The sequence below is a fragment of the Mytilus trossulus genome, chromosome 14 (assembly GCF_036588685.1).
Source record: "Mytilus trossulus isolate FHL-02 chromosome 14, PNRI_Mtr1.1.1.hap1, whole genome shotgun sequence".
NCBI classification, from domain to species: domain Eukaryota; kingdom Metazoa; phylum Mollusca; class Bivalvia; order Mytilida; family Mytilidae; genus Mytilus; species Mytilus trossulus.
This window is the reverse complement of record NC_086386.1, coordinates 26812925-26885013: the sequence shown is the minus strand read 5'-3', so window position 1 is coordinate 26885013 and position 72089 is coordinate 26812925. Positions and strand designations below refer to the sequence as shown.

Sequence of the window (72089 nt, the reverse complement as noted above, 5' to 3'; positions counted from 1 at the left end):
TAATCGGGAACTCGATGAGGATCATGTGTCTATGGTCTAAGTTGAGAGCTCTTCAAGAAGATGTCGTAGAAATGAAGTGGAGGTCTGTGATAAAAAATTCGAATTCGCTGAGCAATTTATTGATGAGGATAAGGAATTCAAAAAACGCGATATCATAACCACTGAGCCTAGCATAAACAACTGAAAATGTTCATCGATTCTGAAAAAAAGATCGAAACGATGTTAGACCTATAGTTGCTCGCTTCATATCCAGACGAGATTTTTAATATGTCAGGAAATACACTTTCCACTTGAAAAGTATCGATTATGGTATGAAGGAACAATTTCCCAAAGGAAAAATAAATTTTGCGTAAAAAACCCTGTACGTTATATTAACAGACAGAAAAGGACTACAAAAACGTGTTTTTAGTACGAGACCGATAATATATCAACGGGAAATTCCAGAATTCCAAAAACCGCAACCAAATATTACGAACACTTTTCAAGAAAGGTAATTCATGGCTAGTCTTATTAACCGACCAAGAAACTCTCAGATTCCTGCATGTGAATAGTGGCCTTCCAGTTCCACCGAGACATACAAAAAAAATAATCTAAGGAGCCTGAAATCATTCACTTATAGGACAGGTGAGCAAGATGAGAATTGCAATTTCAATTTTTAAACATGTGTAAACTTAAATTCTTTGGTTCCAAAATTTTCAGAACTCGTTATTATAACAATATTTGTAGAAAAGAAAACAGATAAATTCGAGTTAATATCACTCCCAAACGGATATAGTAAATTGTTATTTCGTTAACATTGTTCAACGTTTTGAAGAAAATTAGGTGGCATAATCAGTATTTAAAAATCTGACCTTGTAAAATTGTTTACATTTCCGAAAACAAACTCAGAATTTGTACAGTGGATTACATTTTACAAAAAAATATTAAATGACAATGTATTTATGGGATGTATATATATATTACCATAAGGATGTAAATACTCCTCGTTGGATGCTTTTATTGAAATCTAAAACGAATTTCTGTATTTGTCTGAATTTTATTCAAAATTTGTATTAATAGGGGATTTTAACGCTACGACATCCACAGTACCGGATTATGTTATCCTAGGTCTTCAGTTTATTTGAAATTCTCAATACTGATATCGATGATACACACACGATGAATTAATTTTCAAATTACAATGAACTCTTATTAAACAATATTTACCTGCGGAGGTATGGTAAATGTGCATAGAGTCCAAATACGTTAGGTCATCGACTTCCAGAATTTTACAAAAAAACGAATACATATATTGCAAATTCAAGACTAAGTGATGGCAAACCCGTATGAGCTATTACTTTTAAGGACGTTAGTGTAATTGAGTATCTAATACTTAGTTCTGAACTTTTTCAAATATAATATATCAAGGAAGAAGAATTTAATTATATTGGTATCCTATCAGATATACATTAAAAACTCAAGTTCATCTTGGAATCAAAACCATAAACTTATATATACAACGTGAACACCGTTGGAAGGCAAACTATTAAATAGAACAAAAATTAGCAAGATAAATTTGCCAAATTTGTTAAAGAAAAATAAACTGAAGAAATATGGAACATAGACAATATTATTGATCAATTAATCGATCGAAATGATATACACTAAACCAATATTTATACTTTAATGAAAACAATTTGTGTCATATTTAACAGCTCTTCAAACTCAGAGTTTAGAAAATAATATGAAAACAAAAAATATATAAAGCACAATGAAAAATCATGGTATGAAAAAGAATGCAAAGGCTGAAAGAAACAAGCATATCTTGTTAAAAAAGAACAAAATCAGAGTTTACTTCCAAATAGTGCAGTTGCAGAAATTAAAAGTGTGAAAAGAAATATAAATTATGAATGTAATCTCCCTAGATAACACACGGCTAAAAATAGTCTTAACTTAAAGACAAATATATATTCTTTATTTTCCACCCTGTCGTAAGAATTCCATGTGGTCATATTTTTCTAAAACATACATCGTTTCAATAACTAGTAGTATATTGGAAAGTTTGCAACCATCATTTTCAAAATGAAAATTTTAATATATCTACATATTATTTATTGCAAATTCAAACACAAACTTAAGTTTATCCATGATTGTATAGAAGTCAAACTATCCAATAAGATATCAACGTAAAAAAGATACAGTATAAAATTGTATTAAGAATATATTTGCCGTGACAGAAAGCAATGAATCTGAAAGTTGAAGTTGTTTCTCATCCATCTTTTAAACTTCCATCACAATATTATTCTGGTTGCATTACAAATATTTGCTAAAAACGAAAATCTGAACCCTGGAAATCAGCAATCACAGATCACAGTACTGCTTTTACTAATTTTATATTGGCTATCGACAACGATTTAATGCTGGGAAATGTATTCCATTTTACAACGTTACTCTATGAATAAACATATTTCATCCCTAATATTTCTAGGTAAGAAAATCTGCTGGGGAAAGTGCAGGTCTTAACTCATTGATTTCTATAAAACTCGAGTTTCATACAACCACAACAAGGTCATGCGAATCCAACATTACAGAAAACGCGAGGGTTGGCTGTCAATAATACCAGGCACAACCCACCATTTTTTCTTAAAATATTTTGAAACAAGTCAGAAACTAACAGTTGTTTTCTAATTGTTCGTTTCTATGTGTGCTGCATTGTCGTTTGTTTTTGTTGAACCTCATTGTGTCTGTTAGTTCGATAATTTCCCACTAATAGTTGATGTTTTATGTTTATGTTTGCAACCCGTATTTGTTTTCTCTCAATCGATTTATGATGACGGTATACTACTGTTGCCTTTATTAGCCTCTTTTCTATAATTTTTTTATATTTTGATCTTACAATTTTAAGACATTTCGGATCAAGGTCTTTAGAAAGAATATAGGTGCATCAACCTTGTATCGTCGACACGTCCATTACTACAAAATGCATGCTGTGACACCAGAGTCTTCAAGCTGTCGATTGGCTGTATATATATATATATATATATATATATCGATTTACCAATTTTTACAAGATCAAAAATATAACAGTGTAATCCTTTCTTCAATATGTCTCCAATATATGCAACGTCATCCGGGTGTGACATCCTATATTTACTTTTCTACATTGGCTAGAGGTATAGGGGGAGGGTTGAGATCTCATAAACATGTTTAACCCCGCCGCAATTTTGCGCCTGTCCCAAGTCAGTAGCCTCTGGCCTTTGTTAGTCTTGTATTATTTTAATTTTAGTTTCTTGTGTACAATTTGGAAATTAGTATGGCGTTCATTATCACTGAACTAGTAAATATTTGTTTAGGGGCCAGCTGAAGGACGCCTACGGGTGCGGGAATTTCTCGCTACATTGAAGACCTGTTGGTGACCTTCTGCTGTTGTTTTTCTGTGGTCGGGTTGTTGTCTCTTTGACACATTCCCCATTTCCATTTTCAATTTTATATTGTATGGTGTCTCATAATCAAGCATTGTGAGTCTGTGACGTTTAAACGTCGATGAATTGTTTTATAAAACTATATGGTAAATTTATGTGTAAAATTAAATGTTGTTAATAATATATTTTCTATTGAATAAAAGAGTTACAAGTAATTAAAACCCAAAGCAGACCTTATTTTCAATTGACCGATGAATGCTCAACAAAAAAGCTTTTTGTTATATATATTTTAAATTTGCGTCTTCTATTTGTTAGTAATCGGGAAAAAAATTCTATAAGACTTGACTGTAAGAAAACGTAAGTAACTCTTTTTTAGCACCGTGTTTTTATACAATTTCCTATCAAACAATGCCAGATGCATAATTTGAAGATACTTCAGTATATGATGTAAATTTTCATTTATGTTTTAATTTTGCACTGTGTCTACTCTTTGAGCCATACTTATTCGAAATAATTTAAAATAAAAAAAAAATATAGGGTATCCTTCCAAGACTAAAAATAAGTACATACACAATACCAAACACTAAGTTCTATGTTTGTTTTTTGTTTTGAATAAATAAAAATAGGCTTATAAACTTCAATAAAACAATCGTAATTAAACAGTCGAAATGTAAAATCATCATAACAAACAATGTATGTTTGATTTGGGCTTATTTCCTATTAAATAGGCGGTAGCGATGAGCCGCTTGAAAATGTAATTTATTTGGAGCTTGCACATGTATAGCAAAATTGAAAAATTAAGATGTTTTTTTACAGATTTGAATATTGATAACGGATTCAATTAAAACCTAATTTGAAAAAAAATAACGAAACCTAACTGTGTATTTGTTTTGTCAATTTTGAGTCTTTGAAATAATTGCAATACAATGTTTGATGAATTTTGTCCACATATATACAATAAAAACGTTTATTGTCTGTATTATTGTTTCATTTATATGAATTATTGTATTCACCTGCAATTTACACCACTTATTCAACAGCTACCCCCTGCTGGAAATAATCGTATTTCTTTTAAAACAAGATTAGTAATTCCAGACTTGAATATTTATGTCATTAAACAAACAGTAGTATGACAAAGTCTGTTTACGTGCCTAAATGACTAGATACATTGAAAAGACACATAATGTATGAAAGCTCCACTGTTACCTTTTTTTTTCCAACTGGATATAATTTTGACCCCGTACTTGAGGGATGACTAGGACGATCATAATGATTTTGAGTTCTGAAGGTCAACAGTAAAATCACAAAGTCGATCAAATAGATGTGTCACTGGGAAATTGTTTCTGCCAGGATGATACTGTAAAATCAGAGAAATTATAAGAAGTGGATAAAAAACGATGAACAACGATCGACTTTAGTTAATCACGCTTAAAAATCAATAAATTTTTATAAATGTTCTAGTTAAACCAATTTCCAGTAAAACAACTGTCTGTATTTATTTTGACAATAAATCAGTGGCATTTCATAAAGATAATTTCGTCTTTTTTCGTTTTTATTCTATAAAAATTGGAAATGATTATATTCACAGAGTTCACATCTATGTTTAGACTTTATACAAGTTAACATAGTTTTATATAATATGACTTAAATGGTGGTATTAGCTCCTTTTTTAAACTTAAAATGTTATATTGGTAATATATATATTTTTTGAATATTTAATCATTACAAATTATTCAACTTTAAGAGATTTTGCTATTCATAATTAATTTTAAAAGACTATACTAATATACAGAATTTATCTATTTTTGTTCTGAAAAGCTTAAAAAATGTTAATGACCAAAACTTAGAACCTTTGAAATTATATCATTTATATATATAGTATTTAGCCCTATCAATATATATATACTTGTTTTATGAAAAGCTTGTTATTTTGAAATTGAGTAGCGAACTTCCTTAAACACAATTTCGGCAAAAAAGGTCTAGTGAGATGAAAACAGTATTATCCATCGCGAAATAAACAATTACAGCTTTTACAATACAAAAAAATTATGATTAAAGAGATGATTCTTCATTTGCTATAGTTAATTATCCATTTTTAGATGGTGACGTTCCCTAGTCACCATCTTATTTCAACTTCGATCGTGTAAGACGCAACACATTGTATTTTAAGGAAAGAAATCCATGTATTACTGAAAAAAATAATACACCAGGCTTTTCGATATCACAAACTAGTCAACACATTAACTCAATTTTATTATCGGATATCATTCATAAATATACACTAACATGCAGACATCTTATACGTTCAGGTATTCCGCATCCCATCTTTTATGGTATAATTCTTTACAAAGCACAAAGGTTTCGACTTTCACCTCAAAAAGCTAACCAAACCTTTACACAGACTAATTAAGAAGGGATATAGTTACGATACTGTTGTCAGCGCATTGGAGATGGCATAGGTTGACTTTAATATTGATCCACTCATATGGACTTTGCATCGGAAATAAACACATTTATTCTAAAACCAGTAATATGCATAATACGGATTATGTTCCTACACATATATTATGATAAAATGATACTAAACCCCTATTAACGGGAGGGATTGTGCTTGATATTCATATGATGTAGAAATAAACCTTTCAATCAGTTCAATTAGGGTCTTGAGCTAGCATGTCAGTAACTGCTAGTAGTCCTTCGTTAATTAATGTATCATTGTTGTTGTTGTTATTGGTTTTGCTAGCCAGCTTAGTTATATAGTAATTATGCCTTAAATCCATATAACATAAATGTTATAGATATAGGAAGATGTGGTGTGAGTGCCAATGAGACAACTCTCCATCCAAATAACAATTTAAAAATTAAACCATTATAGGTTAAAGTACGGCCTTCAACACGGAGCCTTGGCTCACACCGAACAACAAGCTATAAAGGGCCCCAAAATTACTAGTGTAAAACCATTCAAACGGGAAAACCAACGGTCTAATCTATATAAACAAAACGAGAAACGAGAAACACGTATATATTACATAAACAAACGACAACTACTGTACATCAGTTATATAGTATATGTTATGTATATATACGTTCAGTCCTTCATTTAGTTTTAGTATTACATTTTGGCAAGTATCATTGTCATTTTTCTTAAATTTTTTTGGCTACCTATTCAAGCATCAGACTCGGACTTCATTAAAACTGAGTTTTTACTGTGGGTATTGCTGTGTTTGTTTTGTCTCGTTAACTAGAGGTATTAGGGGGGCGATATCATATTACATATGTTTAACCCCTCCGCATATTGCGCCTCTCCCAAGTCAGGTGCCTGTGGTCTTTGTTAGATTTGTATTGTTTTTTTTTAAATTTTAGTTCATATGTTTAGGAGTTTAGTATGACGTCCATTTTCACTAAATATGAGTCTTTTGTAGACGAAACGCGCGTCTGGCGTAAATACAAAATGTAATCCTGGTATATATGATAACATTATCTAGTACATTTTGTGGTAAAGGGTCAGCTGAAGTCCGCCTCCGGGTGCGGGATTTTCTCGCTGTGTTGCAGACCCATTTGTAGCCTTCGGCTGTGTTATTTTTTTACTCTCTGGTCGGATTGTTTTGTCCCTTTGACACATTTCCCATTTTCATTCTCTATTTAAAGGATATATAAATATATTTGTGGTGTCATGAAGCTAGTTAATAACTATTAACTTGTGTTAATTTCTGGTAGCGGAGTGATGTTCATTACGGTCAATCGTCTATGTACTTTTCAAAGACAGTTCCCAAATGCGAATTATAAATCACAAATATAACAAAACATACGGTATTAACTTGTGATGTGACCACTGATGGTGATGGTCCGTCGATTAACAATTACGAGGTAGATTTTTATCACTACCTGATATTAAATCTGATCGGAAAGGATTGTTTCGCTTACAGTAGTTGACTGTATAATAGATACACAGTGTCTTGCAAGTTACGTGTAAAAATATGGTAAGTCGTTGTGGTAAAATACTGTTGAAGGTATGGATATTCATTATGTCATGTAAAAGTCTCCAACCGGTGAAGGACACTGCTAACAAAGAACTTGGTGCAGCATTTATACCAGTTCTAACCAGAAAGTCTTTACGTCTTTTGGCCAACTCAGAAGATTTTGGATAGGTCAGAATGTTTGACAAATTCCTTCCAGTTTTTATGGATAAGGAGTGACAATTACTGTACGTTTTTAAAATAAGTCGGTACAAAACCGTAATGGTAAAATCATTTCGGAGTAATATTAACTTTAAATGCCCTTATAATCGAAACGCACCATTTTTTTTCTAACCACGGACATCAGACATTTGGCATCATTTATCAAGAATGTCACATACCGAAATAAACCCTTTGGAGTCTTTTGTAAATGATATTTGTGTTCAAATCATCATGGGTACAGGTTAAATTGACATGTTGTCATCTCATTTAATCCTCTGGAATTGAAATTTTCGTCGAGGACCACGACACGAAGTAGTATTCATTGGTCATTAATATTAGGCGTTTAGAGAACTTTTTTCTTTTATACAAATGACAGTTTATATTACATTTTCGTCATAGTTCAAAAGTTTGAAAAAGGATAACTGTCTTAGTGACAGACATATATAACTAACATTCATATTCTAGTTCAGTATTTTTGTGATTTTAATTTTTTCAAGAGGTTATTAAAACACTCTCGTATACCTCTTTCACTGTTTCGTCCTTTTAACTTCTCCATTCCCCTTTAAAGACTAATAAATGCCAATCTTGGTTGAGTTTTATTTGACTAACTTCCGCAATTGAAACCTGTGTCTTTTGGTCATATTTATTAATAGTGTAAACCTTAAAAATAAAGAATATATATGTATAAATAATCATAATTGAAATGCACGAAAAAAATAACAACAGTCCTATTTGACTCACTGTTATACGTAAGACAGTATTGTAATTAAAAAATGTAACGTTTAATTCTCCTTTTTGTTTTGAGTGTTTTGTTTTTTATTCCGTCCACCTCAAAAGTTATTAATATTGAATAAGTCATGAATAAAAATTCCCAAGAAAAGTCACATTATGGAAAAGTAATGGTGGCTTAAACCTAGAAAATGAATTCACAAACCATGAAGTATTATCTGACTTAATTTTGTTTTTCCTCATCAAATACGTCAACATTGTGTTCCTCTATCATTAGTTGAAATCATGAAGAAGAATAAGTCTTTAGTATATTTAAAAACGAGCTTGTTTCAAGTGTAAAATACTTAGTTTTTTTAGTACCTTCGACTCACATGTACCCCACAACAGTGTTGTACAGTTATCCATGTGCAATTTCAAATCAGTTTCACAATTACTTTTATACTGAAAGTGATAATGCTTCATGCTGGTCACAGATATTGCACCTTTTCCTAAATGATGACATCCATGAAGTACGTAAAACCTTTAGATCCTGTTAAAGGGAAATTAATTTCATTAACTACAATCTTACACATAATGAAATATATCATGTTTTTGTCAGAAGTACTGACATTTTTCAAAAGCCACCATTGTATTCATGTAGTAACTATTATCATGCATATGGCTTTATTTTTTTAAGATCATTAGATTTAACCAGGATTGTTTGTTGTTCTTCTTTGTTACGGGACATTTGTTCATAAATTCATGTTCACCGATATGTCTCAAATTCTCATCTTTAATTTATATCATTCTTAAACGTACATTGTATATCCAAATTACGATATGTCTGAAATGAACAGTTAATAATGCGTGAACTCGATAACATATTAGAATTTCGTGTTTATTATAGTCTAGACGCCATCTAATCCACCATCGGGACGATCTCCGTAAACTGCCGACGGTCACATCACCCAAACTAAACATAGATATAAATAGATAGCGATTTGTTTGTCTGTCTAATTTTATGTTACAAATAAGTTTATTATCGTTTTTATCTGTATACGAATGATGCTTTGGTGATCGAATCAGTCAACTTTGGGACATTGTGAATTGTTAAGTGTATTAGAAACCCGATACAAAGTCAGTCTTTTATAGCGGATAATAGAAAAAGAACTTTCAATTACAGTACGTTTAAGAACTATATTCCAGACACACAATTTTCCATTCAGAAAAGTCCAGTATTTATGCAGTCATTCTATGTAAGATCTAGAGCGAATTTCAAACAACTTCCATAACTAAAGGGCTATAACTCTCACTAGAATTGTCAGGTTTCCTACCGAGGGTCGGTGTTTTTATCAGGTAAAACCGGCGTCCACCAACAATAAAATCAGCCGCCATTAGAAAACGAACAATAGGTCTGAAAGTGGCGTTTAACACCAATCAATAAACCAAAATGTCATCATCAGAGTCCATGTTTTTCCATTTTAAACAGACACATTAAAGACTTGTATGCTTTAAAATCAATTTTACCTAATTTCGTAGTTCTTTTATGAAAATAATCATAGGTTAGAAGGTTAAGTACCGAACATAGGCCTCCTGATAACGCCTTTTCAATATCCTCTGTCTCATTTGATTGATACTTATTATTTATTAATTGACATGTTCTGCATAGACCCCATATACCCGTGTCTTTATTTGTAAAACCAAGTTCAATATCAACTAGAAAACAATGTAGTAGATATATTTGCTTTAAATATTATATATGTATTGGCAATAATTTGTTATTTTGCTGGTATTAAATTCAAATGGATATGTTAAGGTCTTTCATACATAAAAGACCGATCTTTATATCAAAACTAATTATGGATTTTTTTTTTATTCACTCTGGTTTCATTCAATATAATTTTGCTGTTATGAACTACTATGACTTGAAAAGATCATAAAATCTACTGGCTCTAACTCAAACTGGAAACAATTATGTCAAAGAGGTCTATAGTTCAGTTTAATGGCTCCTATCTAACGAATAAAAACGCATCGAACTACTACTGAAATTCAAAAATGTAAGATTCAATTCACATGTTGTGGAATAAGTCAAACATAACTTTCTTTACATCAAAAACTTTTAACACTTAGCTAGACAAAAGCTAATGTAAATTAACAAATAATCAGGCGCACGAGAGCCTAAATCTTACTTTAAATCGCATAACTCGTATCCCGGAATTGGGAATGTAAGAGAAGTTTTTGTGGCAGAGTCATGGGATAATAGCTGCCATGCATGCGTTTTTTCAATTCATTAAATCAATCATGTCAATTCACAAATTTCAAACACACGAAACAAGACATATATTTTTTCTGAAATTTTAATACTTGTTTTTTCGCCATCTAGCAGAGGAAAGATGGTATAGCTAACATTCGTTCTGGTTTGTTTCATTTCTTTAAAGACATATGACACGAGTGACCGATGAAAAATAATATTAATTTTAGTTTCGAGCGTCACTGATGAGTCTTTTTTAGACGAAACGTGCGTCTGGCGTAAATATAAAATTTTGATCCTGATTTCTATGAGAAGTTTATTTATCCAAATCTTAAACTAATGCATACATATATCATCAACTTAGTTTTCTGTGCACGATTTTATAATTTTAATAATTTTTTTCGCATAAATTTCGTATAATCGTAAAAAAAAATCAATCTCTCAGTGTTGTTGTGCAAATATGACAGGTAAATAATGGTCGTGTTAAGAAACCGAAGTTTGACGCTTTTCACCCTCTTGTAAACAATCAACAAAGAAGTATGGATATTCATGTAAGCACGTGTATAACAGGTACAATAAGATATAGTTTATCTTGATGACGGAGCCATTTTTACGTTTATTTTTCCATTCGCACATACTTTGCAATTTTATTTGAATCGACCTTTGAACAATTTATACCAGTCATATGTAACTAAATATAGAATCAATTCACATTCACTTAATGTAGAGACTGGAAGATACTTTAATATTTCCAGAAATGAGCGTGTTTGTAATATGTGTAATAAGAAAGTAATCGAAGACGAATATCATTTTATATTAGAGTGTGATAAATATGTAAATGTCAGAAGTAAATATATTAAGATATATTATTATAGAAACCCATCTACCTTCAAATTAGTTCAATTACTATCTGTAAGAAATATTAAGGAATTAAATAATCTGGGTAAATACCTGTATGAGGCAGAGAAAATTCGTTCCACTTGAATGTTTGTTATGTACCTTTATTACCAATGTAAACTTTATGCCAAACTCCGCTATATATTAATGCTGTATATGTTTATGTAAAAAAGTATAATTTGTGTATCTTTTGAATCTTATGAGCTGTATTTGCTTACGGAATAAAGTATTATATATAATGCTTATTGCGATCACCGGATTTTTACGAGAAAGGTCACGCTGCATACGGAAAACGTGTCAGCGAATTCTTTGCTGGAAGCAAGCAGTTAAAAAAAAGTAAACTTCTTCTAAATTTGAACAAATTATAGAAATTTCACGAGAAAAAAGTTTACGTACATAAGATTTATCATAACAACTAGCCATTAAGTTATAAAAAAAAACATAAGCATATTTTTTTTTAATTTGAAGTTTCATATGACTTAAAAAAAACAGAAGACACTTTATAGTTTTAATAGTTTTACTAATTAACTTTTCAAAATAGTCGCCCTCACAACATAATTCCTATTGACGCTTGCAAAAAAAAATACAGTGTTGTGGACAGAAATACAATATAAAATCATGTTAGACTTATTTATATATTTTATACCATTTTAATTTGCAATTGAATTTTAACACTCGATGAGAATATTGTAATAGAAAACAAAGATATTGCCTTTATGCTTTGCCTATGATTCTGACAGGAGTGGTACGAATAATTTATCATAGATGATAAGGACAGTATAAGAATAACTACAGTTTAAAATATTTATTATGCGAAAATAGCATGCCCATATTTATCAAATACTATCGTCAAAGACATGATGAACACTTCATTTGGCATATCAAAGGCAATTACGAAAGCAAATATAAAACACTGTTCTTTGTGTCGTATTTCAATGGACATGCTTTTGCTCAGGTTAATAGTATACGGAAAGAGCAATATTTTACTGTAAAGTACATGTTGTATATCGTGGTGTTAAACAAAAAATATTTTATTTGCATTCTTTACAGTAAATTGTTGTATGCATGTTTAAGTACTTGAATAATCCGTTACATAAAAGTAATTTATTTTTGTCATTTGAATATGTTAACATATTTTTGGGACAAAGTATTTATCTGTTTTTGTGTCCAAAGAATCACCATGTTCTTTAAATATTTATTGCATTTTTTTCCCCAACTTTTATTCCTTTTTGGTGTAGGTCCTACTGTACTTTCTGAAAACAAGGAAAATTTAAAGCACATTTTTAAATGATTTTCATCAGTAATCCATAAACATCATGATATTATTCATGTTAATGGTTGTTTAATATGGTTTAGTTATATTATCACGGATGATAACGACAACTACGTAGATGACTTACAGGCGACTGTATTGATTGTGTAGAAAAGGGTAATATATTTGGTTAGCTTGTTTGCTAGCTGAACCATGAAGTCATTATTAGGTTAGGAAACAACCCTTCATTAAGTGTAGACTAGTCCGACAGATTACCAATCTATCTGTCTATAGGACTATGCTACTTTGAAAGGAGGGTAGTACACCTTACCTATTAATGACTTTACGGTTCAGCTAGAAAGCAAGCTGACCAAAGATACACACTCAATGCAATCGGCTGTTATTCACACAAATATGTTGTCGTTATAAACGTGGTAAATACATGCTTTCCTTTCATTTGATATTGTGACATCTAATGAAGAAAGCAGTTTTTTTATCTTGTAACTTACAATTTTTGCCAATCACACTTGTCTTTAACATCTGTTTATGTTGTTTTCTGACGATGGTACACTTTTTAAAGAAACATTATCTCTAAAAGTTGCTTTATTACGATATCTGAAAAACAAAACACAGGGAGTAAAACATAAAACTTTACCTTTGTATTCTTGTTTACATCTATCCACTTTTATACCATAATCTGTTTTTTTTTCTATAATTGTCGAACACAACTCAACGAATAATAAAACATTAACTAGCCCCTCTTACATGTATTTTCTCAACTTCTGTCAACTTCTTGTACGACTCTTAGATGACACTACATCGAACTATTCACATTTCGAAAACAGAAGTGAGTTCACATGTTGTGGAATTCGACTCAAGAAAGTTACTGTATAATGAAACAAATCGAAAAAAATACCCCACCAAGGATTAGAAATTGAGATATGACGATTTCATGACAAGTTTTCATTTTTTTTCGTCAAATTAAAGTTCTATACACATGATCACATATTTTAAATGGATTTGTAATATTAAAGAAAATAAAAAAGATGGATGTATTATTATTTCAAAATATTAGTTTCATTTTAGCGAGCTAGATTGCCTTCAAATATAAATCTAAAATATGAAACAAAGCCCATGAACCTCACCTTAAGGATGATAGGGAATGCAATGTTTTCTAAATTATCGTATGGTTCATTTATCGTAAATATTGTGTTGCATGTTTCTTTGTATATGGTTATATGCAGGTACCGTCCCTTTCTCCAATTGAGTTATTTGTGTTCCACTATAAGAATTAAGATGTTAAAATTAGTTAGATCTGGTTAACATAATTCAAAAGATGTATTTATTTCAACAGTAAAAGGTCCCATTCAGTTTCACTAGAACGTTTTTGCTAATCTTCGATATATGAACATGGTTTTAAGCAATCCAGGTATCTGCATTAGTTATGATTCAAGATTTCAAGATTTATTAGGAAAACACTCAGACACATTTACAATGTGTTACAAGAGGTCATTATTGATAACATATATACATTAAATATGACAGAAATGAACAAGTGATTAACAAATTAATACAGACAAAATTTAAAGAAGAGAAGACAGTTTTCTGATAAACATTGACAATTTCTTATATAATTCAATATTGCAAAGTGACAAGAGACCTTCCATTTTTACAATGTTTGGATTATTTCTATAATACTGTGGTAAATATCTGTTTCTCAAATCTACTATCTCTGCATTTTTACAAATAAATAATACATGATACTCATCACCAATATCCTCTTTGCATAAATTACATTTTCTTTCTGATTTTGGTATATTGTACCATCTACCAGTTTCTATAGGCAATCGTAAGTTTGCAGTTCTAAATTTTGAAATCCAAATTCTAGATGACTCTGGTGAATTAATAAGGTATCTTTCTATTTCAAAACTCTTTTTGAACAGTGAATAAAATTGTCCACGTGATGTGGTGTTTAAATCACTATACCATTTTTGTATGAACTGGTCACACAAAATTTGTTTTACTAAAGCCTTTTCGTATACAGCAAACTGGTTTAAAAAAATAAAGCTCATGCCTAGCTCATTAAATATAGATTCTATGTGGTTTATCCACTTGAAATTCACACCATGGTTGCTTTTTAAACATAGCATTAACTTGTATAAGGTACTGCTTAGTTTATTTTCATTTAATACTAATTTACTCCAAAAAGAAATCATCCTCAATTTGACCCGAATTTCGAGTGGATACCTCCCAAGTTCTCCATAAACCATAAATGATGCAGTTGAATTTCGAACTTTCAAAATTCTCTTACAGAATTTCAAGTGGATTTGCTCAATAATTTTAAGGTTTTCAAAACCCCACACTTCTGAACCGTACAATAAAATTGGTTCAATCATAGAATCAAACATTTTTAATTGTATATCTATAGGTATTTATTCATTACGAAATAGTTTGTAAATGCAATATAACGCTTTTTGTGCTTGCTCAACAAGTTTTATCCTTGTGTTAATAAACGTTCCATTATATTTGAAAATAACACCTAGGTATGAATATGTATCAACAATTTCAAGGTTACAATCTTGCAAAGTAAAAATAAAATTCTGTCTCGTTTTTCTTTTACAAAAAATCCTAACTTTAGTTTTATTAACATTAACCTGTAGTTTCCATATATCACAATATGATTGAAAAATGTCTAGAGCTCTTTGCATACCTTCCATACTTTCAGACAGAATGACAGTGTCATCTGCATATAAAATAACAAATAATTTATAAAAAATGTGCAATTCACTTTCGAGCTTCTCTTTAATAATATTGAGAGGTTCACCGTCTAACTGGCTGAAATAACTTTCTAGATCATTAAGAAATATAGAAAAAAAGAAACGGTGATAAATTTTCCCCCTGCCTTACACCAGTAAGACAAGGGAAAAATTCAGACTGGTCACCATTATACTGAACGCAAGATTTAATATCATGTTACATGTTAAAGATAACCTGTTATGAGATATTAGACTGATAAGAATGCACGTTTAGGCCATTCAATTTAATCTCCGGACATGATGTTTTAATGGTTACCTTGTCAAAGACACCTTTAAGATCTTTAAGATCTTTAAGATAATTTTTTGTTAGATTTATATCCCTCTTATACTTGTCTTAAAATCCCTCACATGAAAAGTTGTGCCATCAACCTTCCAATTTATTTACACGTTAAGGTGGATCATAGGTATATATATTTCCCGAGATAGATTTTTTTTATACTTTGCCACTTTACAGATTTTTGAATGGTTTTTCAAAAAATATAATAAAAAGTATGCTATTTTTCGAGCTACAAGTCTTGCATAATTGCCCAAATTTGTATTGATTGTTCATGAAAAAATACCATGAGGTACCATTTTGAAATAAAATATGAGAAGATATGTATCAGGATTTGCTTTAAGAAAAATAAAAATAAAAAAATTGTGTCACCGCACTTGTTTTCTTACTAAAACTAAAAGCTAAAAAATTTCCCTATCATTTCAGTATAAGAAATTTACTATAAGAGTAATCTCCCCTTAAAATGATCAAGTTGAAAAGTTGATTCTAAAAGCATAAATATTTGGTTTCGTATAAACATTTTCGATGATGCAATGAATCACACATTTTGCTTTATACAAATAAGAAGTCGTATACATAAATTGCTAATCTTACTCAAAATTTGAAGATTTAAGAGGCCGTGCCAATAAGCATAGAGCTTCATACTGTACAAACATGGAATGTGCAAAAATTTGGATTTAGTTTAAAGTGCTCTTAATTGATTTGTTATACCAAAAAAACATGTTAGAGACAACAACAAAAAAATTCGATCACGTCATTACATCTCGTATCTAAGGAAAATCTTTCCTTAGTTACGAGTCCAAAGAGTGTACCAAAATTAGTCAAAAATCAACACATTTCCAGGCTACCTAGAGCAAAATAGTGACAAGAAATGTGTTTGTTGTTAAAAGTAAAAAGTCAGGTTACCACTGCAAATCATATAAAACATTTTTATCAGTGATGATGCTTTTGTAATACGTAGCTATGGCAACAGGAAAAGGCAAAGGAATTTAAATTGGAAATATTAAGGAATATGACCCGATTTGTATCATATAAATACAAAAATCTGGACTAACAGTGAAATGATGTATGATGTAATCCTAATATTAAATATCTATACTGTTAATCAAAAAAATAAAATTGGGTAGACTCTTAAGAGAATTTTTTTGCTGACGGTTTCAAAAATGCCTTTTTTCATTTTTTTTAAAAGTTTTTCTGAAGTGTGCCAGATATGGGGTGTAGACTGAGATGACCTGGTGTCACCCTACTGCTATTCTGCTAAAATTATACACTGTTTTGTTTCATGATATAATTGTTTATAGATGGAATATGCCAAATATCAAGTACTGGGGACTAATAAAGGTGGATTCAGGATTTAAAAAAAAGGGGGGGGGGGGCTACTTGTTTTTTGAAATTGGTTTTAAATGTCTAAAAGTTTTACCATAATGGACATTTAAAATTCACAATTTTAGCCCTCTTTTATTTCACCAACCCTGGTTATGCCCCTCTAATGTAATTCTAAGTCCTGAATTTCATAAATGATTTTGATTTTTTTAAATATTAAGTTCATTCATTCCAAAACTTCCAATTACACAAATGAGATTTTTTATATGTTCAACAGTTGATAACTGTACAGAGTTGGTCTGATTAGAATTCACTATAATTATTGATCTAACTTCCTTTTCTAAGTAAAGCACCCACAACATCCTATTAGAATAACCTAAATGTTAATTATTTGCTTTATTTCAACTATGGTCAAGCATCTTTAATTCAAAACCTGTTGATTTTTAAAATCAGTCAATTTACATAGTATTTGCTGGAAGTTTCTGAACCAATTTGTTGCGAAATTTTACACTATTGTTCAAAACTAGTAGGGTTAAGCTTGTAAACAAATTAACCCCTCACCTCACACATAACGTAAGTGCCTGTCCCAATTCATGGGCATGTGATTCAGTGGTAGTCATTTGGTTGAGTTAATGTCTCTTTGACATATACCCCATTTTCATACTCAATTTTCAAAGTCTGCCATAATTATTTCTTAGTTTATAGTTTAAGCCTAAATCATGCATGGGTTTTCAAATATATTTTCTTTAAATATTTCTTCATGCTGCTGGTTTTTATCATTGTTTATAGCTTGCTATAGAGTATGGGGTTTGCTCAATGTAGAAAGTTGTAAGAAGACCAATAGTAGACACATCAATTTTGGTATTTTGTGAGTATTTGTCTTATTGGCAATTATACCACAACTCCTTTTTTGAGTTCATCTGATACAAAAAAAAAATCTGTCATTTTACTGACTCTTCTCTCATTTTATAACTGATATCTATCCATTGAAGGAATATACCTAAAACTTTAACTGAAACTGCATTAATGTTGTATATATTGTATTAGTATAAAAAAGGAGGGGTAGAAGGGTCCTCATCCCGAGATCCCTGGCTTAAAAGCACGAAATCCTGAGGTCCCAACTTTAAATAAATTTAAATCCCGATATCGCGAAATTAGAAAAAAAGATTCCCTTATCCCGACAGGCTCAATCCCACAATCCCGAGCCTAATCACACCCGAACCCAAACTAGACCCAAAGTCCCGTTGAAGGTCCTATAATCTCGGGTTTTCCCCCAATCAGGGACGGTTTTGAATACAAGTATTGTTAGGTCAAATTTATTCCAATATCATACATTCTTTTCTATTTTTCTATACATGTGATGTCCCTAATTTCTGATGAATAAGCTCTTAAAAAACTCTGATTAAGATATATTTGCGAAGAATACAAACTTTTCATTGCAGTTGTACATGTATCCCTTTTCATCAATGCCAACTTGAAAGAACATTGATTAATTTTGCGGGACAAGGTAATGCAGAGATCGATCACCAAATAAATTACAAATATGAAGAGATTGTCAAACGTTTATTGAGTCCTAATAAGAGCCATATAAATAAAATAGATATTTTCTTTTACCAGAGATTTAATGTGATGCAGACCAGTTTGAAAAATCGTGCCGAATTTATACTCGTGCACAACTTTAAAAAAAAAAAAATGTTTTGCCTATCGCAGCTTGATACGACCGCTGAGGTAAAATACTGAACAGTTGGTGCATTTTTGGACTCACTATTGAAGTTTGATAGTTTAAATGGATTGTGATCAAGTTTTTGACATAATGTAGGTTTCTGACACATAATAAATGTAGCGAAAGATATTAAAAATTTGAAATAGGCAAAATCATGCTAATGTGTTACATATTTGTATTTCGTTCTTTTTTGTACTTAAATGAGGCCGTAAGTTTTCACTTTTGAATTGTTTTACATTGTCATTTCAGGGCCTTTATAGCTGACTATGCAGTATGGGCTTAGCTCATTGTTGAAGGCCGTACAGTGACCTATAGTTGTTAATTTCTGTGTCATTTTGGTCTCTTGTAAAGAGCTGTCTCATTGAAAATCATACCACATCTTCTTTTTTTTACTTTTATACCAACTATTTTATTTAATTTTCGATTAAAGATTTCTTGCTATTGCAAAATACTTTGAAATTGAACAGTTTTTGCTACATTGTATGTGACAACTTGTGCAATTGAAGATTTTTTGTTATTTGGCAATTTTAATATGATACAAATATGTGCAATTGAAGATTTATTGCTATTGTGCAATACTGTAAAATTGAAGATTTATTCCTCTTGCGCAAAACTCCAATTGAAGATTTCTTGCTATTGCGCAATACTGTGTAATTGAAGATTTCTTGATATTGTGCAACATTGTGATATTGCCCAATACTGTGCAATTGAATTATTTTTCAATATTGCGCAATACTATGTAATTAAAGATTTCTGACTATTGCGCAAAACTTAATATTTTTATTTATTACCTAATCAAGAGTATTTTACTGTTTTATTAATATTTCTATATTATTTGCTATTTTTCTGCCATTTTTTGTTCCATGGTCTATCGCACTGGAAATTATCGTTATATTGCACCTGTATGCAGTCTATTGCACTGACCTGTTATGACCTCTTATTCTGAAATATGATTAGTTGAAAGGTATTCATGGTGTCCAATCCAAATTGAACTGACTCATTATGTATTAGGTAATAAAACAGTTATTGAATGTGTAACAGTGCAATATATCAAAATATATTTCCCTCGGTATGAAGATCATTCGGGCAATAGAACAATGAGCTGATCTTCATACCTCGGGAAATATATTTTGATCTATTGCATAGTTATATATTAAATAACTGTATAATATATAAATCAGAAATGATCAATGGGAAAAAACTAAAAAATATATTAGCCCCCCCCCCCCCTAAAACAAATTAATTTTGAATCCTTCTTGGAGTTATTACCCCCAAACTTTCCATTTATAGTATGGTACCTTGTGCTAGAACAACAGAGATATCCATTCACTTTAATAAAAATAATTGCCAGGAAACTGCAAAAAAACTTCTTATTGGCCCTTTTTGGTCCACAATTCTTCTTTACCTGTGGAGTGCACAAGTTTAAAAGCCGTGCGAACTGTTTTTGAAAGTTATGCACACAAATGTGTGAAACTTCTGCGCACAATTTTTTGTTAGCATGACGTTCGAAGTCATCCACATGCTTTAAAAAGTCGTCTGTACCAGTTTTAAAGTCATGCAATCATATTTTCAAACTGGTGCGCACCTGATTAAATCTACAACAAAATATTTATATTTACATGGCACCTAAGGGGCTCTGTAAAGATTAAATTCCAAAAGATTAAAAAGATAAAATTTAACGATCAAACCTTTAATATTCACTTTAATTTCTATTTTATATGACAACCCTACAATAAAGTCAATTGAGTATATTTGTTGACAATCTTATCTGACAAAGAGGGAGGTATGATTCAAGCCATTATTTGAACCCTGAAATTGCAAAAAACAAAAAAGTAAAATTATTCAAGTCTATCAAAAGTATGATAACTTTATTGATTAATCAACAGGCTATTAGACATTGAATGATTTTAGACCAAGTTTGGTTTTATTTGGCCCAGTTGTTTTGCAGGAGCTATTTTTGTAAAAAAATACAAAATTTACTAAAAATGTTGAAGAACTTTCTGCAAAGGCCAATAACTCTTTATGGGTCAATGGCAATTTTGATCATGTTGACTTATTTGTAGTAACTTGCTACACATTTTGCCGTTTTTGGTTTTTATTTATCAATAATGATATTAGCAATTGAGCGGCAGTAACTCAACATCGGTTTGTCTATGTAATTTGAAAGTCCATATCTCCTTGGTCAATTTTGGTCATGTTGACTTATTTTGAAATCTAACTTGTATTAAGATTTTATTTTCAAATGCAGAGGGCTGAAAATATGTATGGTCACCCTCTCCTTTAGTATTGAAAATCAAATAGTAGTGTTTTAAGGGCATACGATACAGTTTTGATCCCATATTGAAATTTTGATGAAAATTTGCATAATTATTAATACCAGTCCTGATAAAATCAAATATGTAATAAAATATATACCTTCATTTTTGAGTAAAATGAGTTCGAAAATGTGTCCATGAACTTGTTTTCAAATTAAATCAGTTTGAATGATAAAAATCAGTCGAATTATACATCTTTTCCCGATATGTCCCAGTTTGTCGCGAAAACAATATTTTACGTCAGCAGCGTCAAAAAAATGTTACCTCCCCTGTAACTATATCGGATGCCATTAAACTTGAACCTTAGTCCAGTCATCACTTCCCACAAGAGCCTATGCAATTATTCACTTATTGCTGTTTTAAAGAAAGATTGAATGCATAAAATCATCGAACAAAATTGATTCTTTTTAAATTATCATGAAATAATATAATCTAATTACGGATGCCACATATGGAGAAGGATCGTCATTCCCTTCTGGAGCACCTGAAATCACCCCAAAGGTTTTTGTGGGGTTGGGGTTGGGGTTGCTTTATCTTTAGTTTTCTGTATTGAGTTTTGTAAACTATTGCATGTTTGTCATTTTCTTTTAAAGCCATGGCAGCGTTAGTTTATTTTTTATTATGAGTTTGAATGTCCCTCTGGTATCTTTCGTCCCTCTTTTACACCCCATATGCTGGTTGCTATGCAATAAGTGTTGCATAAGATATTTTTAAATAAAAGATCATTATGCACATGATGCATAATTGATCTTTTTATGTTAGTTTAGTTTTTATCAGGTTTTTATACTTTTAAACTGTGCTTGTTATCCATGAATTGAGTGTGGGTATTTTCAAGTATCAGTTGGTTACTAGGCATTTATGTCATGAATTAGTGTTGCTAAGGAGAGTTTCGCATCTCTTAACGCACACTTTGACTGTTATTGTGTTTTATTTTATCACCAGGAGGCTTCAAGTGACTTATTTTGTGCATTATGGTTAAAAATCAACATTGTATATTTTCAGCCTCAGTAGGTTGCTATAAAAAAAAAAGATGGTTGATTTAATGCATATTTTTCTACTCAATTGAATACACTTTTAAGTGACACTTATTTTGTCAGTACAAATTAAATCATATGAGTATTTTGTGTATGATAGTGACCCCTATTTGGTGACAAATTTGTAGTTTTTGTACAAAATTGCTTCCGAAACAGCGTAATGTTGGGTAGCTGCCACCAATACAGATTCAATAGTCTACCCAATTTTATTTTTTCTTTGAATTATATGATAGTCACTCATTTTTGTCAGTACCATATTTTATATTATATGCATCTGGATTTTTTACAATTTTGACCCAAAAATTGCTTATTTTTGTGTAAAATTTACAAACTTGAACCCTTTGATTTTCCTGTTACCATAGCAACCATAAATAAACATTTTAAAAAAATAATTTTTTTTTTAGCTTATAATTTTAAGGTTATATAATTAAAATATTTACTTGCAATGACCACTATTCTTTATTCTGGTATTATATTTTATGTCGGAATATCCTGTTTTTTTAACCTCAAATAGTGTCTCAGATTCACTTCAGTTTCTATGGTAACCATTATTTAACTGTCAAGAAATTTTTTTTTCCTCACAAATGATCGTTATTGTTTGTCGTATGATCTTTTAAGACTAAGATGTTTATTTTAAGCAAGGTTTGATGATTTTTTTTGATTTTTTTCACTTTCCACCTGAAGCTCTATGCCTCTTAAGCATAGAACTTGACCGGTTATGCACTGCTAATGTTTAAATCAAGATGGCGGTATACAGTGAATCTACCTTAAATAAGAAGAGAGCAGACAGTTACAAAAAAATGTACCTCTCAGATATATATTAGTCATCGATACCCCCTATGAAATGACGTTTGATGCTTAGACCATATCTAGACAGTATAAACAGAATTTAATGCTGATAGTACTATTGAACACATTAATTAAGATGAAAATGAGGTGAAAATACACAAGAAGCAATCAAAAGCCATTAGATTAAAATGTGCAACTACAGATACATTTCATAATCACAATGCAACATTTGACTAGACAGATTATTGTAAATTAGAAATATTTGCCTAAAGTCTTTTGAAACATTTCAAATCTTTCTTAACAGAACCTTTACACCAATGTCTCTTGTGCAGCGAGAAATTCCCGCACCCGGAGGCGTCCTTCAGCTGGCCCCTTAACAAATATATATACTATTTAACCAATTTTTGACAGAATTATAACCGTAATTGTATTATGTCAGAAAACAATGGGAAAAACGTATCAATTTTTTTTAACATAATTGTGTCTCTCACCCACATTCTGTCAGAGATTAAGGTAATGTTTCAAAGGACTAATGTTACATCATTATTATTATCAGTATAACTGGTGGTAAGAAGATTGTTTGTTTTACGTTTCAATTTTTTTTATCTTAGTACCAGGTTGTCCTTTAAAATAACCGTTTAATATTGTTTATCAAGAATTTCTACTTGAAATGTGTCATAGTACTCGAATATTTAAATAATCAACATTGCACTTGATGCCCTTACTTCCTTTTTTTATTTGATATTTTAATGATCACATATAACATCAAAAAGTATCTTATTTTAATTTGTTTTAATAATTTCTTAAATTTACTCAACTTTACAATGTTAGAAGACGATACAACAGACCAGTAATCAACATAATTTAGCAAATTTAACAAAATATTTGGTCTTTAATGATCTTCAACTACGTAGTTCATTCAGCTTTTTTCACAATGATTTTAAGATTCAGTCATTTTAGACGAAACGCAAATCTGGTGTTCTACATGTTAAGTTTGATGAGACCAAATTTATATGTATATTACCTATGACGATTTATGACGATTTGATTTGTTCAGTAGTGGATAGGTTGGCAACCATGTAACATATTTTTGTTTAATATACACAATTTATTGACTATTCATTGTATTTCTGAGATTGGTGACCTTAATAAATAATGTCTAAGTTATCAATCGTTTTCGTTATCATTACATCTAGTTAAAATCTTCTCTATGCTAAAATTCATAGTCAACAAGAAAATAGACCGAAAATATTGATTAGATTGAAATATATCCTTTTCAAGTCTTGAAGAAAAATAATTATATTTATAGAACACTTTCACTTAGCTAATTATGTATATATATAGATAAAATCAAACTGAAGGGAAACTACGGACCTCGTTTGCCAAATGGTCTAAGTCAGTAGTTACGTTAACTATTGCAATCACTAGCCAGTCAATATTAGTGCGGATACACTCGTCTGCAACCTTAATTGACTAGAATTGTCAGTTTTCCTATTGAGAGGTCGGCGATGTTCTACGAGATCTCCGGCTAATAATACAGTTTGATGGGGAAATCCTACTTTCAATCGTTTCCCCCAACAGTATTCTCGCACTTCAGAAAAAAATATGGGCTGAATATTGTTTCTAAATGACCCTCCCTTATGATATTTTAGCGAGAAAAAATAGAATAAGACATGTGCTAGTTAAATACGAGGACGTTTCCCACGATTGGTGTAGCTGATAAAAAGTAAAAGCACAAAAATACTGAACTCCTAGGAAAATTCAAAACGGGAAGTTCATTAATGAGGAATATTATTTTTGGTAGCTGTTCTTTTTCCATAACTGTCGAGTATGTTAGTCTTAAAACATTCAGGAATTTATTGTTTACTCCTTCCCTGTTATGTCATTGAATGATAAATCATCCCTACCGACATCATTAGTTTACTAATACATATACATGTATACATGTGATATATATGAGAAAAAATAAACAAATATAAAAAAAATATATATTTGATAGTTATAAATTCAAAAATTCTTGATAAATGATTTTAATTTGAAAATATTTTAAGGTATACTACTGTTGGCTTTATCTGCACAGCATAAAGCAATATTGCTGCGATTTCGAGATAAAGTACTTTAATATAGCTTGGGTGTCTTCCTCCATCTTGGGATTTTTTTAAAATGCAGGTAACAGTCGGTGTAAAATTTGTAATGGTATTATCAAATTTTGTGCGAAGAATTAAATTAATATTTTAGACGTTTCATATAAGGGGAGTAGGATGTCTTCCTCCATCTTGGATCTTGAAATAGCATATCGGTCTAGAACTTTAATGAGATATGCAAATTTTAAAAGAATTGTGAAATGAGTGTGCAAGACTTTCAATCTTAATGTAGAAACATTTATATTTACGTTTTCGTTTTTTTCTAATTTTTTTTTAAATTTGGCCACTTAAGGGGAGGCAACTAAGATAGAACTGAAGAAAGTCAGGTCAAGTAACTTTTATAAAAACAATGTTTGTGAATTTACTTATTTCAACATGTAGCAAGAAAACGAGTCTTGCGACTCTATTTCTTTCATTTTCTTATCTGAAAGAATATTATTCGAGCTATCATCTCAAAATTTATCATTAATTCAAAAGTGTACAGTTTTTCGCTCACAAAACCGGGCTTTCTATTTAAATCTATACAAAATTTGTTTTTGTTTTTTTTGCTCAAGCAGCAGCGTAATAAACAAAGCGATCCATTCTTTTTATTATATATTTAAAAAAAAAGTATGGACTACATTTTGAAAAATTATTTTAAAAATTCCTTCTATTTTAATTTAGACCAACCTCCATCATTCTACCTAAGTATAGAAAATGGGTTTTTATTTATTTTACGGCTGTATTTTACAACAACAATATCCTATCTTCTCATATTGTATCTTGTTCTATGTTTGATATAAAAAGTAGATGTTTATAAATTCTAATGAGTTAACCGTTCATCCAAGTCACCATGTGTAATAAGTAAGCTACGATATGTTTAAGTACGACCATATGCATCATCATCGATCCTTGGTCCACATCGAACAACACGCTTAAAAGAGCCTAAAAATGACTAGACAGGTGTAAAACAATTCAAACAGGTCACCCAACAGTATAATCTATATAAAAAACTAGAAACACTTATAATCGAACCATAACAACAAACGAAAACCACTGAAAAGCAGACTCATGGCTAAGGACATGTGCATAATAAAAACCCGGTAACCTATACTTTGTATTGTTTGAAAAAATTATTACATAATGTAAAACCAATTTTATTTGTTTATTGAAAAGCTGAATTAAATCAATTTAAGACAGGAGGGAAAGTTAATTCTATTTGCTATATTTTATTGCTTGACCTAAATAAAGAGGGAGATATGTATACTGTAAATTGTTTTATGTACTTTTAATTACTAATGACCAATGTATGCTTGAAATACATCTTTCTTATTGATCAATAATATTCCTGGATCAGCACAAGCACACTTCCTATTATCATCACCTTTTGACCTTTTTGACTTATTAAAATGTAATTCGTATCAAACAATTTGACATGTGGAATGTAAATGTTCACCCGCATACATCCCTTTATTCTACATTCAGAAGTTTTTTAAGAATAAATATATATAGAAGTAGATAGGATTACATGTTTGCTTGTGGTGCAGATTTTTCTCCCAACATTTGCTTTTTTCGTCAATTTGTCAATTTATATAATTTTAGTTCATGTATGTTCATGTATGTATGTATAAGTTGTGAACCATAGCTTTAACTATGAACCATTATGTCAAATATTTTAATTGCAAAATGTAGTTTTTGCATTTTATGAATTAAATAAATTAGCTTTTCTTCAATTTTGGTTTCATATCATATAGCAAAAGAAGCTTTTCTTCTCAAGTCTTTCAAAATTTTAAACATAACTAGAATGCAATTTTAATAATGAAATCACTGAATTGTTTCAAACCATTGAACATATTATCTCCATTGTTAAATGATCTTCCTTACGATTATCAGTATTGATTTATAAACATGAGCCGTGTGTATAAAACAGGTTATCGTTTGTAAGTAACAATAATTTCACACCTTACTGTTAAGCTAATAAAGCATAAAAAAATAATGGCAATAAATGTAAGCTTATTAATAATTCTGAAAAGTCATTGTCCATGAATATAACTGCTACACATACCCTAAACAAGGTGATACTTCGAGTGCATTTCTTTCTAACACAAACGATGCAAACGGTTAAGCGCGCACATGTTTTGATTATTTGTTTTCAACATACGTTTGCAAAATTAACATCAACTTTGACAAACTATGCAAACGGTAAAAATGCGTCTGCTGTTTGTCGTTTGTTAGTACAAACGCTATATTTGATTCTTACGTCCACCTGATTAAACGATGTATTTGTTTCTACGTTTGTAAAAAGTCTGTTTACCAACAACATGTGCATGCATTATTGAAAGTTCAAACAGGGTTAGTAAAGACTTATTAAACGATGTATTTGTTTCTACTTTTGTAGCGTTTAGAAAACAAGGACAAACGCGACACAAAGTATTCAAAATTTTGGTTAGAAAGAAATGCGGCCTTGTCATCTTATTGTGAATAATCACAAATAATTATTAATTCTGACAATCTTTTATTTTTTTTATATTTTATTCGTTCTTTGAACATCTAAACTCACTAACTAGTAGTTGTTAAGAGTAACACTAATGTTCAATCTTAATTTCTGTCACTGTACAACGGGAAACAATTCCATCTACACAAATATCTAATCTCAATCTCTCATGCCACATGCATGTTTTTTCGAAATGTTACACATTTTAGGGCATAAAAACAATTATGTTAAGACATCTTGTAGTAATAAAACTATAATTGTTACGACATCTTGTAGACAGTTCATATTTTATTCTTGTTTTATAAGTTGCATTTATTTCAACTTCCATGACTCCCAAACATATTTGTATTGATATGTAGGTTTATGGGTTCTATGTAATATTTCCTGCAGCTGGCAATATCGTCTGATTGGGTCCTTCAGTTTTTCTAATGTTGGATGTGTGGCAAATTGAATGTTTTTAAAGAAATGGATAAGGTTTGATGATAAAATATTTTCCAGTAAGTCGTATTCACATCCCTCGCAATTAATAGTGACAAGATCAACTGAAAACTTCCCTACACCTAGCTTATGAAAAAAATCTAAAGCATTCACTACTTTTAAAGAACAGCTTCCCTTTCCTGAGCCTGAGAATGTTGATGTTGCTTCTCCAACACTCCCTTCAATTTGTATCATAAATATTTCATATTTGGCACCAAGACCAATGTTATAAACGATGACATTACGTCGATCTTTAAATCTGTTTTTGAGTTTCTGATAGAATAATTTCAATGGTTCAAGTATTATATAATATTGTGGGTTGTACATGTCTAAAAATGATTGCGCATCGTATCCAACATTTCCGCCAATATCAACAATTATGCTTTTGTTCGGTACAAGATATCTATGTTCTTTAAATCGAGTCTCATATTGTTTCCCTTTCCAAAATTGTACTCCCTTTTTGATATCTTCTGAATAATTATTTACGCAGTATTTTATATGCCTCTGTTCACTAGTAGTAAAATTTCTTTTGCTCAGTCCTGGCATGTCTGGGTTTGTTTTATGCATAGTTTCGGATTGTTGATGAATATTTAGTGGTATGACATCTTCAATGCCTGTTTGGTTCATACTTGCAGTATCTTCAAAACATGCATATTCAGCTTTTCTAGGCTGTACTGATTGGCAGTAGTACGGAACAGAAACGTGAATAAACTTTAAAAAAATCATAAAGATGACGATGATTACAATAAAATACTTCTTTGCAGGAGAGAGTTTCGAGACAGATCTCAGATAATCCATTCTGAAAAAAAAAACATGACTTTTTAGTTACTATTTTCAACTGCATTTAATGAAGACTTTTTTTTCAAAAAGGAACAGAGGCAATACAGCACCAAAATTGGACTAATATATATATATATATATATTAGTCTAAAAATAACTGGGTCGAGCCACTGCTGGTTGAGATTTATTTCCCCGAGGGTATCACAAGCCCAGTAGTCAGCACTTTTTGTTGATTCGAGCGTCACTGGTGAGTCTTTTGTAGACAAAACGCACGTCTGGCGTACATACAAAATTTAGTACTGTATCTATGATGAGTTTATTTACAACCAAGTGTTAGAGTAAGATTTTCTACTGACAAAATTTTTGTCCGTCTCTCAGCGGGATTTGAACTCACACCTTTGATACACTACAGCACCATCCGCTTAGTCTCATGTCCAGCGCTCTTTCTTTCTCTTAAATTTATTTTATTCAAATATGTACAATAAAACCAGTACCTGGTGTCACAAACAGACAGTAACATATAGTCAGTTACAAACATATAGAAATTCAATGTAAGTTCAGATACTAGTATGCTTATAATTAATATTTCTGTATGATTATCTGTTACTTTGATAACGGGATTATCCAATATAAAATATTTTTCTATAAAGAATTTTTTTCTTTCACGGATTTAAAAGATAAAAATAGTGAGATACGTATTTTTCTTATAATGTTTCAAAATAGTCTACTAAATTGAGTTTAGCTTGAGGATTCTACCATATGAAATTTCTTCTTTTATAGATACTAAATATTGCTATACTCATAAAAAAATAAGCGAAATAAAAATTAAACCCGTTACTTCTCTTCCAAAAAAAACCCAGAAAGCATCGCTTGGTCAAAATCAAGCGTATTTACAAAGTTATCATCAATATTACACATATTTGCAAACAATGGGTAGGGTGAGTTTCAGTCTGTTTTATATATACTGGGATTTGATTGGACAATAAAAGTTGACATGAAATGAAATTAATTTTTATTGTCTTATCAAATTCCAGTATACAGTAAACAGACTACCTACCTGTTGTTTACAAACATCCAAACAAACATAGCAAGCAAGTTGATCAAAGGTTTGCCTTGCATGCTTTTATAGAAGAGCTGTAAAATGAAATAACATATTTCCAATACTTATTAGTTAAAAATAAAAATAAATGTGTATGGTACAATGCGAGTAAGGTACAAATGTCAATCTCAAGCGTAATTAAAATTTGAAGCAAAACTAAATTATAAGTACAATAGATGAATAAGCACAGTCAAATACAGTTCACATGTAAAATTTAAGGCATAATGCAAACATTTAGAGTTATTCCTAAAAATATGCAAAAGCACATCTTCATGCAGATTAACAGCATGTTGATCCATTCCAGGACTGTATAAGGCTCTTAAATTAAGAAAAAACTATTTTGAGTCCTGAAATGGTCAGGTATGCTGTTCCACAGAGTAGCAGCTGCAAATATAAAACTTTTCTTACCAAACTGTGTAGTTTTAAATGTAAACTTCCTAGTATATTACTATATTTGAAAAAAAAAAAAGTAAAATGACAAAAAAACTGATCTCCGAAAAAAAATCAAAACGGAAAGTCCCTAATAAAATGGCAAAATCAGATGATAAAACACATCAAACGAATAGACAACAACTGTCATATTCCTGACTTGGTACAGGCATTTTGAAATGTAGAAAATGGTGGATTGAACATGGTTTCAGAGCGCTAAACATCTCACTTATATGACAGTCGCATCAAATTCAGTTATTTTTAGAACGATTGGTGAACAAAACAGACATAATCGGTAAAATAGTCAAAATATAGTTACAGCAGTCATCACTGTGTAACGGTGATAAAACAAACAAACTTTTACCAAAAAAACACGAAAAGCATCTATCAAGTTACAATACACATTTATGGTTTCGCGTGTTTGGCGTCAGAAAATGCAAACGTCACATAGGAGGACATTTTGTCGTTCATTGTCTATTCAAAACAATTATTATTTCACATGGGGAATGGTGGTATGTAGGGTTATAAAATCAAAAGTCATATTAGAATTGATTTAAGAAACAAATCCGAGATTTGAAATCATCCAGAAGTTCTTTAGAATTTTTAAGAATCCATATATCATGGTCAATACTAATACGCGAGTAAACTAATTTTGTCGTTTGTCGTTCAAAGTATTATGAGCAATAACATAATGACGGGATCTTTTAAAGTACAGAGTCACGTTAAAAGACCTAAAGAAACACAAAAAGTCGCATATACAAAACTCACCAGCAAAAATGAAAGATAATACAAATGCATAAGTACCGAGCCACGTCAAAGTAAAAGTAAAAGTAGTATCAATATAACACGTAGTTAAGATGATAGACAACGTAAATACTCAGAATCTATACACCACGACTATCGTGTATTATTTGTTAAGTGGAATATTTATCAACAAGGTCTTGGTACTTTCTGATGAACTTTTTTTTTTAAAATGGAAGAGACGTTCAATGACATACCCCTGGTTAATCAACTTTCAGCTCAGACACTAAACAGACAGTTGCTTATTTATTAACTATATTAAAAGTTTCAATTGCTATTGATATTTGTCTTTTATTTATGCTTAATATACATAGTAGGCATCTTAGCCTCTCGAGCAACTGTTGATATTAGCTTGAATAATCTTCATACATAAAACTAAGTGCCCTTTCTTGCACTTTATTATTCTTTTGAATTTTTTATTGGTACTTAAATGCCAAGCCAAAGGGCAGCTTCATGTATTGCTTCAAAAAAATGTATAGAAAACAGTATGCTTACTTAGCTTGTTCAAATAAGTTCCCAAACGTTTCAAAATATTTAGTTGCTGAGATGCCTTCCTGCATAATTTACCTGCATGTGAAAATCTATGTCAATGTTAAGAAGTGTTTCATATTCCAAAGTAGAAATTAAAACATCATAATCAGGATTATAGTAAGATAAAGTATTGTCATCTGCATAATTATTAGTATACAGAGTTCCATTTTTTATAAATGAGGAATATAACATTGAAAAAACATTAAACAACAGGTGGCCCAGGATAGAATCCAGGGAAACGGTTACCCCTTATGAATGTCAGCCCAACTACAACGAATACGATGGTAATCAAAAGCCTTAAAGTTTGATTATTTATAACTATAGGGATACAAAATATAACCAGAAAATAGTACATCTTTGTTACAAAATTATATATCCTGTAAGGTACATGTTAAGTAAATGAAACAACTATAAATCATACAATTGTAAACTTAAGATATATTTATCTGTCTCATGTCTAGTATACATTTACAATAAACAAACTAAATGTTCTGAATAATTATAGGCAACTACCTCCCTCATGTCACATTGCAATATACAACGCATTTAATTAAACGCGGAACTTAAATCATCATATTGCGAATGGGATTCACAAAATCACTTAGTAGCATTATTATTCTAGTAGTTTATGGACTTCTAGATTACATGCAACATGTATGGAACGCCATGACTGTCTTCTGATGTTGATTGTTTAATATGGTCGGTGCTTGATGCATTATGTTCAGTAGTATGTATTTTATGTTCAGTAGATATCCTATTATGTTCAGTAGTTATTACATTATGTTTAGTAGTTTTTACATTATATTCGGTGCTTTGGTTATTATGTTCAGTAGTTTCATTATTATATGCAGTGGTATTTAAATTATGTTCGGTACTTCGGACTTTATATTCAGTACATTTTCCATTATGTTCAGTACTTTCGACATTATTTTCAGTAGATTCAATATTATTTGCAGTACATTATGTAATACCTTCAGTAGTCCCGGTTTCTTTATATTCAGTAGATTATTCATTTTGTTCAGTAATTTTAAGCATCGGTTTTAACTTTATGTTCAGTGGTTGTATCATTATGATGATGTAGTAAAAGTCGGTAAGTCAATAACGGAAATTGTCGGGAAAAAACGAACGCGGATATTTTTGACGGACGTTTTATTCATGAATACCTTTACGTGATTGAATGAAAATGGAAGAAATGGAAGCAGTTTTAAATCGGTTTTGTTTACGTTCCCAAGTTGGCATTTTCTACCCGGAAAAACTAACTCTTGACTTAATTTGTAAATTGTCGCTACAATATTTCGCATATTTTGGTATGAGGACAGGAGAAAAATAATGGAATGAAGAATAGCTTGTGTTCATTTTAGCAGCAATATTTTTGACTCAGAATTGAAACAAGTTTTTCATTCCCAAAGAAGCACTGGAATCCCTGCTTGAAATCGATTTATATGTTAGTATGCTGTTATGGAAATTAGTGAGATGTTTTGTGTATCGGAGAGTACAATTTATCGGAATATGAAAATGTATAATTTGAGTAAACTTGAATTTTCTAATATTTCTGACGAGGATTTAGATGATGTTATTGCAAAACAGGTAGTGGAATTTTCTTGCTGTGGAGACTAATATCTGCTTTAGAAGAATCACTCGGAGTGATCGTCTAAAGCAGATATTAGCCCAACAAAACAGTAAGGTTTGTTGCTGAGTGTTCCAAAACCCCAGTCCTAAATTGAATATTTTTAAACACTAGTACGTTTCTGATCCATTACAATAGATCTGAAAATCACGATATCTGATACGATCAACATTGATTTAGTTGGAATTGTTGACATTATCAATTATATATTAAAATCAAATAAAGATCTGGTTACAGATATTATTAGCCATAGTATGCTTAAAATGTGTTCTGAAAGAAGCAAGATCGCTTCATTAATCAAAAACTGATTGACTTATGTGGTTGTTAGACTATCAATGCATTTGAATGGGGACATGTAGTTGGAACCCCCTCTCTTTTTTGACCTGAGTTAGGACCCCCCTTTTTAAATTTGCTGCATCCGCCCCTGATCTTTTTTTGATAATTCCAGGTCAGAATTTTCGTTGCTTCAACATAATTAAGAGGCTGTTTTCCAAAATGCATAGATTTCGCAACACGTTACATCATATTTGAATATATATTATACCAAATGGTCAATATTAATCATTCATATGATTTGTTCTGGGATGTTTGCAAAATTTCAATGGAAGCAAGTTCTAGGCATGGAAGAAAGACCATTCACAATTTGTTTCACATTTGTTTTTTCTCTCTTTTAATTATAAATACATGTAGTATATTAACCTTTCAAATGTAGAATTCATAAGATCAAAATTACCCTGTCAAACCCCCCCCCCTTTTGTGCTCGCAATTTCTAACCCTTGTATTAAACTTTTCCAATCTAACTAAAATTTAAAAAAAAGCCTTTTAACCGATCTATTTATGTACCGGATCGGCAACTTTATCATTTATTTAAACATAAAATCTACAATATAAAAAAGAAGATGTGATATTATTGCCAGTGAGACAACTATCCACAAAAGACCAAAATGACACAAACATTGACAACTATAGGTAACCGTACGGCCTTCAACAATGGACAAAGCCCATAACGCATAGTCAGCTATAAAAAGCCCCGATAAGACAATGTAAAACAATTCAAACGAGAAAACTAACGGCCTTATTTATGTAAAATTTTTTTAACGAAAAACAAATATGTAACGCATTAACAAACGACAACCACTGAATTACAGGCTCCTGACTTGGGACAGGTACATGCATTAATAATGTGGTGCCATTATAAACATGTTGTTTGCTAGGAGTCTTTGTTTTGGCAAAGCTGCCGAGGTAAGCCTCTCTATGTTCAAAATATACATGACACATTTGACACTTCCCTTGTCTGATCTATGAATTAACACCCTGAGTTTACTATCTCAAACATGCTAAGAAAATCCCGGTGAACCACCAACGGCACCCATTAGTAAATAACGATTTGATTTCTTTCAAATAGTTAATGTATGACATGAATGTACGTGTCGCTTAAAACACGGCCATATACCAAATGGTCAATGTAAAAACAAAGATTTGGTATGATTGCCAAGGAGACAACTCTCCACACTGAGTGATCAAAATGACACAGAAATTAACAACTATATGTCACCTTACGGCCTTCAACAATGAGCACAGCCCATACTGCAATTCAGCTATAAAACAATTAAAACGAATTACTATATACAGTAACTAATGCCGTATTAGTGATAAAAAACAAATATGTAACACACCAACAAACGACAATCAATGAATTACAGGCTCATGGTTGAAGAGAGACACATCATCATATATACAGAATATACGACTAACATGAGATTGTGATGTAAAAGTATAACACAAGTAAGAACGTAATAACGAACTTTAATCAAACAACTGAAGTACTGAACATCGAATGACCGCATCGTCAAGCCTGGAAAAGGTCAGAAACATACTAGTGTTTAAAAATATTCAATTTAGGACTAGGGTTTTGAAACAAACCTTACTGTTTTTTTGGGCTAATATCTGCTTTAGAAGAATCACTCCACAGCAAGGAGACTTCACTACCTGTTTTGCAATAACATGATCTAAATCCTCGTCAGAAATATTAGAAAATTCAAGTTTACTCAAATTATACATTTTCATATTTCGATAAATTGTACTCTCCGATACACTAAACATCTCACTAATTTCCATAACAGTTAAATCGATTTCAAGCAGGAATATTGTAGCGACAACTTACACATTAAGTCAGGAGTTATTTTTTCCTGGTAGAAAATGCCAACTTGGGAACGTAAACAACATCGATTTAAAACTGCTTCCATTTCTTCCATTTTCATTCAATCATGTGAAGGTATTCCGTCAAAAATATCCGCGTTCGTTTTTTTCCGACAATTTCCGTTATTGACTTACCGACTTTTACTACATCATCATAATGATACAACCACTGAACATAAAGTTGAACGAACCGAATATAATACCGATGCTTTTACTGAACATAATGAATAATCTACTGAATATAAAGAAACCGGGACTACTGAAGGTATTACATAATGTACTGCAAATAATATTGAATCTACTGAACATAATGTCGAAAGTACTGAACATAATGAAAAATGCACTGAATATAAAGTCCGAAGTACCGAACATAATTTAAATACCACTGCATATAATAATGAAACTACTGAACATAATAACCAAAGCACCGAATATAATGTAAAAACTACTAAACATAATGTAATAACTACTGAACATAATAGGATATCTACTGAACATAAAATACATACTACTGAACATAATGCATCAAGCACCGAACATATAAAAAAATCAACATCAGAAGACAGTCATGGCGTTCCATAAACATGACTTGCATCTTCAACAGTGCTCGCCCTGGTATAAATTTTATGTATAATAATGAGCCATTTTCTCGGATTTCCAGACTATAGGTTGCAATTCTGTAAATATAGACAATGCAGTTTCCCATAGGAACTCCCTTTGCGGCTAAAACTATGCCACTTTTACTATCGCGGTGCTTCTAACTACGTTTCCCGTATATTTCGGATAATTTGCAGTCATAAAGATTCAATAAAATTCTAAACTTTGACATGCAAAAGAATCAACAAATAAAGACCGTTGCAAAAGTGAACACTTACTTGAAATCAGTACATGTTCTACTTTCGCCCCTCAAGTTCGTCTACAGGTTCGATCCACACAATCTTATTCATATATATACAGGTAAAAACGATTATTCTAATAGAGCTTTCTTACAAATTGACGAAAGGTACGAACGAACGTAACGGGAGCACGTATTTCATTTCAACAATAACAGATAAAAGAGTCTTTGTTCTATCCAGTAAAGCAGCATTCTTTTCTATATCAAGTTTATTTAAAAAAAAAATATAATACCGCAAATAATACACGATTTTGATATAATCAAACAGAGAAAAGTAGTGTCAAATACACTAACGTCTGATACGTTACTTACGTAAACCACGAGAACACATATTTCCGCGGGATTTTTATAAGCACGAAAGTCACGATTGCTGAAGATTCACATTATTTTTTTCATTTGTTACAGTACACTTTCTGCAAATTGTCAAATAGAAATATCGAGATTTGCTGAAAAATGATGCTGAATTTAAAATAAAAAGTAATGTGGAATAAATCTAGAAAAAAAGACTTTGTATACTAGTATCAAGAAAATAAATTTACAATTTTGCTCCATATATATTGTGGATTTTATAGTGACGATTTAACAGTACACATGTTTCGAAGAGAGACGCAAAGTTGTCACTTATCGTCCAGTGGCTAATATTTCATGAATGTTCAGGACTATAGGCAAAACGCACTTATACGCTAAAATAACCGTCCCATTGCTCCGGTGTATCATATATACATATTTAAGGGCAATTAATATTACCAGGGGAGCGGCGATGATTCAAAAGTAATGAAACGAGCACCAGCATATGGCATAGTATGACGATCATCTTTTTTTCTTCATTTTCATTTTATTATTTTGAGCGTTGCAAATTTTGAATCAATGAAGTATTTGTGTTTCTTTTAGGGAAGAAGATTTTGTATTTGCTTTAACATTTTCGTAGTTTAAACAGTGCAACATTGTAATATTGAAGAGTGGGGGAGGGGCCGGATTTTAGTCTTCTAGTGGCATTTTTTTTGTCTGACTACTCTATATTCAGAATATTTTGTAGTGTTATCTCCTCCGACCTGGTGGTATCAATAATCATATATGCTAAACTATCGTCCCGAAATCCGAAATATATTTCACGAAAAATCCAATTTAATAAGTGTCGTTGCATGCACGATAATTATCCGAAGTTCCACGACTATTATTTAAATATGTCAAAATAAAGGATCCCTAAAACGAGTCTTACGTATGATTCGTCAAACATACGTGCCTTTCGTCAATTTGCAAGAAAGCTCTAATATGACGTTCTATTATCGTCAACCAGTATAATGATACAAATATTTTTAAACAGTTATATGAAATTAAACAGACCTAGAAAATCAAATTTTACGACTTCGCTGTCTAATTATAATTAAGGTCTTTCCTTTTACAAAAGGGAAAGACCTTACTGTATTTCTTTTGTTTATTAAGGTCTTTCCTTTTACAAAAGGGAAAGACCTTACTGTATTTCTTCTGTTTATTATTATTAAGGTCTTTCCTCTCCGTGAGGAAAGACCTTATTGTTTTTCTAATGTTTTTTTTTCTTTTTTTTCTTCCAGCATTTGTTTGGCTCGCCCTCCTACCGCTTCTATTGGAGTTATCAATACCAAAATTAAACCATCAATAGACCTCAACATGAACTTTTACCAGATGAACTTTTGTAGGATTTCACCTTCCCCTTAAGAAGTTATCTCCCTTTTGTTGATTTTTTTCAACATAGTCCCCCCAAAATGTGTTAAAAGATATCACGACTTTATTTGGACAAAAGGTAGATCTCATCATAATGTATTACCATATGAGGCTGCATAGGATTTCATCATCTACTTTGAGAGTTATATCCCCTTGAATCAATTTCTTTTATTTGCATTTTTTTCAAAAAGTATTAGAGATAGAATTTAATTGAAAATGACAGCATGTATTAGAACAGATGGCAATGTTTATAAACATAAACAATTTATTTGTTATTAACCCTTATAAGGAGTTATTTCCCTTTAGAAATTAAAAATATATTTTCAAAAATTTATATTCGAGAACCGGAAGTCATAGAGACTTGTAACCTTCACCAATAATCTTAAATTCATATGACCTTTAATATGCACCCAAGGTCAAAGGTCACCGAGTGCAAACAAAAATTACGCTGCAATTTCAAGCTTACATATTAGGAAAACGATAAGACTTTGCTGCATACATACAGCGTATGAAATGTTCTTCTCGACAAGCTCTACATTTTATACAATAAGCCCAAAAATGTCCGACCGTCTGTTCAAAAGTTACAACGGGATGATTCTTAAAAGTATAGTATTGTGTGAATATCTTTTTAAAGAAAACAGATATCAACCTACTATAAACTGCAAAGATGATCAGTAGTTCGAGACCTTCAATTTGAGGTCAATGTCAGGTCATGATGAAATTTCACCTTGACCTTCACAGTATACTATGACCTTGACCTTGTGATAGTTGAAAGGTTAAGTGGTCCTGAGTTGAATGGTGCTAGTCCCATGTTTCTACGACTTCCGGTTCTTAAGTTTAGTATTGCATCATATATTTGATGATTAATTGTGACCTTTATGAACTTTGAAATTGTCCCAATTCTTTTTCTATAATGTTGTTGTTCAACTGTATATCGTTTATCATTTAACATATTTGAAATATCTATAGTCCTTTTAGAGATAATGCAGTTTGAAGTTTTGCGAGCGGAGGCATGTATTTCTGAATCATCAAGAGTTTACCACTTAAAATGTCTTAGAAATTGAAGAGGTTGACATAGTTATATGTTTGACCAAATACCAAAAACATTCCATGGAAAAAAACACCAAAAAATCAATTTGAAATTTTCAAGTTTTGCATTGACTTTGTAAGTTTCATAACTTCTATTTATATAGTTGATATTGCATCATTATTTGCACTTTGTCAAATGGGGTCATCTGATATATCAAATTGAAGGTCTCAATAAACTCTACTTAAAAATGAAAATTTTAAACCTCCTTTTCATCCCAGGGGGACGGGTGGGGTCATTTAGTGCAAACATTCAAATTTCTCAGATGGTAAGGTTGTTGCATATCAAATGAAAGAACATAAAGCGTACATTTCAAATTTCAAATTGACGTCTCCAAAAAATTGGTTGGATGGGGTCATTGAGTGCAAAAAATAAATTTTCTTTTAAGGTAGGGTTGTTGTATATCAAATGAAAGGTCATGATGTGTACATTTGATATATCAAATTCCCGACCTCCAAAAATTAGTTGGATAGGGTTATTAAGTGCAAAAATCAAACTTTTTAGAACATGGTGTTGTCGCATATCAAAAGAAAGCTCATCTACTCTGTTCCATGTATCATAATTCCGATCTCAAAAATGTAGGCGGATGAGGTCATTAAGTGTAAAAAGCGAAAAGTTTCAGAAGGTATGCTGTCTTATATCAAACGAAAGGTCGTACAAATTACAATACGAAAACATCACTTTTACAGGAAAGACCTTTCAATTGTTTTACAAACAATTGAGATACTAGTTATTAAGGTCTTTCCTTTTACAAAAGGGAAAGACCTTACTGTATTTCTTCTGTTTATTAAGGTCTTTCCTTTTACTAAAGGGAAAGACCTTACTGTATTTCTTCTGTTTATTAAGGTCTTTCCTTTTACTAAAGGGAAAGACCTTACTGTATTTCTTCTGTTTATTATTATTAAGGTCTTTCCTTTTACAAAAGGGAAAGACCTTACTGTATTTCTTCTGTTTATTATTATTATTAAGGTCTTTCCTTTTACAAAAGGGAAAGACCTTACTGTATTTCTTCTGTTTATTATTATTATTCTTTTTCCGCCAAACTTTGACGAAGTTAGCAGCCTAAACCGTAAGACGTGTCGCTTTCATGTTCACACTTTGTATTGGTGTCATGAATAACTTTCTGGAACTCACCCTATTAGTCGAAATATTTTGTCGGTTCGGAGTAATCCCTCCGGAACCAAAAAACCTTGTTATCGTTCCAACACCGTAACCGTAATAGGTAGAAAGAAAACGAAGGGTGAAATTTGATCAGGACCAGACCCTGGTTCTTCGTTACATTTGGATCGAAAAGATTCAACGACTCATTGGTAGGGTTATGCCCCTATAAAAATTAACCGGTGTCGGTTGACCACCAAAACTCAGAAACCGTAAGTCGTAGACACCTAGGATCTTCACCATTCATCATCAATTCATGTATCTTTGAAAAATATCTCAAGGTCAAATTTGTATTTTGACCTTGACCTTTGACCGATCACCTTGTTATGGGATAATCTCAGCAACCATTATACTTACAAAAGTTTTAAATAGTGGAAAATGTTTGGGTTATTACGGCGCAACTTTGTTATATTTTGACTGAAGAAATTTGACCTTTTTTTAAGGGGCATAAAGCCTGTTTTAGGTTTTTGAAAAGACAAAATCAGCTTTTTCTATCTAACTAAAGGTCCTAGACCCATGGGGTCTTCAGCAATGACATTGGGGACTAATGACCTTGACAAAGGTCAAAAGGTCAAAGGTCAAGGTCATGTTCCAGATAGCGAATTTAGTGTTTTTAACCTTGTATAAAGGATTTTTAGTGTGTTTTCAAGCTTTTTAAGGTTGACCTTGACCTTTGACCTTTCACTTTTTATTGGATATCTCAAAAACTATTATACCTACAGAAATAGTAAATAGTTCAAAATGTTCAGGACATTGGAAACTATTAACCTTGATAAAGGTCAACAGGTTAAAGGTCAAGGTCATGTCCCAAATAGAGGATTATGTGTTTTTGACCATATTTAAAGGGTTTTTAGAGTGTAATAAAGCTTTTCATTACATTCTACGTCAATTGGAACATGTATTTTACATTTCAAAAGGAAAGACCTCTCAATTGTTCAAGAACAATTGACAGTTTAATTATTATTATTATTCTTCCGCCAAACTTTGACGCAGTTAGCCTCCGTAACCGTAAGACGTGTCGCTTTCTTGTTCACACTTTGTATTGGTGTCATAAATATCTATCAAGAACTCACCCTATTAGTCGAAATATTTTGTCGGTTCGGAGTAATCCCTCCGAAACCAAAAAACCTTGTTATCGTTCCAACACCGTAACCGTAATAGGTAGAAAAAAAACAAAGGGTGAAATTTGTTCAGGACCAGACCCCGGTTCTTCGTTACATTTGGATTGAAAAGATTCAACGACTCATTGGTAGGGTTATGCCCCTATCAAAATTAACCGGTGTCGGTGGACCACCAAAACTCAGAAACCGTAAGTCGTAGACACCTAGGATCTTCACCAATCATCATCAATTCATGTATCTTTGAAAAAAACCTCAAGGTCAAATTTGTATGTTGACCTTGACCTTTGACCTAACACCTTGTTATGGGACAATCTCAGAAACCATAATACTTACAGAAGTTTTAAATAGTGGAAAATGTTTGGGTCATTATGGCGCAACTTTGTTACATTTTGACCAAAGAGATTTGACCTTTCTATAAGGGGCATAACCCCTGTTTTAGGTTTCTGAAAAGACAAAATCAGCTTTTACTATATAACCAAAGGTCCTAGACCCTTGGGGTCTTCAGTAATGGCATTGGGGACTAATGACCTTGACAAAGGTCAAAAGGTCAAAGGTCAAGGTCATGTCCCAAATAGCGAATTTAGTGTGTTTAACCTTATATAAAGCATTTTTAGTGTGTTTTGGAGCTTTTTAAGGTTGACCTTGACCTTTTCAACACATTCTACATCTGTTGGAACGTGTATTTTACATTACAAAAGGAAAGACCTCTCAATTGTTCAAGAACAATTGACAGTTTAATTATTATTATTATTCTTCCGCCAAACTTTGACGAAGTTAGCAGCCTAAACCGTAAGACGTGTCGCTTTCATGTTCACACTTTGTATCGGTGTCATGAATACCTATCTGGAACTCACCCTGTTAGTCGAAATATTTTGTCGGTTCGGAGTAATCCCTCCGAAACCCAAAAACCTTGTTATCGTTCCAACGCCGTAACCATAATAGGTAGAAAAAAAACAAAGGGTGAAATTTGTTCAGGACCAGACCCCGGTTCTTCGTTACATTTGGATCGAAAAGATTCAACGACTCATTGGTAGGGTTATGCCCCTATGAAAATTAACCGGTGTCGGTTGACCACCAAAACTCAGAAACCGTAAGTCGTAAACACCTAGGATCTTCACCATTCATCATCAATTCATGTGTCTTTGTAAAATACCTCAAGGTCAAATTTGTATGTTGACCTTGACCTTTGACCTAACACCTTGTTATGGGATTATCTCATAAACTGTTATACTTACAGACGTTTTGAATAGTGGAAAATGTTTGGGTCATTACGGCGCAACTTTGTTACATTTTGACCGAAGAGATTTGACCTTTTTTTAAGGGGCATAACACCTGTTTTAGGTTTCTGGAAAGACAAAATTAGCTTTTACTATATAACCAAAGGTCCTAGACCCATGGGGTCTTCGGCAATGACATAAGGGACTAATGACCTTGATAAAGGTCAAAAGGTCAAAGGTCAAGGTCATGTCCCATATATCGAATTTAGTGTTTTTAACCTTATTTAAAGGATTTTCAGTGTGTTTTAAAGCTTTTCAATACTTTCTACGTCTATTTGAACATTTATTTTACATTACAAAAGGAAAGACCTCTCAATTGTTCAAGAACAATTGACAGTTTAATTAAGGTCTTTCCTTTTTCTATAAGGAAAGACCTTACTGTATTTCTTCTGTTTATTATTATTCTTTTTCCGCCAAACTTTGACGAAGTTAGCAGCCTAAACCGTAAGACGTGTCGCTTTCATGTTCTCACTTTGTATCGGTGTCATGAATACCTATCCGGAACTCACCCTGTTAGTCGAAATATTTTGTCGGTTCGGAGTAATCCCTCCGAAACCAAAAAACCTTGTTATCGTTCCAACACCGTAACCGTAATAGATAGAAAAAAAACGAAGGGTGAAATTTGTTCAGGACCAGACCCCGGTTCTTCGTTACATTTGATTCGAAAAGATTCAACGACTCATTGGTAGGGTTATGCCCCTTTGAAAATTAACCGGTGTCGGTGGACCACCAAAACTCAGAAACCGTAAATCGTAGAGACCTAGGATCTTCACCATTCATCAACAATTCATGAGACTTTCAAAAATACCTCAAGGTCAAATGTGTATGTTGACCTTGACCTTTGACCTAACACCTTGTTATCAGAACAACTCAAAAACCATTATACTTACAGAAGTTTTAAATAGTGGAAAATGTTTGGGTCATTACGGCACAACTTTGTTACATTTTGACCGAAGAGATTTGACCTTTTTTTAAGGGGCATAACACCTGTTTTAGGTTTCTGGAAAGACAAAATCATCTTTTACTATATAACCAAAGGTCCTAGACCCATGGGGTCTTCGGCAATGACATTGGGGACTAATGACCTTGACAAAGGTCAAAAGGTCAAAGGTCAAGGTCATGTCCCATATAGCGAATTTGGTGTTTTTAACCTTATTTAAAGGTTTTTCAGTGTGTTTTAAAGCTTTTCAATACATTCTACGTCTATTTGAACATGTATTTTACATTACAAAAGGAAAGACCTCTCAATTGTTCAAGAACAATTGACAGTTTAATTAAGGTCTTTCCTTTTACAAAAGGGAAAGACCTTACTGTATTTCTTCTGTTTATTATTATTATTATTATTCTTTTTCCGCCAAATTTTGACGAAGTTAGCCTCCGTAACCGTAAGACGTGTCGCTTTCATATTCACACTTTGTATTTGTGTCATGAATACCTATCCGGAACTCACCCTGTTAGTCGAAATATTTTGTCGGTTCGGAGTTATCCCTCCGAAACCAAAAAACCTTGTTATCGTTCCAACACCGTAACCGTAAAAGGTAGAGAAAAAACAAAGGGTGAAATTTGTTCAGGACCAGACCCCGGTTCTTCGTTACATTTGGATCGAAAAGATTCAACGACTCATTGGTAGGGTTATGCCCCTATGAAAATTAACCGGTGTCGGTTGACCACCAAAACTCAGAAACCGTAAGTGGTAGACACCTAGGATCTTCACCATTCATCATCAATTCATGTATCTTTGAAAAATATCTCAAGGTCAAATTTGTATGTTGACCTTGACCTTTGACCTAACACCTTGTTATGGGATAATCTCAGCAACCATTATACTTACAGAAGTTTTAAATAGTGGAAAATGTTTGGGTCATCACCGCGCAACTTTGTTACATTTTGACCGAAGAGATTTGACCTTTTTTTAAGGGGCATAACCCCTTTTTTAGGTTTCTGGTAAGACAAAATCAGGTTTAACTATATAACCAAAGGTCCTAGACCCATGGGGTCTTCAGCAATGACATTGGGGACTAATGACCTTGACAAAGGTCAAAAGGTCAAAGGTCAAGGTCATGTCCCAGATAGCGAATTTAGTGTTTTAAACCTTATATAAAGGGTTTTTAGTGTGTTTTAAAGCTTTTTAAGGTTGACCTTGACCTTTGACCTTTCACTTTTTATTGGATATCTCAAAAACTATTATACTTACAGAAATAGTAAATAGTGCAAAATGTTCAGGACATTGGGGACTATTGACCTTGATAAAGGTCAACAGGTCAAATGTCAAGGTCATGTCCCAAATAGCGGATTATGTGTTTTTGACCTTATTGAAAGGGTTTTTAGTGTGTTTTAAAGCTTTTTAATACATTCTACGTCTATTGGAACATGTATTTTACATTACAAAAGGAAAGACCTCTCAATTGTTCAAGAACAATTGACAGTTTAATTATTAAGGTCTTTCCTTTTCTATAAGGAAAGACCTTACTGTATTTCTTCTGATTATTATTATTATTATTATTATTATTATTCTTTTTGTTCCGCCAAACTTTGACAAAATTTCCCTCCGTAACCGTAAACCATGTGGCTTTCATGTTCACACTTTGTATTGGTGTCATGAATACCTATCCGGAACTCACCCTGTGAGTCGAAATATTTTGTCGGTTCGGAGTAATCCCTCCGAAACCCAAAAACCTTGTTATCGTTCCAACACCGTAACCGTAATAGGTAGAAAAAAAATAATGGGTGAAATTTGTTCAGGACCAGACCCCGGTTCTTCGTTACATTTGGATCGAAAAGATTCAACGACTCATTGGTAGGGTTATGCCCCTATAAAAATTAACCGGTGTCGGTTGGCCACCAAAACTCAGAAACCGTAAGTCGTAGACACCAAGGAACTTCACCAATCATCATCAATTCATGTATCTTTGAAAAATATCTCAAGGTCAAATTTGTATGTTGACCTTGACCTTTGACCTAACACCTTGTTATGGGATAATCTCAGAAACCATTATACTTACAGAAGTTTTAAATAGTGGAAAATGTTAGGGTCATTACGGCACAACTTTGTTACAGTTTGACCGAAGAGATTTGACCTTTTTTTAAGGGGCATAACACCTGTTTTAGGTTTCTGGAAAGACAAAATCATCTTTTACTATATAACCAAAGGTCCTAGACCCATGGGGTCTTCGGCAATGACATTGCGGACTAATGACCTTGACAAAGGTCAAAAGGTCAAGGTCATGTCCCATATAGCGAATTTGGTGTTTTTAACCTTATTTAAAGGTTTTTCAGTGTGTTTTAAAGCTTTTTAATACATTCTACGTCTATTTGAACATGTATTTTACATTACAAAAGGAAAGACCTCTCAATTGTTCAAGAACAATTGACAGTTTAATTATTATTCTTCTTGTTCCGCCAAACTTTGACAAAATTTCCCTCCGTAACCGTAAGACGTGTCGCTTTCATGTTCACACTTTGTATCGGTGTCATGAATACCTATCCAGAACTCACCCTGTGAGTCGAAATATTTTGTCCGTTCGGAGTAATCCCTCCGAAACCCAAAAACCTTGTTATCGTTCCAACACCGTAATCGTAATAGGTAGAAAAAAAACAAAGGGTGAAATTTGTTCAGGACCAGACCCCGGTTCTTCGTTACATTTGGATCGAAAAGATTCAACGACTCATTGGTAGGGTTATGCCCCTATGAAAATTAACCGGTGTCGGTTGACCACCAAAACTCAGAAACCGTAAGTCGTAGACACCTAGGATCTTCACCAATCATCATCAATTCATGTATATTTGAAAAACACCTCAAGGTCAAATTTGTATGTTGACCTTGACCTTTGACCTAACACCTTGTTATGGAATTATCTCAGAAACCATTATACTTACAGAAGTTTTAAATAGTGGAAAATGTTTGCGTCATTATGGCGCAACTTTGTTACATTTTGACCAAAGAGATTTGACCTTTTTATAAGGGGCATAACCCTTGTTTTAGGTTTCTGAAAAGACAAAACCAGCTTTTACTATATAACCAAAGGTCCTAGACCCTTGCGGTCTTCAGTAATGGTATTGGGGACTAATGACCTTGACAAAGGTCAAAAGGTCAAAGGTCAAGGTCATGTCCCAGATAGCGAATTTAGTGTTTTAACCTTATATAAAGGATTTTTAGTGTGTTTTGGAGCTTTGTAAGGTTGACCTTGACCTTTTCAATACATTCTACGTCTGTTGGAACATGTATTTTACATTACAAAAGGAAAGACCTCTCAATTGTTCAAGAACAATTGACAGTTTAATTATTATTATTATTCTTCCGCCAAACTTTGACGAAGTTAGCAGCCTAAACCGTAAGACGTGTCGCTTTCATGTTCACACTTTGTATCGGTGTCATGAATACCTATCTGGAACTCACCCTGTTAGTCGAAATATTTTGTCGGTTCGGAGTAATCCCTCCGTAACCAAAAAACCTTGTTATCGTTCCAACACCGTAACCATAATAGGTAGAAAAATAACTAAGGGTGAAATTTGTTCAGGACCAGACCCCAGTTCTTCGTTACATTTGGATCGAAAAGATTCAACGACTCATTGGTAGGGTTATGCCCCTATGAAAATTAACCGGTGTCGGTTGACCACCAAAACTCAGAAACCGTAAGTCGTAGACACCTAGGATCTTCACCAATCATCATCAATTTATGTATCTTTGAAAAATACCTCAAGGTCAAATTTGTATGTTGACCTTGACCTTTGACCTAACACCTTGTTATGGGATAATCTCAGAAACCATTATACTTACAGAAGTTTTAAATAGTGGAAAATGTTTGGGTCATTACGGCACAACTTTGTTACATTTTGACCGAAGAGATTTGACCTTTTTTTAAGGGGCATAACACCTGTTTTAGGTTTCTGGAAAGACAAAATCATCTTTTACTATATAACCAAAGGTCCTAGACCCATGGGGTCTTCGGCAATGACATTGGGGACTAATGACCTTGACAAAGGTCAAAAGGTCAAAGGTCAAGGTCATGTCCCATATAGCGAATTTGGTGTTTTTAACCTTATTTAAAGGTTTTTCAGTGTGTTTTAAAGCTTTTCAATACATTCTACGTCTATTTGAACATGTATTTTACATTACAAAAGGAAAGACCTCTCAATTGTTCAAGAACAATTGACAGTTTAATTAAGGTCTTTCCTTTTACTAAAGGGAAAGACCTTACTGTATTTCTTCTGTTTATTATTATTATTATTATTATTCTTCCGCCAAACTTTGACGAAGTTAGCAGCCTAAACCGTAAGACGTGTCGCTTTCATGTTCACACTTTGTATCGGTGTCATGAATACCTATCTGGAACTCACCCTGTTAGTCGAAATATTTTGTCGGTTCGGAGTAATCCCTCCGAAACCAAAAAACCTTGTTATCGTTCCAACACCGTAACCATAATAGGTAGAAAAAAAACAAAGGGTGAAATTTGTTCAGGACCAGACCCCGGTTCTTCGTTGCATTTGGATCGAAAAGATTCAACGACTCATTGGTAGGGTTATGCCCCTATGAAAATTTACCGGTGTCGGTGGACCACCAAAACTCAGAAACCGTAAGTCGTAGAGACCTAGGATCTTCACCATTCATCATCAATTCATGTATCTTCGAAAAATATCTCAAGGTCAAATTTGTATGTTGACCTTGACCTTTGACCGAACACCTTATTATGGGATAATCTCAAAAACTAAAATACTTACAGAAGTTTTAAATAGTGGAAAATGTTTGGGTCATTACGGCGCAACTTTGTTACATTTTGACCAAAGAGATTTGACCTTTTTTTAAGGGGCATAACCCCTGTTTTAGGTTTCTGATAAGAGAAAATCAGCTTTTACTACATAACCAAAGGTCCTAGACCCATTGGGTCTTCAGCAATGACATTGGGGACTAATGACCTTGACAAAGGTCAAAGGTCAAGGTCATGTCCCAGATAGCGAATTTAGTGTTTTTAACCTCATATAATGGATTTTTAGTGTGTTTTCAAACTTTGTACGGTTGACCTTGACCTTTTCAATACATTCTACGTCTATTAGAACATGTATTTTACATTACAAAAGGAAAGACCTCTCAATTGTTCAAGAACAATTGACAGTTTAATTATTATTATTATTATTATTATTCTTCCGCCAAACTTTAATGAAGTTAGCAGCCTAAACCGTAAGACGTGTCGCTTTCATGTTCACACTTTGTATCGGTGACATGAATACCTATCCAGAACTCACCCTGTTAGTCGAAATATTTTGTCGGTTCGGAGTAATCCCTCCGAAACCCAAAAACCTTGTTATCGTTCCAACACCGTAACCGTAATAGGTAGAAAAAAAATGAAGGGTGAAATTTATTCAGGACCAGACCCCGGTTCTTCGTTACATTTGGATCGAAAAGATTCAACGACTCATTGGTAGGGTTATGCCCCTATGAAAATTAACCGGTGTCGGTTGGCCACCAAAACTCAGAAACCGTAAGTCGTAGACACATAGGATCTTCACCAATCATCATCATTTCATGTATCTTTAAAAAATACCTCAAGGTCAAATTTGTATGTTGACCTTGACCTTTGATCTAACACCTTGTTATGGGATAATCTCAGAAACCATTATAATTACAGAAGTTTTAAATGGTGGAAAATGTTTGGGTCATTATGGCGCAACTTTGTTACATTTTGACCAAAGAGATTTGACCTTTCTATAAGGGGCATAACCCCTGTTTTAGGTTTTTGAAAAGACAAAATCAGCTTTTACTATATGACCAAAGGTCCTAGACCCTTGGGGTCTTCAGTAATGGCATTGGGGACCAATGACCTTGACAAAGGTCAAAAGGTCAAAGGTCAAGGTCATGTCCCAGATAGCGAATTTAGTGTTTTTAACCTTATTTAAAGGATTTTTAGTGTGTTTTCGAGCTTTTTAAGGTTGACCTTGACCTTTTCAATACATTCTACGTCTGTTGGAACATGTATTTTACATTAAAAAAGGAAAGACCTCTCAATTGTTCAAGAACAATTGACAGTTTAATTATTATTATTAAGGTCTTTCCTTTTACTAAAGGGAAAGACCTTACTGTATTTCTTCTGTTTATTATTATTATTATTATTATTCTTCCGCCAAACTTTGACGAAGTTAGCAGCCTAAACCGTAAGACGTGTCGCTTTCATGTTCACACTTTGTATCGGTGTCATGAATACCTATCTGGAACTCACCCTGTTAGTCGAAATATTTTGTCGGTTCGGAGTAATCCCTCCGAAACCAAAAAACCTTGTTATCGTTCCAACACCGTAACCATAATAGGTAGAAAAAAAACAAAGGGTGAAATTTGTTCAGGACCAGACCCCGGTTCTTCGTTGCATTTGGATCGAAAAGATTCAACGACTCATTGGTAGGGTTATGCCCCTATGAAAATTTACCGGTGTCGGTGGACCACCAAAACTCAGAAACCGTAAGTCGTAGAGACCTAGGATCTTCACCATTCATCATCAATTCATGTATCTTCGAAAAATATCTCAAGGTCAAATTTGTATGTTGACCTTGACCTTTGACCGAACACCTTATTATGGGATAATCTCAAAAACTAAAATACTTACAGAAGTTTTAAATAGTGGAAAATGTTTGGGTCATTACGGCGCAACTTTGTTACATTTTGACCAAAGAGATTTGACCTTTTTTTAAGGGGCATAACCCCTGTTTTAGGTTTCTGATAAGAGAAAATCAGCTTTTACTACATAACCAAAGGTCCTAGACCCATTGGGTCTTCAGCAATGACATTGGGGACTAATGACCTTGACAAAGGTCAAAGGTCAAGGTCATGTCCCAGATAGCGAATTTAGTGTTTTTAACCTCATATAATGGATTTTTAGTGTGTTTTCAAACTTTGTACGGTTGACCTTGACCTTTTCAATACATTCTACGTCTATTAGAACATGTATTTTACATTACAAAAGGAAAGACCTCTCAATTGTTCAAGAACAATTGACAGTTTAATTATTATTATTATTATTATTATTCTTCCGCCAAACTTTGACGAAGTTAGCAGCCTAAACCGTAAGACGTGTCGCTTTCATGTTCACACTTTGTATCGGTGTCATGAATACCTATCTGGAACTCACCCTGTTAGTCGAAATATTTTGTCGGTTCGGAGTAATCCCTCCGAAACCAAAAAACCTTGTTATCGTTCCAACACCGTAACCATAATAGGTAGAAAAAAAACAAAGGGTGAAATTTGTTCAGGACCAGACCTCGGTTCTTCGTTACATTTGGATCGAAAAGATTCAACGACTCATTGGTAGGGTTATGCCCCTATGAAAATTAACCGGTGTCGGTGGACCACCAAAACTCAGAAACCGTAAGTCGTAGAGACCTAAGATCTTCACCAATCATCATCATTTCATGTATCTTTGAAAAAAACCTCAAGGTCAAATTTGTATGTTGACCTTGACCTTTGACCTTACACCTTGTTATGGGATAATCTCAGAAACCATTATACTAACAGAAGTTTTAAATAGTGGAAAATGTTTGGGTCATTATGGCGCAACTTTGTTACATTTTGACCAAAGAGATTTGACCTTTCTATAAGGGGCATAACCCCTGTTTTAGGTTTCTGAAAAGACAAAATCAGCTTTTACTATATAACCAAAGGTTCTAGAACCTTGGGGTCTTCAGTAATGACATTGGGGACTAATGACCTTGACAAAGGTCAAAAGGTCAAAGGTCAAGGTCATGTCCCAGATAGCGAATTTAGTGTTTTTAACCTTATATAAAGGATTTTTAGTGTGTTTTGGAGCTTTTTAAGGTTGACCTTGACCTTTTCAATACATTCTACGTCTGTTGGAATGTGTATTTTACATTACAAAAGGAAAGACCTCTCAATTGTTCAAGAACAATTGACAGTTTAATTAAGGTCTTTCCTTTTACTAAAGGGAAAGACCTTACTGTATTTCTTCTGATTATTATTATTATTATTATTATTATTATTATTATTCTTTTTGTTCCGCCAAACTTTGACGAAGTTAGCCTCCGTAACCGTAAGACGTGTCGCTTTCATGTTCACACTTTGTATCGGTGTCATGAATACCTATCTGGATCTCACCCTATTAGTCGAAATATTTTGTCGGTTCGGAGTAATCCCTCCGAAACCCAAAAACCTTGTTATCGTTCCAACACCGTAACCGTAATAGGTAGAAAAAAAACAAAGGGTGAAATTTGTTCAGGACCAGACCCCGGTTCTTCGTTACATTTGGATCGAAAAGATTCAACGACTCATTGGTAGGGTTATGCCCCTATGAAAATTAAACGGTGTCGGTTGACCATCAAAAATCAGAAACCGTAAGTCGTAGACACCTAGGATCTTCACCATTCATCATCAATTCATGTATCTTGGAAAAATACCTCAAGGTCAAATTAGTATGTTGACCTTGACCTTTGACCTAACACCTTGTTATGGAATAATCTCAGAAACTATTATACTTACAGAAATTTTAAATAGTGGAAAATGTTTGGGTCATTTCAGCGCAACTTTGTTACATTTTGACCGAAGTGATTTGACCTTTTTTTAAGGGGCATAACCCCTGTTTTAGGTTTCTGGAAAGACAAAATCAGCTTTTACTTTATAACCAAAGGTCCTAGACCCATGGGGTCTTCAGCAATGACATTTGGGACTAATGACCTTGACAAAGGTCAAAAGGTCAAAGGTCAAGGTCATGTCCAAAATAGCTAATTATGTGTTTTTGACCTTATTTAAAGGGTTTTCAGTGTGTTTTAAAGCTTTTCAATACATTTTACGTCTATTGAAACATGTATTTTACATTATAAAAGGAAAGACCTCTCAATTGTTCAAGAACAATTGACAGTTTAATTATTATTATTATTCTTCCGCCAAACTTTAATGAAGTTAGCAGCCTAAACCGTAAGACGTGTCGCTTTCATGTTCACACTTTGTATCGGTGACATGAATACCTATCCAGAACTCACCCTGTTAGTCGAAATATTTTGTCGGTTCGGAGTAATCCCTCCGAAACCCAAAAACCTTGTTATCGTTCCAACACCGTAACCGTGATAGGTAGAAAAAAAATGAAGGGTGAAATTTATTCAGGACCAGACCCCGGTTCTTCGTTACATTTGGATCGAAAAGATTCAACGACTCATTGGTAGGGTTATGCCCCTATGAAAATTAACCGGTGTCGGTTGGCCACCAAAACTCAGAAACCGTAAGTCGTAGACACATAGGATCTTCACCAATCATCATCATTTCATGTATCTTTAAAAAATACCTCAAGGTCAAATTTGTATGTTGACCTTGACCTTTGACCTAACACCTTGTTATGGGATAATCTCAGAAACCATTATAATTACAGAAGTTTTAAATGGTGGAAAATGTTTGGGTCATTATGGCGCAACTTTGTTACATTTTGACCAAAGAGATTTGACCTTTCTATAAGGGGCATAACCCCTGTTTTAGGTTTTTGAAAAGACAAAATCAGCTTTTACTATATGACCAAAGGTCCTAGACCCTTGGGGTCTTCAGTAATGGCATTGGGGACCAATGACCTTGACAAAGGTCAAAAGGTCAAAGGTCAAGGTCATGTCCCAGATAGCGAATTTAGTGTTTTTAACCTTATTTAAAGGATTTTTAGTGTGTTTTCGAGCTTTTTAAGGTTGACCTTGACCTTTTCAATACATTCTACGTCTGTTGGAACATGTATTTTGCATTAAAAAAGGAAAGACCTCTCAATTGTTCAAGAACAATTGACAGTTTAATTATATCTATATCTATGTTTAATTCGCTTATATGACCGGCAGTCTTCAGAAATCAACTCGATAGATATATTTAATTAAATGGCGTGTAGACTAAAATATACACGAAACGATCAAATTAGACTTTTTATAATTGGGATATACGTTTTAGTATGTTATATGTTAAATATGAAAATTTGAGTCAAAACGGTAAACATGAATTTGACAGCCAATGTCCTTTTAAATAAATGGAATTCAGTATTTAAGATATTTAACATTTTACATTTTCTTTCATTTCTTGGTATTTTTGTATATCTTACAGTTTCAATTAAAAACATTAATAATCTTTAATTCTAAATTAACATTTTTTCTTGTTTCTTTGTTTGAGTGAGATAGCTAGTATTCCATTGTTTATTCATATTAAATAAAGAAATTTATATAGAATGTGTTTTATTATTTTTCATTCGGGTTTTTTATTTTATCATTACGAATCACATGTTGTATGACAATTCAAAAATCTAACAGATTTTGTGTTACTGTGGATTTATTTATTTTCGTGGGTATGAAATTTCGTGGATGAAGGAAAACTTGCATTTTGGTGGATATTTGATTTCGATGTTTTGCCAGTTTCTGTGTAAAAAGCCTATAGAAAAATGTGTTATTAGTTGAACAATTGAATTCGTTGTTCACTGGTACCAACGAAGGCCACAAATATTTGTATCCAACGAAAAATAAGGAATTCACAGTAGATGTTTGTTGTAGCGATATACAAATGAAAGAAACAAATGTCATTTGTTTGCAAATGTTGATACATGAAAATATTTACTTTGATCAAATGATATATTTCTAAGAGGTTTAAAATTTTATAATCCGGCCTTTCTGAGTTATAAATTAAACACTTTGGAAGTTTTAAATATTGAATTTCAATGATTTACTGATATAACTTTTTTTGCCATATAAACGTCTATTTATGTCATTTAATGTTTGACTAGAACACACCCGCGAATCTGCTGGCATTTACAGCTCGTAAACTGTTGTCAGATGAATTTTTGTAAAATATTTTATGTCTGGAGAATTTCAGAAAAAGTATCAAAAACCCTTTCCCTTTATCCAAAGTCCGTTATTTGTTTCCTTTCTGTTAAATTCCATATATCTCGCGTCTCTGGCCTCAGACTACAATCATTCTTCCTCTTTGCTACAATGCATTTTTGTTAAAGTCGAATTAAATTTAGAAAACTGCACCGCTTCAAACATGAAATTAATGTTACTGCTTATAGACCTTTATTATTCTAATGACATATGCTTCTAGGACAATCCATGAGTGCTTTTTCATTTGAGAGCCCTATTAATTAATATGCCAATGGTGTACAAATGACGATGGGTTATATCTACCCTTCTTTCATTTTGGCCAAATCACTACTTTCACTTTCAACAATAAATGCTGTCCACATAGAATCATATTCAAAACAGTGTGGTCCTGGCCATTGATTGACGATCTAAATTATCCCATTGACTGGGACAGATTAGGTGAACGTTTGTCTGTAACGACCATTGCTCACTTCTTACTTATTATCGAATTTAAACTGTGGGGTCACCAAAGGTTCTTAACGCCTCTAATAATAAAAGAATTCGAAAAATTATTCAAGAATAAGCTTTATGTTTTGATTTATATTATTGATATAAATCAACACATTGTATTATTCCGGATTCGTTTTTCGAATTGCTTTATTTAGGTGTTGAGAACCTTTGGTGACCCCACAGATTCAGTGTCTTTAACAAGTACATAGTGAGCAGTGGTTGTTAGCGACAAACGTTCACCTAATCTGTCCCAGTCAATGGGATAATTTAGATCGTCAATCAATGGCCAGGACCACACTATTTTGAATATGATTCTATTTCACTTATATCAATATATTATGCAACTGATATGACCCCTTTGAATTGTAAAACATTTAAAGAAAACAGTAGACAAAATACTTAGGAAGCATGACCCCATATAATAATTGGGAACTATTTTCCTAGACCACGAACAAAGATTTTTAAGTAAATTAATTGTGGTCTGAAGACTTATGTAAAGTAGCTAAGAACATATTATATCGATATATTATAAATAAAGTATATTTGCTATTAACTACCAATTCCAAGTTTCTTCTCTACGGCGATCACTGCTATAATTATAAAGATAGTCTCTATATATTATAGTAGTATAATCATAGTATACATGTAAATAAACGCAAAAAAAATTATCCTCTCTCCGAGAACTTTTGAAAATCATGTGCAAGTTTAAAACCGGAAATATTATCTATGACTAAAAGTCGGTCTGATGTTGGAAACAATATCTGGACACCTGTTTTTTTCTCGTTTTTCTTCCAAAATAACTCAATCTGAATAATTATAAGAATGGATGACAAATACGACCATGCATGTTACCTAAAGGACACAGAGGCCTGACAGATGATTAATTCATTGTGGAAGGAAGAGAAGCGACCCACAAAATGAGGTCTTCCCGTTTAATATATTATAGTATAGCTATAGATAGATATACAAATGTTGCTCTTTGAATTTATAAATGTTAAATATGGAATTCTACACGTCAGACATACACCTTATAATAATTTACTAGTTTTAGTTGGTTAAAGGAATATTACCTACTATTTAGACACTAAAAGTTTCAAACATTTATAAAAGTTATGTACAGAATTGATTTGGATAAATTTCGTCAAAATAAGTTGATAAAAAACCATCGATAGTGTATTGCAAATCAATAATTTTAACTCATTTGAACTTGTATTTGTGCAAGCTTTTAAGGATGTTTGCTCCTTTTGATTGAGAATGTTTGGCAGATATTCGGAATCCTCTGGTTTTATCCATTTGTGCCATAAAAAATGTTCATAACCCCTTCCTTTCTTTTTACAATTGCTAACACATAGTTTAGGTTGTTATCTTTGAAAAGCTTATCAAATTCTTATTATTTTTTTTACGTTTTTGAAAAAAAGGGTATCAATCTTAATATAAAAGCTTGGTATTTTGAAACAGTGTGTTAAACATCCTTCAGGTGGTATGCAACAAATGGAAGTTTATAACGACCTTGACTGGCTACACAGCCCTTGCATATATGGAAGTGTTTAACGACCTTGCCTGGCTTTTCAGCCCTCGCACGGTCGTCTCGGTGCCCGAAGACGTTTGGTGAGCTTTATCATATTTTGTTGCCGTGGGTCAGGAACAAGTAGTGGAGGTCGCAATATGGAGGCCGCCATATTGGTTTTGGTGAGTTGTTTTTGGTTTGTTAACTATTTTAGATTTTACTTCATCACAACGGCTGCTTTCAGGGCGAGTTTGGACAGCTTGGCAGCCCGCTAACCTCGATGACGGAGTACTGGCAGATGATCTCGGACGTAGTTCAAAAGATGACAGGAAGCATTATCAGGACCAAAGCCGTGAGGCAGTGAAATGTAGGTCGTATCACCCAACAGCCTAGGATACAGCCCTCGAACGTTAATCGGCACAACACTCCCCATGATACAATGGTTTTGGAGTGCATGTTAACGCGGGTACGCCAACTACTACGTCTATATGTACGGCATGGATTGGTTTCTGACATCTTTTAGTAGTAAGTCGTTGATATCTAACTGTAAACCCTCATCGAAGATAGCGGGTAAAAGAGACCGTTCAGCTGTAATGACTGAGACGTAGTGATGATGTTGAATGGATTGAAGCCATTCCAAACAAATGGAAGATTTTCACCTTGACTGGCTATACAGCCCTTGCACGGTCGGTATATCGTTTCACTTTAATTCCTCCATCTTGAATTATAAAAAACAAAGAACCAATCCAAAGGTCCAGATTTTCTATCGAGTTAGCAAAATTTTATGCAGGAATGCAGATATTTAATATGAATTTTCATTTAAAAGAACCAATTTATAAGAATATAACTTATCAATATTAATATTTTTGCAAATGTTGATTATTTTTGGGTGTTTTTAAATAAGAAATAAATTGGCATTTTAAGGGGAGGTAACTCTAAAACAGTGCATTTTCTGAAGGATTCTTCATGGAATTTTCCTATTTTGTATATTAGCCGGAAAAAACGTACAGTTACCCTATTTTTTTTTTAGTATTTTCAAAGCATTGTCTGAAAGCTATCTTTTCTATAAGTATTTAAAAATTCTATCATTTTGTTTAGTTTCTAATCACAAAATGGTGTTTTTTCCTGTATAATCCATTCAAAATGTGTCATTTTGTCACGCCCTGTTGCTTTAGAAAAATGTGCGGTGACCTATCATTTTTACTATATTTTTCAACATATATCTATAGATACTACATTTCGGCAAAGTAGGAACAAATTCTATCATTTTTATTTTAGACTCCCATACCACCCATAACGTCGTCGTTAGTAGAGATGGATCACATGTGTAAATTACGTATGAAGTTGGTTAAACAAAAGAAAAAAATGTCAAAAAATATTACCTCCCCTATAAACATTGAAAACTAGACCTTTTCAATGTTTGTTCCATTTTAGCAAGGACTCTATCAATTATGGATTCACAGAAAAAAGTTCTGGTAAAAAGTAAAAATAAGTTGAAATAAAAACAGAACTTTCACTCTATGTTATGATTTTCGTCCTGTTAAAAGTGGCAAAACACGAGTACAGCAGGCTGTAGAAGCTTGGTGTAAAATTGGTTTATTATAATGTTTTTATGCAATTAAATCCTGAAGTATCAACTTCATTTTTTTTACTCCCTGCATACCTCTCTAGCTGGAACATGCTTAATTGTCATATATACATACAGCAAAATTAAAGAAAGTCAGGAAAATATTTCCATAGAAATCGATTCATATGCAGCAAAGATGGGCACTTTTGTAAATTAAGTTACTAAGCAAAAACACACACACACACCTTATCTCGATGTAAAAATTGAATGAGAATAGATCGATAAGACCGCCAATACTTGTCTAAAATCGAGGCGACCTTTTCTTAAAATTGTATACAAAATGATCCAAAATAGAAAGAAAGATACATATTTTATAAAAATAGTTGTCTTTGATTTCAACCTGCATATACGGTCTTGTTAAAAAGTTTTACGGTCACGAAAATTGGATTGTATTGTGACCAGAGCAGACCGGTGTGCACGAAATCTTTGGTGTGTAAAAACAACATACATGTAGTTTAGGTAATTTTAACATGATATGGACTTTTTGGAACACTCAGAAAATTGGTGATCCGAAAGAACTTTCGATTTTGTATGGTACTGGTACTGGTGTTGGTTTTATTTTTAATATTTAGTTCACCTTGCCCTGTCAAAAATTTCAAGAAATTGCAAGCGAGATTTATGTACTTTTTGCGACAAGCGTATTACATTCGACTGCGGCGGGTTCAGTAACAGTAAACAATTATAGCTTATTATTTTATTTCAACGTTTATCAAGGGAAACTCAATATGTTTAATGACATGTCATGTTAAAGTCCTGTCCGCCGACACTAGCCTCTTTTCAACCTCTATAGTATTAAGAAATTTAATATTTGCAGGATGTCAGAGTCAAATAAGTTTAGCAATTCCGAAAATAAAAACTAATTGAAAAATTACAAGCTTTCCATTTTAGGAAACAAAATCAAATAAGTATATATCATATAGAGTTTCAGCTAGTAAGAAAGAAACCAATATTTGTTTGAAAATCACTCTTTATCCCAACAGAATGTTATTTTGGTAGTTTGGTTGTACAAAAAAAGTGTATAACTATCATTAAGAATATACCAATATATGTAGATATTAACAGTTATTTTTGCGGTCTAAATGACAATTTCGTGAAGAAGAAAAAAAGTACGCATAGAAATTAATAAAGGCAATTACATGATAAAAATGGCGCGTTCAATATCACTCTCTACATTAAGGACAGCGCGAAATGGTGTATGACTCCTGAGTTCTAACTCCTCTTTAAATGATCTATCAGATAATAATATATACCTTTTGAAACTATTGGCCGCTCTCCGTGTGTTCATTTTTTACTTAGATAATCATGATGGTATGAAAGTGCATACAGGTGCAAGGAATGTAGATAGTCTATTTATAAATCAGTGTTGCTGTATTTGTTCAATATCTTATTAATAATATGAATTCAAAGCATGCGACATCGAATATCTTTACTTAAAAACGACCTCTAACACCCCATATGGCGACCGTGCGTTTAAACAAATATGATAGGGATTGGTGTTATCAGTAATGAGTAACGTGTATTTAAACTGTATCAAAAGTTATGAATTTATGACTATAGTTTCTATTCAAGCTTGTGCCGTATTCCTCAAGGTTGTTTCAAAGTAACAGATTTTGAGACATATACCAGTTTGAGTAAACTATGGTTAACCTAGTTTTCGTTTTCATTTAAAAAATTGAATGCTTCTTTTTGTAACTTCATTGGGGTGTAAAAGCGTTGACCGAAGTACATTTTGTATGAAGCGCGGGATAGCTTAATTAATTCTAAAAATGTGCACTAGGTCAACGCTTTTACAACCCTATGAAGTAACAAAAAGAAGCATTCAATACTTATAATTACATTTTTTTAAACTAGGATCAAAAAAAAAATAATTCACGTGTGCACTTTATAGTGGGACCTCGTGTTATCATAAATAATAAGGTTTATTGAGTAATGCAATTGCTTAATGAATAACACGTGATGTACAGTTAGCCAATCAGAATAGAATAATGTTTTATAATGAAACATAAATATAATGTAATTATATAAATATATTTCTTTTTCTTTGGTCTGTTACAAACAGGAAGAGTTTAAACATGACAATGTCAATGTGAAAGGAGCTTGTCAATCATTATACTTTGTTATATTAATGTTTTACTGAGCATTGAACTGTTGAAGCTTTATCACAAATGTTGCAACCCGACCTTTAGACAGTCAGGATGCTACTTCGTCAAAATTATCTCCCCATTACGCCAGTTCATTTTCACAATCGTAGAAATGGAAGCCATTGTAGGGATGACGCGCTACCAATTTTGCTCTTGGAAATCGATAAATAGATCCACATTGCACCAGTACGATCCTTATATGTCAGTTTCATTTTAAAAGGCAAATGTATCAACTCGCTAATGAGCATCAGTAAATGATCTTGTATGCATTTATTCAACTTAAAACTATTGTCTGATCGGTTGTAAGGTGGAATTTTCTAAAATTCATAAACATCTAAAAAAAAATTCAAATTAAATATTTCGTGTAAGGGCAGACTATATTTTTTTAGTGGTTAAAGACTATAAACCGTAGTTATAACACACAAACAAATATAATTTTTTGAAAATATGCATTTTCATCATCCAACTTGAAAGACTGTCGTCAAGTACTTTTAGTAAAAAAAATAGCTATTCGAACACACCTACTCTGTGTTTGTGATTCATTAGATAGGTATTTCACTTGACCCATATATTTCATCTTTTAGAACTGTGATTTTTTTTTAAGTTATAAAGTCAACCTGTAGCTTTGATATATAAAAATGATAGAATCTGAAGCGAGACGATGTATGAAATATTCTTGCTTTGTACGATATCAAGACAAAATATTCAACTCAAACACGCCCTAACATAAAAAGGTGCACTCGATTTTCTCTTTTCGGTACTACTGTTACTTATTTTTTGGATTTTTTTTTGAGTCACATAATAGAAGGCCAGACACGAAAATTACTGAACTAATAGATTGATATGTTTTTCGTCCGTGGTATTTTTTTAAAAGAAATCGGAGGATATGCATTTTTTACATCCAACTTGAAAGATACTCATGTCGACGACCAGATGTCTAATTGTTCTGCTTAACTATGTACTAGATAAATTGAAAACTTATGCAAATTGTGTTTTTGAAATAAAACACTTCGTTATTGAGAAGAAAATTGTAATTTTGTTTGTTTCTATTAACTTTTATTTTTTTAGTCACGATAGTAAACATTACAGTACACATTTATCGCCTTCTCTAACAAAGAACTTCGATTCTTTTGTTCTATTTCAACCGGGTTTCCGACTGTGGAGACTTTGACCTATTACTTTTTTTTAGCATTAGACTTACCAGTTTTTTCTTGGAAAATTCGTGCATGGAGGATACATTGATGACCAAGGAGTCGTCCTCAACGTAATGACTTTTACATTTTTAGTAATACAAATCAGTATACTCTAATTTATTGTTATAAATTTAATTATCATATTAAAACTTGTATATTACTGTAGCATGTATAATATAATGTTCATGCATTTGTATATCATTCAATTCTACTATATTAATAATAGTGCAGTACAAGTGCATGTTGGACACGTCACTCTTCTGTAATAGTTCGATTTTTCTCAAGAAGGCATTAAAATTTTCACGCAAAAAATGATTAATCGCCCATGCAGAGTTATTGTCCTTAAGATTGGAAGCGTTCTTGAGATTCTCTTCCGAATGCATGTGCATAGTTATTAATGATTTTTCACTTATATGTTTATACATGTAACAACACATTTTATTTGTATTAATCTATCTTTTTTAAAAAAGTATTTGATGAGTATTCATTGAAGAAATGAATTTATAACAAGCGATAAGGAATGTTAGTTTGCACTACATTTTATGTTTATAGATCGGTTAAAAACCCAAATCGAGTATTACGTAATGGAAATCTAGCTGAGAGTAATAAACCGGAATGCCCTAACGGTCATCTGCTGTAAAAAGCATGTTCTAGATAACATTTACTAAGTCAAGTAAAATACAGTTTGAATCGAAATGTACTTATAACAATTTATACAGCATTTATTCGCCCTATTCTAAAACATGCAAACATTATTGTACTTTGCAAGACGTAACTTATTGGGAAGTGTTCAAATTGTAGCTGCTCGTTTTATTACTGGTCTCCGACGTACAACTTCTCTTAAAAAATATACACTAAAGGTCTTGAAAAATTAACATACAGAAGGAAGAAGCATAAACTTGCTACATTTTTATAAAATAAAAAAAATGGATTTTCTCCAAGTTATATCAATAGATTTATTAGAACCATATTTTCCCACACAAAATGCTTACAATCTTAGGAGAGACTTTTTAAGAGTTATACCATCACAATTCAGTTGCAGAACCGTTTCACATTATGAAAGTTTCATACCATCTGTTGTTACACTCGGGAATGAATTAAATCATTCATGTAACAAAAATACTTCGTCGATTAACCAGTTAAATCTGTACTTGATAACATATTATGTAAACCAGAAGTTCCTCCTTTTTAAATATTGTTGTTCAGGTATAAGAAAATTTATTATTATTTATTGTCAATGACTTAATGAAGCAAGAAATTTAAATTCTCACTTGTTTCCTGATTTTTTTTATTGAAGAAACTTCCTGTCCTAAATGTTTATATAAATGTGAAGACAATCAACATTATTTTTTTGATTGTCCATCATACACTTTTAACAGGATTATACTCCTTGAGATACTGCCTGCCTATGAAGTTGAAATTGATTTAAAGTTTATACTATTTGGTAATCAATTTATGAGTATTGAAGACAATATGCTGATAGTTAAGGCTGATCATGAATACATAAAAAATTCAGAGAGATTTGTAATTTGAAATATATTTTATAGCCCAGAATTTTTTCTTTTTTTCTTTGTATGTCTGTATTTTATTTTATATTTAAGTTCTAAATCCTAAACCGGCTGAAAAATAATTAAAATTGAAACAAAAGTTAAAAAATAAACGACAGAACATTGAAATTGATATCATAAAAGCTAAAAAAAAAAAAAAACACCAACAAATGCACCTCTATTTTTTATATCATTCATATATTCAATTTGTATATCTTTAGTTTCTTAAATCTATTTCTTTCTTACTCTTGTTTGTCTTTATTGCGATACTTTAATGTATCAACTCACTGTCGTTATTCTTCAGGTGTGATAGATTAGTAAAAACAAGTACATGAAATCAAACATGTTGTTTTGAAAAATGAGTACATAGTAATTATATTGAATAGCTGACTGGACAGTCTGTTTAATTTTATGCTAGGTCTCTAAATCAATATTAATACTTTTTTGATTTTTTTGAGGTTTTTTTCAGAGTAAACGATTTGAAGCATCATACTTTTATCTGAGTTAACTATTTGAAGCATCATTCCAGACATCTAAGAGGAATTTTTGAAAAGTAATTCTGTGTTGCTTTGTTTGATTGTAATTATTATATTATACCTTGTTTTGTGGAGAACTTCAAGTCTTACCTAGGCTATGCCTGTTACCCAACACAATTCAATTTACTTAAGTAAAATACTTCTTAAGCTAAACTAACTGAAATATTCATATTTCTACGAAAGAAAAGAAAGTTAAATTATTGATCCTGTGAACCTCAATGTGAACCAATTTAAAATCCAAACTCTTATTTATACACGGTTAGATTCAGTAAATTAAAAAAAAATAGCCATGAGTTTGAACTGACCCTATTGAAATTGGTCAAGAAATAAGCATTTCATGCAAATTATTAGTAAAGTATTTTATGTGACCTCTTTTCCCTAAAAGGTAAGGGACATAACACAAAAAGCAACCCTTACCCTCCTTTTATGGTCTAAACCCATACAATTTCAGTTAAATATGTAGACTTTTACTTATTTTAAGTTATTGTCCGAAAACCAGAAAAAGCCTTGTTTTTTGCCCGTTTGTGGCCCTAAATATCTAAACTGCACGACCACTACCCTCGAAATTTATCCCAACCTTCTTTTGGGGTATTGAACCTTTCTGTATAATTTCAAAGATTTATACAAGTATGTACAAGTTAATGGTCAGGAACAAGAACAATGCTTGTTTTTAGTCTTTTGCGATCCCTTATTCATACACAGTCAAGAAAATTACCCCCATAAGCAATCCCAACCTTCCTTTTGAGGTAAGTAACCTCATGGAACAACTTTATCGGGATCCATACACCTTTGCTCAAAATATTGTACAAATCAAATGCGAATCGATTTCGGTTATTGCGTTCATACGCTCTTAGAAATTAGAAATAGGTTTTTGCTAATACGAATTAGTTAAGACCCTTTTAATTCGAATTAGACAGTGGTGTGGACACGTCTTAATTATTTATAATATCGAATTATAATAGATTAATTGCTAATATATAGTTAACGTCGTTTGGGCAGTCAAGCTTTGACGTGCATTACAATTCGTATTATAATTTACGGTTGGAAGTAAAACGTTTCGAATGCAAATTAAACTAATTCGATTGAGTGTATATGGAACGCCATGACTGCCTTATGTTAATGATCAGCATTATATGCAGTGCTCACACCATTATATGCAGTGCTCACACCATTATATGCAGTGCTCACACCATTATATGCAGTGCTCACACCATTATATAAAGTGGTCAACACATTATATGAAGTGCTCACAACATTATATGCAGTGCTCACACCATTATATGCAGTGCTCACACCATTATATGCAGTGCTCACAACATTATATAAAGTGGTCAAAACATTATATAAAGTGCTCACAACATTATATAAGTGCTCACAACATTATATGCAGTGCTCACAACATTATATAAAGTGGTCAAAACATTAAATGAAGTGTCACAACATTATATGAAGTGCTCACAACATTATACGTTTTTTGTTGGATGATGAGATTGATGAATGATGAGATTGATGTATGGGTTTAGTCACGTTTCTCCAACATTTGATAATTAGACTAAAACAACATTAGGGATTAGGGGGTCCTTATAAGGACTGGCATCGTGATAGTTACCTGTAATTCACCTATATTAGGTCTTAACTAAAATATTGTAAAAAGGGATATTGTTAAAAAAAAATATATCAAAACATTAACATACCATATATTTTTGGTCGAGTATAACCCAAAACTGTTACGTAATTATTTTCATTCGTATTGAATTTACAAAATTAAAAAGGATATTCAACAACAAAAATCCTTATATAGACCATGGAAATCTTAATCAAACTGAATATTTCATAAATGAATATCATGAAATAATCTCGAAATTTTTTTTTTTAATTTTTTTTTATTAAAAGTAACATGAAAAATCGAAATGTTAACTGACTGTATACCTCATTTTAGTAATGTATTCTATTACTTGATATATTTTTGTATTTGTGTTACATGTAAATGTTAAAATCTAAACCAATGCAAAACAGCCAAGTTTTATTTATGTAAAAAGTCACCGTAAGCTATTGTCTTCAATGCGAAGAACCGTATATCTACTTAGTCGTTCTGTCTGTATCTCACAAGAGCTGAAGCCAGTTTTCATGGTATGCTGTCTTAGCAGATGAAAGAGTCCGTCGTATATCTGTCTCCTTTTGCACGAAAACAGAGCTGATACAAATTGGTACATCACGTCGCGTCGTGATCTATATGGTGTTCAACTGTGGGAACTGGCTTGGTGAATATTGTGCACTAGTAGTATTTTCGATTTGTACAAAATAATGCAAGTTGACTAAGAATTTTAAATAAACTGTATCGGTGATAATAAGCTGCGTTTTGTACTTTTATATAAGCTTAATGACTCGAGATATATAAATTCCTAATAGCTCTCAAAATACAAAATGTTAATTTTTATTCAAGATCGAAACAAATTTGTAATCTATAATGAGGACAGCTTTTATTGTTTTAATCCATAATCTGGAGATAAAGAAGACATATGTAACGATAGAGGAATTTTTATTTTAAACTGTCTAGCAAAATTATATAGCTCTATTTTGAATAAAAGACTAGTAAAGCATTATGAAAATAAGTTCTCCAGTCATCAATTTGGATTTTCGTTCAAATCACAGAACATCTGATAGCATATTTATTTTAAAAACTCTTGTCACTAAATATTTGAAAAAAAATAAGAAAAAGCTGTTTGACTCTGTTTGGCATAATGGCCTATTGTATAAATTGATAAATGATGGTGTTGATGTGAAATTTTATACTACTTTGAAAAATATGTATAGTTTATTCCAGTCTGCAGTTTTCAGAATTAGGCATTTTTACATGAATAAGTATCTAACAAATATGGAAAATGCAGTTTAAAGCATTTCATTGTAGGTGTTAAACATTTACATCAATTATTCCAATTTTTACAAGCTTTTTAGCACGCCAAGTACATGTAGATTGTCTTCTTACTCAATAATATGATCAGCAGTATTATATACAAATATAAACTTTCATAAGAAAAATTTACCCTTTCAAGACCCAGTTTAACATTTTCATTTAAAGTTATCATCCCCTATGACAACTGAGTTTGTAGGGAGAAATAAAACGTTTAATAGCTTGTTCGTCAGTTTGCACAGTAAATATATATATACATAAAAGTGGTATGCTTGCCAATGAAACAACTTTCCACAAGAGACAAAATGACATCACATGATTTAACAACTAAACGGCCACAGTATGACCTTCAACAATGAGCAAATCCCATACCGCATAGTCAGATGATAGAAGGCCCCGAAATGATAAACGTAAAACATTCCTAATTTATGTACAAACAAACGATCTAAAGACTAACATGTATATAACACATTAACAAACGACAACCACTGAAATAAAGGCTCCTCCGGACATGGGATCGCCACATATATACAGAATGTGGCGGGTTTTAACATGTTAGCGGGATACTAACCCTCCCTCTAACCTGGGACATTGGCGTAATAGAACAACATAAGAACGAACTATGAAAATCAGTTGTAAAAAGCTTAACTCATCAGATGAGTACAAATATAAATACATCTAACAAGAAAATAGAGTGAACGTGGGTGGGTACTTGTATATCCCAACAACAAAAAGACACTATAAGTACTGATCTGAGAGTACTCGCAGTTACTGACAGCTAGTTCAAAGCCACTAACAACTAATAAAAAAAAACATGCATCTGAGTTTTGCATTTAGGTACAGATTGAAACAAACTGTGAGTAAAAAAGAATGATTTACTGTTATTGGATAGTAACGATTGTCCACGAAAAACGAGTAATTTTCAATGCTCTTCAACTTTGTACTTGTTTGGATTTATAAATATTTTGATATGAGCGTCACTGATGAGTCTTATGTAGAAAAAACGAGCGTCTGACGTACTAAATTATAATCCTGGTACCTTTGATAACTACTTGACCTAAACTAATTCTGGTTAAGGTACATTAAGATACAAAATATAATCAACTACAAGTCTTATAAGAATAATATCTATTAGAATGCACTTCTTTGATAACAATGGACCTCGAAAAAAAAATCAAATTTGTGTTTAGGTCCAGATGATAGCAACAACACATAAAAGAGGAATGCTATTTGTTGCTGAGCACTTCTTTGATTTTATTTAAAGTTCACACAATTTTATTTTTTGTTTTGTTTTTTTGTAACAGAAGCACAAAAAAACCCGATTCTCGTTATTATGTCAATATATAATTGTAATATTGTTATATTAATGGAGAACTTCTAGTATTGTTTTGTTTTACTGTGAATTCTTCTCCTTGTTGTTATTGTTGTTGTTGTTGGAATTAGGGGCCAAAAAGGGGGTCGAAATAAACATTTTTGTAGTTTCCAGTCATTAAGTGTATCAATCTCTCTGAAATTTTACCACAAGTTTCCAAACTACTAAACTACCATCACGGGTCTGTTCTAGTAATGATATATACATATTAAGTTGTGAATATGGTAAAACTGATCATCAAAATAAGTTTAAAATGCCCTGGTGTGGAATAAATTTGTGTTAAATTGATCATACTTCTTAATTTACTTATTTCAATTAGTTCTAATTATTGTATACTGCCTTAATGATAACATAATATAATAATAACTGTTTAAATTTGTTTGCTGGGCATTAATTTACCGTAATTTACCAATTATGGATTCGGTAATTTCCGCAAAAAAACGAAGTTTACCGAATGATCTCATCATTCATCAATCTCATCATACATCAATCTCATCATACAACAAAAAACGTATAATGTTGTGAACACTTCATATAATGTTGTGAGCACTTCATATACTCTTTTGACCACTTCATATAATGTTGTGACCACTGCATATAATGTTGTGACCACTGCATATAATGTTTGGACCACTTAATATAATGTTGTGAGCACTTAATATAATGTTGTGAGCACTGCATATAATGGTGTGAGCACTGCATATAATGGTGTGAGCACTTAATATAATGTTGTGAGCACTTAATATGATGTTGTGAGCACTTAATATAATGTTGTGAGCACTGCATATAATGTTGTGAGCACTGCATATAATGATGTGAGCACTGCATATAATGGTGTGAACACTGCATATAATGTTGTGAGCACTTAATATAATGTTGTGAGCACTTTATATAATGTTGTGAGCACTGCATACAATGGTGTGAGCACTGCATACAATGGTGGGAGCACTGCATATAATGTTGTGAGCACTGAATATAATGCTGATCATTAACATAAGGCAGTCATGGCGTTCCATTAGTTTATGCGAATCGAATACGTGTGAGCGCAGCAATGTCTTTGATTGATTGATTGTTGGTTGCTTAACGTCCAGTGTCAATGTCTTTGAACAACGACGCGATGTCATTACATTTTTCTATGGAACGCCATGAGTATCGGTTTTTTTTGTGCTTCTGTTACAAAAAAAAATAAAAAAAATTGTGTGGACTTTAAATAAAATCAAAGAAGTACTCACCAACAAATAGCATTCCTCTCTTATGTGTTGTTGCTATCATTTGGACCTAAACACAAATTTGATTTTTTTTTCGAGGTCCATTGTTATCAAAGAAGTGCATTCTAATAGATATTATTCTTATAAGACTTGTAGTTGATTATATTTTGTATCTTAATGTACCTTAACCAGAATTAGTTTAGGTCAAGTAGTTATCAAAGGTACCAGGATTATAATTTAGTACGTCAGACGCTCGTTTTTTCTACATAAGACTCATCAGTGACGCTCATATCAAAATATTTATAAATCCAAACAAGTACAAAGTTGAAGAGCATTGAAAATTACTCGTTTTTCGTGGACAATCGTTACTATCCAATAACAGTAAATCATTCTTTTTTACTCACCGTTTGTTTCAATCTGTACCTAAATGCAAAACTAAGATGCATGTTTTTTTTATTAGTTGTTAGTGGCTTTGAACTAGCTGTCAGTAACTGCGAGTACTCTCAGATTAGTACTTATAGTGTCTTTTTGTTGTTGGGATATACAAGTACCCGTCCACGTTCACTCTATTTTCTTGTTAGATGTATTTATATTTGTACCCATCTGATGAGTTAAGCATTTTACAACTGATTTTCATAGTTCGTTCTTATGTTGTTCTGTTACGCCACTGTCCCAGGTTAGAGGGAGGGTTAGTATCCCGCTAACATGTTAAAACCCGCCACATTCTGTATATATGTGGCGATCCCAAGTCCGGAGGAGCCTTTATTTCAGTGGTTGTCGTTTGTTAATGTGTTATACATGTTAGTTTTTCGATCGTTTGTTTGTTCATAAATTATGAATGTTTTACGTTTATCATTTCGAGGCCTTCTATAGCTGACTATGCGGTATGGGATTTGCTCATTGTTGAAGGTCATACTGTGGCCGTTTAGTTGTTAAATCATGTGATGTCATTTTGTCTCTTGTGGAAAGTCGTTTCATTGGCAAGCATTCCACTTTTTTATATATATATTAACCGTGCAAACTGTCGAACAAACTAGTAAACGTTTTATTTCTCCCTACAAACTCAGTTTTCATAAGAGATGATAACTTTAAATGAAAATGTTAAACTGGGTCTTGAAAGGGTAAATTTTTCTTATGAAAGTTTATATTTCTATATAATACTGCTGATCATATTAAGAAGACAATCTACATGTACTTGGCTTGCTAAAAAGCTTGTAAAAAATTGGAATAATTGATGTAAATGTTTAACACCTACAATGAAATGCCTTAAACTGCATTTTCCATATCTGTTAGATACTTATTCATGTAAAAATGCCTAATTCTGAAAATCGATGCCAAACATTACTCTATCATGACATATATAAGCTAGCGTAATATGGCACTTATGTGTTATAGAAAGCTGGCTGTTTTATTTAAAAGGTAATTAAGCTTTTTTAAACTGAGTACGGACTATAAAGTGGCACCTTGCTAAAGTTCTTTAGTACAGGAAATGAACTCGAGGAATATATCATACACATTTTCCTTCGATATTTCATTAAATAAACTTTTTATTATTTAACTTACATTTTGCCATTCGTATTTCTTACGACGAACAGAACTACTTCAATCATTCACCTTTTAGTTTCATCTTTTCCTTACTTATTTCAATCAGTTTTAAATATTAAAATTGAGCATGGAAATTGGGAATGTGTCAAAGAGACAACAGCCCGACCAAATAAAAAAACAACAGCAGAAGGTCACCCACAGGTTAAATATTGAATACTGCCTTATGATAACATGACTTTTTAAAATAACTTTTTAAATTTGTTTGCTGGGTGTTACCGTAATTTACCAATTATGGATTCGGTAATTTCCGCTAAAAAACGAAGTTTACCGAATGATCTCATCATACATCAATCTCATCATTCATCAATCTCATCATCCAACAAAAAACGTATAATGTTGTGAGCACTTCATATAATGTTGTGACACTTCATATAATGTTTTGACCACTTCATATAATGTTGTGACCACTGCATATAATGTTTGAACCACTGCGTATAATGTTGTGAGCACTTAATATATGTTGTGAGCACTTTATATAATGTTGTGAGCACTGTATATAATGGCGTGAGCACTGCATATAATGTTGATCATTAACATAAGGCAGTCATGGCGTTCCATATTTTTCGTGCAATTTTGTTTGGTCGTATAAAAAAAGGAATTCATTACTGTATGATTATTCAACATTAAAAAATCATCGCTGACCTATGTTCGTTAAAACTTGTAAAAAGAAACCTTCCTAAATAATCAAGCAAAATATATCTTTATTAAAAGAGGTCAATGTACTCACTGTTTAGCTAAATAAATGGTTGGAATCAGTCGAAAATGTATAAACAAAACACCATTTGACGTTAGGAAAGTTATTACCTCCCTTGCAACTGTTTCGTATGACATAAAGTGTCAGTATCTAGAGCCGCGGTGTATTTCTATAAATTGTGACAAACATTGAATAGCAATTTGTGAAATTGTTCCTTATGTATTTGTTTCAGAAGAAACTGGTCTTAAATGATTTTGAATAAGCAAATCAAAGTTTTGTCCTACCTTACATGATAGGCTTTTTAGTCTTGAATATGAAAGAAAGAATACATGTGTTCGAACAGGTATAGTTAATCGTTATCATGATAACATACGTAGTAACTCTGGTATGAACCGTAAACAAATATGTTAGGATGTATTCAATCTAAAAATAAAACTACTGATCAGAAATTTTCAAACATTGAAATTCCCGTAAGAGAGAGATAATGTTTATATATATACGCCAAATCAAATAAGACAAGTAATCAAGACAACAAATGCCTAGTTCTTTCAAAACAATAACAAATAAACCAATAGAAAGATTATTTTCTCAATTCATCATTTATTTTCATTATTTTTTTCTATTTACTCATACGTTTGCTCAATCAAAACTTTTGTGTTACAGAAATCTGGAA

General features: G+C 32.3%; 1 protein-coding gene across 1 annotated transcript; it reads right to left on the bottom strand.

Moving 5' to 3' along the window:
- Positions 1-27672: 27672 nt before the first annotated feature.
- LOC134696287 (uncharacterized) lies at positions 27673-71762 on the bottom strand. The gene is made up of 2 exons (XM_063557988.1): positions 71701-71762; positions 27673-28854 (listed from the first exon to the last, which is right to left on the bottom strand). The coding sequence occupies exon 2, from the start codon at positions 28851-28853 to the stop codon at positions 27891-27893; it is 963 nt and encodes a 320-aa protein (XP_063414058.1). The 5' UTR covers position 28854; positions 71701-71762; the 3' UTR covers positions 27673-27890.
- Between the last annotated feature and the right edge of the window lie 327 nt (positions 71763-72089).

Coding starts and splice junctions, on each gene's coding strand:
- LOC134696287 (XM_063557988.1), bottom strand. CDS start 28,853: ATGGATTATCTGAGATCTGTCTCGAAACTCTCTCCTGCAAAGAAGTAT.